Source organism: Lactuca virosa, chromosome 7 (assembly GCF_052849685.1).
Source record: "Lactuca virosa cultivar CGN04683 chromosome 7, Lactuca_virosa_CGN04683_v6, whole genome shotgun sequence".
Classification (NCBI taxonomy): domain Eukaryota; kingdom Viridiplantae; phylum Streptophyta; class Magnoliopsida; order Asterales; family Asteraceae; genus Lactuca; species Lactuca virosa.
The window spans coordinates 156,088,337-156,160,425 of NC_136432.1; the positions used below are offsets into that span (position 1 = coordinate 156,088,337).

At 36.8% G+C, this 72,089-nt stretch overlaps 3 protein-coding genes and 1 long non-coding RNA gene across 5 annotated transcripts; 3 read left to right on the plus strand and 1 right to left on the minus strand.

Moving 5' to 3' along the window:
* Nucleotides 1–29,827: 29,827 nt before the first annotated feature.
* Nucleotides 29,828–30,986, plus strand: LOC145123474 (uncharacterized). Of its 2 annotated transcripts, none has more exons than XR_013715157.1 (3): nt 29,828–30,137; nt 30,257–30,321; nt 30,741–30,986. It is a non-coding gene; the product is annotated as an uncharacterized LOC145123474 (long non-coding RNA). The 2 variants fall into 2 exon arrangements; XR_013715156.1 differs by having other exon boundaries at nt 29,828–30,128.
* Nucleotides 30,987–49,705: 18,719 nt separating this feature from the next.
* LOC145127258 (uncharacterized) lies at nt 49,706–50,395 on the plus strand. The gene has a single exon (XM_079062481.1). It carries the CDS (start codon nt 49,706–49,708, stop codon nt 50,393–50,395), a length of 690 nt encoding a protein of 229 aa, XP_078918607.1.
* Nucleotides 50,396–50,474: 79 nt separating this feature from the next.
* Nucleotides 50,475–51,013, plus strand: LOC145127260 (uncharacterized). The gene is made up of 2 exons (XM_079062482.1): nt 50,475–50,503; nt 50,605–51,013. The coding sequence occupies exons 1-2, from the start codon at nt 50,475–50,477 to the stop codon at nt 51,011–51,013; spliced, it is 438 nt and encodes a 145-aa protein (XP_078918608.1).
* A 1,456-nt stretch (nt 51,014–52,469) lies between these two features.
* On the minus strand, nt 52,470–54,721 carry LOC145124410 (indole-3-acetic acid-amido synthetase GH3.5-like). Its single transcript, XM_079059733.1, has 3 exons — nt 54,288–54,721; nt 53,270–54,198; nt 52,470–53,189 (listed from the first exon to the last, which is right to left on the minus strand). The coding sequence occupies exons 1-3, from the start codon at nt 54,614–54,616 to the stop codon at nt 52,600–52,602; spliced, it is 1,848 nt and encodes a 615-aa protein (XP_078915859.1). The 5' UTR covers nt 54,617–54,721; the 3' UTR covers nt 52,470–52,599.
* Between the last annotated feature and the right edge of the window lie 17,368 nt (nt 54,722–72,089).

Consider the following 72,089-nt stretch of genomic DNA (forward strand, 5'->3'; position numbering starts at 1 on the left):
TAGTGTACATGAAACTTCACATGATTGAGAACATGAAACTTCATTGACCGGAAGGTTTGCGGAACTCATTGTTTTTCCACACTTCAAAGCGTCAAGTTCTTCAATTATATCAGCAAGACTAAGACGATTGAGATCTTTTGTCTTCTTGATGACAGCCACGTTCATATCCCACGATTTCGGAAGTGTATTCAGCAGCTTTTTATTTATCTCAGATTTAGTCAAGAAAATCCCATCTATACTCATCTCAGTAGTAAGTGTAGTAAATCGCTGCAACTGAGCTTCCAGGGTTTCTCCACGGATATAGTTGAACATGTTGAATTTTTGTCTTAACATATCCTGACTCTCTTTCATGTCTTCGTAGACCTCAAAAGCCATTAAAAGCACAACTAGAAGCCAAAATCAAACTCAAAAGTCAAACTTGAAAAGTCAAACCGAAAAGCTAAATTTGAAAATTTAAAAGTTAAATGAGAAAGTCAAAGTTTAAAGTCAAAGGTCAAATTTTAAAAGTCAAAGTCAAAATTATAAGTAAAAAGTCAAAGTAAAAGTCAAAAATTAAAAAGTAATTTTTTTTTATTTTTATTATTATTATTTTATTTTTTTTATTTTTGGTTGAAAATGGAATTTAAAAATAAAAGTCAAACTTGAAAAGTCAAACCGATTGCCTGTTATCACATGACTATATCACTTCCCATCACATCACCGGCAAGCACATTCCATAACCAACATATTTTTGGATTTTCTGATTTTCTAATGTTTTTTGGATTTTTTTTTAAATTTTCTAATTTTTGTTTTGTTTTTATTTCTCCCCCTAAATTTGTGCATAGGAGAGAAACGAAAGTAAATGCGCAAATTTAAACTATCCTAAAACAAAAATTAGTCTTTAAAGCGAATCAGCATAAGAAAAACTCAGGAGTATAGAGAAGAAAACTCAAACCGTAAGTCACCGATTGAATTTGCATCCATAAGGTCTGAGAACAGCACGTGTAATCTCAGAACAGATCCGAAAATTCTTCATGTCATTAAGCACTAACCCCATGTGTGATCCCTTCCTTTCTTCCCTTCCCGCAAAGGACACATACTCTCAAATAATGTTCTGAGTGTTGTACAGTTGAGAGATGTCCCCTATCATGTGCCTAGAAGAACCACTACCAACAAACCGAAGTCTGATGATATGCCTCCATAGTTGCTCCGACACAGAGCGGGATTAGTTGGTCTTTGGAACCCAGTCCATTTTGAAACTGGGTTGAACTTTTTCATCCTTGCACGGTACTCTCTCCCATGACATATCCTGTTTATCACAAACAGAAGATGAGGAAATATTAGAATCGTTATAAGATTTGGGAGAGTGAGCCTTTGGAACCCATTTGTAGTTGAGTTTAACCCATTTCTTTTTCGATCTGATGGGTGGCTCAGTACTTGCTTTTGATCTTGATGTCGGCCGTTGAGATGACTTTGACCTAACCGGTCTTTGTTTCACTGGAGCATCTCTCAGATTGGGCTTCTTGGCCGACATTCCCTTCTTGCCATTGGGATTTGGATTCTTGGCCTTGTGGGTTTGATTCTTGGCCTTCTGCGCGTTCCAGTCACCATTGTCTGAACGTGACCTTGAGGGATTTCTTTTGGAGTATCTCCCTCTTGACGAGTTCTGCCACCCTTGTGTATAGTATGGAACGTGTGCGCGATTAGGACAATTTCTGGCAATGTGTCCAGGTGTTCCACAGTGAAAACATGTCTTTTTCTTCACTGTGAAGTTGTTTCTTCCTGCCCCTGGGTGCGTATCCTTGCCTTGTCTCTTATTGTTCCCACAAGCACACTTGCAACAGGCACTCTGATTTTCTTGTTTTGGTGGCCTGTGTTTTTCAACAGCAGGTTGATCATAAGCAATTGAGTTCGAAGCAACAGATTCAGAGCTCAAGGAGATGTTGGTTTGTTTAATGGTTTTCTCCTTGTTCTCATCTTCTGCTACTTTACTATCAGACACACTCTCTTCAGCTGCTTGCTTGGATTGATTTAAGGATTGATCTGCAGGGGAAGTAGAAACGTTAGTATTTTCAACATTAATAAATCCTCCTGAAACAAAACCAGATGGCTTGCCATAAACCATGAATGGTTCGTTGGCAATCTCCTCTTTAGACAAAGGTTGATATTGATATGTATGATTAAAAGGAGGAGGTACATTATCGTATCCTAAACCCTTTGACTGATTATGTTTAAATTGCATGCAATGGTCGATCATGTTGGCAACTACTTCGCTTGATACATCAAACTTTTTAAAATTAAAATTTACAGTTTCAAATTGCCCTTTTAATGTATCAAGCTCAGTAATTAACTCAGCATTCTGTCTCTTGACATAATCATAATGTTCACATTTTTCACTGTAGTCTTGCTGACTTCTCTTAAAGTCCTTTATTTTTGTTTCTAATTCAGCCTTCAGGGGTTTCTGTCCTTTCCTGAGTTGATATCCTTCATATCTCAGGTCCTCAACTTCTCTTTTTAATAAATCAATTTGTTCCCGAAGAAATTTAACTGTATCTTCACTAGATAGTGTACATGAAACTTCACATGATTGAGAACATGAAACTTCATTGACCGGAAGGTTTGCGGAACTCATTGTTTTTCCACACTTCAAAGCGTCAAGTTCTTCAATTATATCAGCAAGACTAAGACGATTGAGATCTTTTGTCTTCTTGATGACAACCACGTTCATATCCCACGATTTCGGAAGTGCATTCAACAGCTTTTTATTTATCTCAGATTTAGTCAAGAAAATCCCAGCTATACTCATCTCAGTAGTAAGTGCAGTAAATTGCTACAACTGAGCTTCCAGGGTTTCTTCAGGGATATAGTTGAACATGTTGAATTTTTGTCTTAACATATCCTGACTCTCTTTCATGTCTTCGTAGACCTCAAAAGCCATTAAAAGCACAACTAGAAGCCAAAATCAAACTCAAAAGTCAAACTTGAAAAGTCAAACCGAAAAGCTAAATTTGAAAATTTAAAAGTTAAATGAGAAACTCAAAGTTTAAAGTCAAAGGTCAAATTTTAAAAGTCAAAGTCAAAATTTTACGTAAAAAGTCAAAAATTAAAAACTAAATTTTTTTTTATTTTTTTATTATTTTTTTATTTTTATTTTTATTTTTTTTTTGGGTGAAAATGGAATTTAAAAATAAAAGAAATTTGAATTTTGGGCTAAAAGTGACAAAGTTGCGAAACTAGAATCGACAGGGAGTGGTTTTGAATTAATTTTCGTAGGAATGTTCCATCTAGGAAAGTAGATCAGCTGGTAAGGCGCGTCGTTGATGAATCAGAGGTCGCAGGTTCGATCCCCGGCACCCCCAAATCCGTTTCCCCTTTTTTTTAGTGTATGCGAGGCGAAGATGCTGTTGCCAGGACGAGGCCGATGACGTGATGTGAGGACGTGCGAGGATCAACTCCGAAGCGAAGACAGAGGCTGCTGGACCGCAAACTCCGAGGACCGCAAACCGCCGGCCGTAAACTCCGGGCCGTATACTCCGACCGTAAACCGCCGGGCCACAAACTCCGTACCGTAAACTCCGGACCGTAAACCTCGGAAACCCTAGCTGCTGACCGTAAACGCCGCCACCCCCTCGCTGGTTACGACCAAAAACAACGATTTTTGCCCCTTTTTGCTCCAAAACTCGATCAAAAACCCGTTTTTATGAAAAAACACGAAGAACAAACTCCCCCTAATTTTCAGAGATCTATCCAAAAACGCAGGAATTTTTCAAAAATAAGATCAAATATTCTGTGGATCTGACAAAAATGACTGATACAATCCAAGCTCTGATACCAATTGTAAGTCCCTAATCTGCTTGTGTATCAATCAGATCCAATTGATGGTGCGGAATCCCAATCAATTGGATGATTTCAGATCAAATAGAAGAGAAGGAGAAGAAGAATATGATGAATCTTGAATGTATTGATTAGAATGAAGTTCCCTTACACAAGATTCACACACTTACACACACTAAAACTCCTCTCTCTCTCTCTATTTCGTACACTCTCTTATGTTCATCAATCTATTCCTCACACCCCTCACCCCTATATATATACATGAGAAACATGGGCCGTAAATGGGTTTACGGCCGTAAATGGGTTTACGGCCGTAAACCTGTTTACGGCCGTAAACACCTCCCTGGCTGTAAACTCATAAAATATTACATAAAAATACATTTTCCTAGAAAAGCAAAGTATAAACCATATTTTTGACCCAACATATATATATATATATATATATATCTTGCAACATAAACCAATTTTGTTCATACTATACTCCATTTTCCAACCATGCCAGCCACATCATTATCTTACATCTTTTCCATCCAAGTTCTTCATAATGTTTTTGAAATGTTTTCATCATAAAAAAATGTAAAACATCAAAACAAATTCAAAAACCACTAATGAAATTGAACTAAAATGAAAATCAAAATTGAAATTCCTAAAACATGGAAAAGTTGCAACTATAGATAAATAGGCTATGCAAACAATTAGACTTACAAAAAATCAATCCAAAATTCTTGAAAACCAGACCTTCAAAATAGAAAGAATCAATCAAGAAATCTTCAAAACCATAAGTTTCAAAATCATAGGAAAATGAGCTACTTTGAATCAAAATGAAACACATACAACCTATAATATAATAGATAACATAAAGGTCAAAGGGATAAAATAAATATAAAAAAGATCGTAGGAAATGATGACATATATATTTAATCAAACTAGAATAAAACAATTTTTTTGATTAGTTTAGTACATTAACTAAATAGTTAGTTTTATGGTATGTTATTCGTTTGTTAGTAACATTCGAAATAGTTCCTTGTACGTATTTGAAACCTGCCAACAAATGAGGAAGATCATGTAACATTGATAAGAAGTTATTCTGCTAATAACCACCTATTTCGATTATCTCCTCATGGTGTTAGAAGACTACTGTATAAGGAGTAACTTGCTTTTAGATGTAGGTGTAACGTCCCAAAATACAGAGTAAATTTTTCATTTTTAAATAAGATAAAAACCATTCATTCCATTCCATGAAACGATAATCAGAGTTTAAAATGTAATCTCATTAAAAATCATAGTAAAATATAGAATAGATAGTGCAGAACCTCCAATAGATGCAGTGCAATCAGGCCAGGCTCTTCCCTTTGCTACCATAAGTACTTGAAATATTTAAACTTAAACCGTAAGCATAAAACTTAGTGATTTTCCCAAGATACCACATACAACACATAAAAAACAGAGATATCAGTAACAACCTATTTCATCTAACGGGTTTGTTTCAACCTATGTGAATGTTATGGCCCCTCATAGTCTTACAATCACTTTTGTTGCTAAAGTCCCCCTGTAGTCTTTCCTGTTATGGTCCCCTATAGTCTTTCATAAAAGTGTCATGGGTCAAATCATGTTCTTTCATGCAAGTCACAAAGACAAACAACATATACTGACACTTAATGTCCTACAGTATAGTGAGAAGACTCGCCTCACAGCCGGTCATACAATCACTATAAGTAGCAGAAAATAAGGTTGGCTCAACAACCGCCTAAACAAGTGATAAAAGGTAAAAGTACACAAGATGAAAGAAAGTGCGTCATGCCCACATAAAAGTGCACCACGCTATGCTAGAAGACAAAATATTCATGATCTAGAATTAAAACAGGTGAGCTGAGAAAACCCTAAAAAGCGCGTTGTGACCAAGAAGATTGCGCTGCACTCAGGTTAAAATCACAAGGGTTTTTCACTTAATCCATTAAGTCACAACCCCATCTTCCAGATCTAAACTCTAACAAGGTCTAAATGGATAAAGTTTCCAACTTTATCCATTAAGACATACCACATCAACCAAGATCTAGACTTTTGTACTCTAAATGACCTAAAATACCTCCAATGTTGGCATGGCTTGAAAGAAGGGCTAAACGTCCAAACTTTATGAGTCTAAATGGCTCAAGCAACAACCCTAAGTGACCAAAAGGAGTTGGAGTCATGAAAAATCCAAACCTACCTCAAACATGGGACCAAAAGTGCATAAAATGGATATTAAGCAAGATCTAATAAGCGATAAGGAAAGCTTGAAGCTTTATAGTCTAGGAGATGCACACACTATCTGGATCTACGCTTGCTCTTCTCATATAAGACACCAAAAGAAACCTTGATCTTCAAGCTTTAAGCATAAAACATGGAAAAATAAGCTCCAAAGGTGAAGGAAGGCTCAAATAAAGTTAGATGAGACTAAGGTTTCATGGGATCTCTTTAAAGAGTGATGGAGGCTGAGAATGAGCTAACCCCAGGGGTTAATGGTGCTTAAATAGCCTCCAAAACCCTAAAAATCCTTTCAACCAATGGGTCGGGTACGTCACGCTTTTAGTAGGCGCCCCACGCTCCTCGTGAATAATTCCAGCTTTCAATTTTTCAGATTTCATCTAAATGATCAAATTCAAAACCAATTTAAGTTACATACCGGGAAATGGATGTTATAGTAGGTATGCGCGTGTTATATTTTATATGTTTGTTGTAAAACTTAGTTTGGTCATATTTTGGTGATTTATCTTCCATGAAATGTAATGAAAATGAAAAAAATTATGAGGTGTATAACAATTGATTATATGGGAAATATAGTTGGATTTGCTTTACAACTTCACCTTCTAGCCCGATGGTATGATGTGTTGCCCTCCCTACTTGAGGTCGAGGGTTTAAGTCCCGTCTAAGAAATAAGGTGAAATCATGAGTAGTTTTAGGAGTAGATTAGATTTTTCGTTTCAAAAAACTGAGTGTATTACAAATTTTGTAAAATGGCATATATTTAAAATTACCACAAATAGTAACTTTCCTATAGAGAGGTATGAAACATGAACTGAAATGTGGCGATAAAGACATTTATTTTTTTAAAAAATCTTTTAGGAACTAAACTCAACAAAAGTGACATAAGAACATACTACATTCATGATTCTTGAAGTTTTTTCTAACATCGATGGACGTTAATATTTTGATTAAAAATCAAACTCTTCATATGTAAAATGTAACCCTTCAACATTTTGACTAGAAATCAAACTCTTCAAATGAAAAATGTAACCCTTCAACAGAAACAAATGATATGAAATAGAAATCTATTAGTTTATACGACGTGTGTAGTGGGTGTGGGCATGGTTGTGTGTCAGGGTGGATTGGGGTGATAGTGGGCATATGCAGGGGTATGGGGGTAGGGTGGTAGTGGGCGTGTATATGAGTGTGGGGTATGATGAATATGGTGATGGGTGTGTAGGTATGCGTGTATGGGTGTGGTGGGTGGGTTGATATTGGGTTTAGGAGTGGGTGTGGCGGTGATCATGTACAGGGGCGGATGTAGCACATTGGAAGGGTATGCAAATGCATACCCTTGATTAATTACTAGGATTACTCTTTTTTCATTAAAAAAAATTTATATATATACATATATATATATATATATATATATATACACACACACACACACACACACACACACACATATATATATATATATATATATATATATATATATATATATATATATATATATATATATATATATATATATATATTACAAATGCATACCCTTGTCAAATTATTATGTCATTAGTTGGTTATGTTTATGCACATATAATTTTATGCATGTTTGTGTTGTTTATTTTATGCAATTATTATGTGTGGGTGATAAATTAGTTTTTCATATGCTAAAATAATTTTAGAAAAAATAAACATCATATAGAGTTTGGTTTTCAAAATTTATAATGTCGACATAAGATGTAACAAGTTATTGGTTTAAAATAAAATCTGGTTTTATAAAACATTAATAACGTCAAATTTTGAAATACTCAAATATAAGTTTTAAAATGGTGGTTTTTATAACTTATACAAACTCCAAATATATAAGTAATAAAAGGAAGTTTTATTAAAGATATAAAATGTTCAAATGCACTCAAACTTAATACCGCTTTTTAAATTGAATCACGTTAAATTACAAAAAAACTAGCTTTTTTATAGAACCTTTAAAATTGATTTTTTTAAAAAAAATTGGTACCATGGTTTATTATATGCATGTAATAACCATGATATAATATGTTTTTAAAACTATAATTATAAAACATATAAAAGCCCCTTTTACAAACCTTAAATACATGCAATCCTTTTGAAGAGCACTCACACATCTCTTGTATGCACTAGTGGGATAAAGGATACCTAACCGCTTAGTGTTATCTTTTGATGGCCGGGGTGTCTTCGCGATTTCTATAACTAAGTTATTGGCCGATTACGCATGTTTTTCAAATTGGATGATTTAATCAGAAATCTTTTGTGATAAAGGATACCTACGCAAGAGAGTTCCGAGGCATAGATGAGATCAAACATGTCTAATTAAATTTATTATTAGCGATCTCTTAAATCTAGGAATTATATAGTAAGATATAATTAATAATCGATATCTACCGGGTTGAATTCAAGTGGATGGGATAAACGATACCTAACTATTTATTTGTTTTGCAACTTGGATCCTAGACTTTGATAATTAATGTTTTTGGAAACTAAAAGGGTATTAATTATTAAAGAGTTTAAATATTGAAAATACTAAATGAATTTTGTTAAAATTTTGTAGTTAAATAATCCATTCTTATTACCATGAAATTGTGATTTTCTTTAATGACCTAATGAAACAATAACATTCACTAGATTCAACTTCAATGAATGGGTTCATGTCTTAAGAGATAATCTCGTGAGAGATATGAAATTGTATACACTTAAAGGTCTTAGTCCTAAACTATTTGCTTTGAGCAATAAGCATAAACATTATAACTAGTAAAGGCATCACTGTGATGCTAAAGATGTTTCTAACATCAAACTAGTAATAGTAAACGGCCTAAAAAAGGCACCTTGTGTGATCTAGGAGGCCCATGTTTTATGGACTGAACACCTTTAAGCCCAAGAAATCCAGTAAGGTCCATATAGATGGATGTTGTTTCTTTTGTGGAGAAACTGGATGCTAGAAGAGGATCTGCTCCTCTTATCTAGAAAGAAAGTCTGGAGGAGACTAGTACTTCAGGTATCTACTAGATAGAACTCATACTTTTCATATAACACTTAGGTACTTGGTACTTAAATGTTAATCTAATATTTGTAAATGGCTTGCAGAAATTTACAGAATAGTAACCAGCTGAGCACAATAAAGTTGGAACTACACTCTCATAATATAGTTTATTAATTATGCTAGGACATTAAATCACTTATATTATGAAACAATGTTTGTTTTGGAACAATGTATGTTTTAATTTAGCTTACCTAAATATATTTATCAGTTTAATTTATGAATGATTGATTATTTACTTAAATCGTTTTTCATAACGATCACCTTCATATTCGGAAATGATTAATTTTTTTTATGAGACTAGATCTCTTAATAAGAATTATAAAGTAATTATCAATGTTTTATAAATAACAAGTTCTTTATGCAAAATACTTTTGACGTAAACTTGTTTTAAATCAAACTCATCTTTGACATTGTTATCTTTATTATATAAATGACATTCGCATATTCCAACTTCAAGAAAGGGATCCTTGAAGGAAAATAATGTAGTTTATTTGACATATGTAAATCTTATTTATATATAAACGATTCTGTGACAACCCGAAATTCCTATTTGCTCAAACCCTTCAGTCAAGCAATACAAATAATAGTCAAATTCGTCTCTATTAATTTTAGCCGGTTTAAAGTCCGTTTGGGTGTTTTTATTATAATTTCGTCAAACTAACAAATAAAAGGAAGTATCTTCTAGGAGTGATGTGCAACAAATAAACATTTCACACCATAACAAGGTGTTTACGGCCAAACTTTGGGAGTTTGGGCCGTAAACTCCTCTTGGCCGTGAACTCATGCTTAAGGCATGAGTTTGCTCCTCATTTCCTCACTTCTCACTTCCAAGCTCAAGAACACCCACATTTCTCTCTAAAGTATCATAACATATTTCTTCTAATCTTCCAAAAATGTAAGTGTTTATTCTCTTGATTTGTTGTTATAACACTTCATCTAGTAGTTATACATGATTTCATCCATGAAATCTTCTTTTTTTCATAGATCTTCAAGTGTTCTTCAAAACACCAAGTACACCAAGAACACACACTAGTGTTCTTGGACCTTAAACACTCTTGCAAGCTTCCTATAAGTAAGTACACCCTTCTTAACTAGTTATGTGCTTAGATTACTTGCTAAACCATTGAAAAACACCAAGAATCCCCAAGAACACATGGGTTTACGGCCAAGGCAATCTCCTTGGGCCGTAAACACCATTAGGTGGTGCATATGTGCCACCATTATCTTCTAGGGCTTGGATATTGGACTAGAACCTTACATGCAAGTGCTAAAGACCTTAAACCACGAAATGATAGGAGTTACCATGGGTTTACGGCCGTAAACCCACTAGGACCGTAAACCCTAGGTCGTAAACTCCATGTGAGTTGGTCCTTAGGCCGTAAACTCTAATAAGGGGCCATTATGAGCCCTAGTCCCTTCTATAGCCTTTGAACCAAGTCTAGATCACTTCTTTGAGGAGTATAGCACCTTAAACAAGCAAAAGAAGCAAGCACACATGAGTTTACGGCCGTAAACTCATGGGGTTATGACCATGGGCCGTAAACTCATGTGGTGTTACCATATGGGCAGTAAACTCCAATGTGAGGCCATACTCTCTTTAGATGCAACCCCTTAATACTACTAACACTTGAATCAAAGTGTTATCCATGTTTTAGGGTGTCCTTAATTGATTAATTAGTTGTTAAATGACTAATTAGATGCATATATGTGTCATTACATGTTAAATAGGATCCGTGTGTGTGTTCAAGTCTTCACTTGACACTTAGCACCCTGTCCGGCACTTCCATCCAAACCACTCACTACAGGTGAGTTCATACCCCTTAATCAATCTTTGAAATGGTTTTACATGCTTTTATGGGGGGGAATACAAGTTGGAACATTCTAGTTATTGCTTTAATCACATGTGATTAATAACTAGAACAAACAGTAAGATTTACTATTACTTTCAAATTGCTATCAAATTATGGGTTTCAAGCGTTTCAAAACTTTTATTAAACTCTTTTAAATGCTAAAATTGTTTTCAAAACTCTTTTAAACTTACATTGTTTTCAAACTCATATCTACACTAATATATTTATATAAGTAAGACTTGAAGGACTTAGGACTGATAGCTCATCTTATTTCCTGTTCCTTGTTTGGTTGTGGACTTAGGGTATCCTGTTATTTGTCCGAATGTCGTTGAACTCTTAGTTATATATATATATATATATATATATATATATATATATATATATATATATATATATATATATATATATATATATATGTGTTGGATGTAAAAGCTTTCACTTCACTTCAGTACCTTTGTGTAACGAAGACATACAAACAACATTATTATTTAACTATAATAGGTATAGTTAAGGGATTACTACTCACTATTACTACTACAATGATACGTACTAGAGCCAGTACAGTTATGAGTCAATACATGCTATACACTATACAAGAGAACATACTATACACTAGTACAGAGAAAACAATACTACAATAAGAACTACTACATAAACATTTGAATACTATAAACCGAATGTGACATACTACTTCTCGATACGACGCTTCATCGTGGTATCACTTTGTAACCAGAGTCTCCTGGAGGGAGAGCGGGCATTGTGTGTATAGATCTATACGGGACAGACACTCCCACATCCCGACTGCTAGCTACAGTCCCAACCGAAAGGTCAAGGGGTGACAAAATGTCACTTCACTACATATGACCTGGAGGGTCATCCGTTATTCAGCTGTCGATCAGCATGCTTACATACGAGTTCACATTCAAACCTTTAATTAACCAATTAAGAATTAAAGGAAAAACAGACTCTCCGAGGCGTATTGTTCATTTAATACCACCTGGAGTCTGCATTTCACTTCCTTAGACTCCCCGAGGTGTACTGTACATTTAGTACTACCTGGAGTATGTATTTCATTACTTTGTGATCCTGTCACATACACATTTAAGTAAACTATATTTTCATAATGATAGTTTCACTGGAGAAAACTCTTACATTTACAAAAGATCAAACATACAAACAGTCGGGTCTTGGTAGAAGACTACATTTCAATAGAAAATATAGGATTTTCTAGAGAGTTCTACTATTTTCAAACATTTACGAACAGCTATGAACATTTACGCGACGTTAATTACAAACATTTTTATACAGGCAATGACACTAAATATTTATGAGCTCACCAGCTTTATGCTGATAAACTTTTTCAAAATAACTTGTATTCTCAGGTCATCAGTAGACAGGTACCGATGAAGCTTTAGAGAAGATGGAGCACATACAAGACTCATCTTTATTTTGATTTTACTTTTGGTGCCTTCCAAACTGTACAGAACACGCTTGTATCTAAATTATTATATTAATGCAATGGATGTTGTTGCTTGTCTTTACTATTATGCATTGTTATGATACTGTACATGACGTCCTCCACCCCAGAACGTTTCCGTCGTTCCGGTTTTGGGGTGTGACAGATTGGTATCAGAGCACTGTTTATAGTGAATCAAGTATATCAACCCATAAAAGATATACGAACTATAAACGCAACGGGATTAAAACACTCTGACCATGAAGTTATACTTTTAAATAATAAAATATTTAACTAAGTATATATACATCTATTCATACCAGTGTCAGTATCATACTAGAACACAACAAAAGTATTACGATTGTTGAACAGCACAATTAGGCTTAGAGACATATGGTCAAAACTAGGGGGATATAGCCTGGTCAACTATATTTTCCGAGGAGTGACTAGCATGTGCCTAAGAATGATTTTGGTGTTGCAACAAGTTTAAAAACTTACCAACACTACTACAACGAGAACATTAGAACAAAACATAAACCTAAAATACTATAGGAGTATTTTGTGTTACTATAGTTACTTATTTGAAAACTAAAAAGGGTCCTTACTAGTAGGTCACTAGTTGCTAAGTGGATACGCTAAAGTGATATGTGACTAAGGTGTTATAGACTTAGAATCTGCGACCTTTGCTTTACTCCTTGTTCCTTGTTTGGTTGTGGATTTAGAGTTAGGGTCACTTATTCGAAGGTTTATCCTGTCTTGGTTGCATATGACTGGTATGCACTACGCAAATGTTGGAGTAACTAGTAAGGGTCATCTTATTATTGTCTTAATTAGTACGTCTATTAACTATTCTTTTCCCGTATTCTCGCGTAGATATCATGGCTGGCTTCCATCTCCCCGGCGATCCTTATTATCCCAACCAAGGCATTGGTGGGCGGCTCGATGATGAGCCAGAAGATGATCACCCAATCCCTTTGGATGATCACCTCGCAGAAGGCTTTTCGGATGGCTCCGACTCCGAACCAGAGGTCAACAACCTTCCCCAAGGAGTTCCAATTCCAAACCCCAACCCCCGTTCGGCGTTTCAAGGTCCCACTCCCTTGTGGGCACCAACCTTGAATCGATGGAGTGATGAGCAGGGTCAGCCTTTACCTTTCAACGGAGACCGAAGCTTTTACAACATAAGCGAGGGAGGCTCAGCCGATCGAGTCCTGCCCATCATGGTCCGCAGGATTGCTCGGAACGTCGAGCAAGGTCATGCAGCCATCGACCGAGTAGTGGAAATTGACGCCAACTCTGGCCTTAACACAGTCCGCATTCGCCAACTCGAAGAAGCTATGGATAGGACTAGGAGGACCAATGAGGCTCTGCAGCAACAGCTAGCTGCATCCCGAGCTGAAGTCATGGAACTCCGAGTGCGTCAGAGAGCGTATGAGCGACATCTTCAGGAAGTTGTACGTCAACTAGCAGACCTGAGGGTTAGCCCAAGGGATACCCGTCGCCGGTAGAAAATGTCGACTCATCTTTACTTTTGAATTAAGGAATAGCCTTTCTTTTCTGTACTCTATGGAGCACTCGTCTGAAAAATATTCCTAACTTTTAAAAGAACTTTAACTAGACTTCTAAGCTGCCAACATTTTCCCTTATGGTTTGATGTAAGACCTACTATTAGGTCAATTTTCCCGAACTCATTTTACATCATTTAAAAACCAGTAATATTGGCAGTTATCTACTCTATTGGGAAGTCTTTACCTTTGTGTTTCCCTACTCTATGGTTATGTCTCTATCTGATGGTTGGACTATGGTGATTTAGTCCATGAAACACTCTCATCATACTTACAATTGATTCTTACTATTATCGTTCATCTCTATCAACTTTCAGTAAAAGATGTCGCCTCGAAAGCGTCCGACCAGAAACTTGCCTGTAAATCAAACTCCACCACCACCACCCCCTCCGCAGTTCGATGCGGTGATGTTTCAGGCAGTTGTAACCGCAGCTGTGACCGCAACCATGGCTCAGATAAACTCTGGTGGTGCAAGTGGAGTGGGAACTGGCACAAACTCTAGCCATGGTGAAATTCAACCGCGTATACGGGAGTGTACCTATAAAGATTTCAGCAGCTGCAAACCAACGTACTTCAAAGGGACCGGAGGGATCATTGCACTATCCCAATGGATCGAGAGAACAGAAGCAATCTTTGAGATGTGCTCATGCCCTGAAGGAAGCAAGATAAAGTTCGCTGCTTGCACCTTCACTGAAAGGGCCCTGACATGGTGGAATGGCCATGTCAAATCACTCTCATTGGTAGCAGCTAATACCATGGGCTGGGATACACTAAAGGACCTTATGACAAGGGAGTACTGCCCGAGGGGCGAAATTCAGAAACTCGAGGAGGAACTGTGGAACCTCAAGATGAAGGGTTCCGACATAGTGGCTTACACAGCCAGGTTCTGCGACCTGGTGACTCTATGTCCCAACATGGTCCCCACCGAAAGCAAGAAAATTGAAAGATACATCTGGGGTCTGGTACCCCCATATCGAGGGAACGTTCTAGCATCACACCCTACGACCTTTGAAAGTGCCAAGGAATTGGCCCAAAGGCTTATCGATCATGAGTTTCCTTCTACTCCAACAACAACTACGATGACTGCCCCCGCACCAACCAAAACAGCTGACAACAAGAGGAAGCGTTGGGGCCGAAAGAAGGGCAAATCAACTCAACCCTCTTCCAAGAACCAACAGACTGTGGCTGTCCATGCTGCCACTACTCCTGCTGCCCCTATACCAGCCAAACCATATGCAGGGAGCCTACCCAAGTGCACCAAGTGCTCCTTCCATCATAACGGCCCCTGCCGGGAAATACATTGCGCTAATTGCGACCGGAAGGGCCATACCGCCCGGTTTTGCAGAACACCTCCCAAACCCATCACCCAGGTCCCCGGTGCAGGAGTGAGCCAGGCCTGCTACGGGTGCGGCGAGACAGGGCACTTCAAAAGAAACTGCCCTGAAACTGGGAATACGGGAGGAGCAAGAAGACTACTTGCTATTGGCCACAATGAAGTTGTGGCAGACCCCACAGTAGTCATGGGTACGTTCCTTCTCGATAACTCTTACGCTTGTATCCTATTTGATAGTGGGGCGGAGAGGAGTTTCATAAACCAAAAATTTAAACACTTACTTAATCAAGCACCGTAAGCACTAAAAGAACCCTTCGTCGTAGAAATGGCCAACGGAAAGACAGAAAGCTCTAACGAGATTTACATAGGTTGTACCCTCACGCTAGATAACTATTCATTCCCAATCGACCTCATACCAGTATCGATCAAGAGTTTCGATGTCATTGTGGGTATGGACTGGTTGAGTCTCCATCGTACCGATATTCTGTGCTTCGAAAAGGCAGTCCGCCTGAACCTACCGAATAACGAAACCTTGTTGATCTACGGAGACAAACCCAGTACGAGCCTTCGTATCATCTCAAGTATTCAAGCCCAAAAGTACTTGCGTAAGGAATATCGTGCATTCCTGGCGCACGTTGTCGATACGAACCGGAAAACAAAAGACCTAAAAGACCTCCCCGTAGTACGCGATTTTCCCGACGTCTTTCCGGAAGAACTCCCAGGATTACCCCCGCAACGTTAAGTCGAGTTTCGAATCGACTTAATCCCAGGAGCGACCCCCGTAGCCAAATCGCCCTATCGTCTAGCACCTGCTGAGATGCAAGAACTGTCCGGTCAACTTAACGAACTGCTCAGCAAGGGCTTTATAAGACCAAGCTTCTCACCCTGGGGAGCACCAGTCTTCTCGTGAAGAAGAAAGATGGATCATTCCGTATGTGCATCGACTATAGGGAACTCAACAAGCTTACAGTCAAAAATCGTTACCCTCTTCCTCGCATAGACGATTTGTTCGACCAGCTGCAAGGGGCGAGTTACTTTTCCAAGATTGATCTGAGATCCGGGTATCACCAGTTACGAGTGCTGGAGGAGGATGTTCCGAAGACAGCCTTCCGAACTCGTTACGGACACTACAAGTTCGTAGTGATGCCATTCGGATTGACCAATGCGCCCGCAGTATTCATGGACTTAATGAATAGGGTATGTCGTCCTTACTTGGATCAGTTCGTTATCGTTTTCATCGATGACATACTTATCTACTCTCGAAGTAAGGAGGAACATAGCAATCATTTAGGACAAGTCCTAGGAACCTTACGATCGGAGAAGCTCTATGCGAAGTTCTCTAAATGCGAATTTTGGATCCGAAGAGTCGAATTCTTAGGACACGTGGTTAGCGAAGAAGGAATCCACGTGGATCCATAAAATATTAAAGCTATTGATAACTGGTCAGCACCGAAGACGCCTACAAAAATTCGTCAATTTCTAGGCCTCGCTAGCTACTACCGCAGGTTCATACAGAACTTCTCTCGAATTGCGAAACCCCTCACTACATTGACCCAGAAAGGCGTGGCCTTCGACTGGGAAGAGAAACAAGAGAAGGCGTTCCAAACATTGAAGCGAGCCTTATGCACCGCACCAGTACTATCCCTCCCCGAAGGGATAGACGACTTCGTGGTATACTGCGATGCATCCAACCAGGGGCTCGGTTGTGTTCTGATGTAACGAGGTAAGGTCATCGCCTACGCCTCAAGACAGCTGAAAGACACACGAGGTTAACTACACCACACACGACCTCGAATTAGGAGCAGTTGTATTTGCTCTGAAGATCTGGAGGCACTACCTGTATGGTACAAAGAGCACTATCTTCACAGACCACAAAAGCCTACAACACATATTCAACCAGAAGGAGCTCAATATGAGACAACGACGGTGGGTAGAGCTACTCAATGACTACGAATGCGAAATTCGTTATCACCCGGGTAAAGCCAACGTGGTAGTAGACGCCCTAATTCGGAAAGAATATTCTGGTCGAAGAGTCAAGTCATTAACCATGACTATCCATTCGCATCTATCCGCACAGATTAAGGAGGCTCAGTTCGAAGCCTTAAAACCTGAAAACGTAGCGGGAGAATCCCTGCATGGAATGGATAAGAACTTGGAAGTCAAGGGTGACAGAGCCTTATGTCTCATGGACCAGATCTGGACACCGAGACACGGTGGCTTCAGAGACTTGGTCATGAAAGAAGCACACAACACTCGATATTCCGTCCACCCAGGTTCAGATAAGATGTATCTGGATCTTAAAAAGTTATACTGGTGGCCTAACATGAAAGCGGAGATCGCTACCTTCTTAAGTAAATGCCTTACTTGCGCCAAGGTCAAGGTCGAATACCAGAAACCATCAGGTCTACTCCAGCAACCGGAGATACCTGAATGGAAGTGGGAGCGGATCACTATGGACTTCATAACCAAGTTGCCCAAGACAACGGGTGGACTTGATACCATTTGGGTCATCGTCGACAGATAGACCAAGTCCGCACACTTCCTGCCCATCAAAGAAACCAACAAGATGGAGAATCTCACAAGAACATACATTCGGGAGATAGTACGACTGCATGGTGTCCCTATATCCATTATCTCCGATAGGGATAGTAGATTCACTTCGAGGTTCTGGCAATCATTACAAAGCTCCCTAGGAACGAGGCTGGACATGAGTACGGCCTACCATCCACAAACCGACGGACAAAGTGAGAGAACTATTCAAACATTAGAAGAAATGTTGCGAGCCTGTGTGATCGACTTTGGGAAGGCATGGGATACCCACTTACCCCTCGTCGAATTCTCTTACAACAACAGTTATCACACGAGCATAAAGGCTGCTCCATTTGAAGCCCTCTATGGCCGGAAGTGCAGGTCCCCTATGTGTTGGGCCGAGGTGGGTGTCACCCAGTTAGCTAAAGGCCGAGTTCCTGACAGCACTCTCACGGGTCCGGAGATCATTCAGGAAACGACAGAGAAAATCGTTCAGATTCGTGAACGATTGAAAGCCTCTAGAGATCGACAGAAAAGCTACGCAGACAAACGGAGGAAACCTTTGGAATTCCAGGTGGGAGACCAAGTCCTTTTGAAAGTCTCACCCTGGAAGGGCTTGATACGATTCGGAAAGCTTGGAAAGCTAAATCCAAGATACATAGGTCCTTTCGAGATTCTCGCTAGAATCGGCCCCGTAGCTTACAAACTCAACTTACCCCGCAAGCTTAGTAACGTACATCCTACCTTCCACGTATCGAACTTGAAAAAGTGTCTATCCGACGAGACTCTTATAATCCCACTCGACGAGATCGAGATCAACGAGAGCCTCAACTTCATGGAAGAACCTATCGAGATCATGGACCGTGAGGTCAAGCGAACGAAGCAAAGCCGCATCCAGATAGTGAAGGTTCGCTGGAACGCCAAGCGAGGACCGGAATTCACTTGGGAGCGCGAGGATCAAATGAAATTGAAATATCCTCATCTTTTCGCCTAGTTATTTGTAATAACTTAGTTGCTTGGACTCTAATTTCGGGACGAAATTCCCTCTAACGGGGGGATGATGTGACAACCCGAAATTCCTATTTGCTCAAACCCTTCAGTCAAGCAATACAAATAATAGTCAAATTCATCTCTATTAATTTTAGCCGGTTTAAAGTCCGTTTGGGTGTTTTTATTATAATTTCGTCAAACTAACAAATAAAAGGAAGTATCTTCTAGGAGTGATGTGTAACAAATAAACATTTCACACTATAACAAGGTGTTTACGGCCACACTTTGGGAGTTTGGGCCGTAAACTCCTCTTGGTCGTGAACTCATGCTTAAGGCATGAGTTTGCTCCTCATTTCCTCACTTCTCACTTCCAAGCTCAAGAACACCCACATTTCTCTCTCAAGTATCATAACAGATTTCTTCCAATCTTCCAAAAATGTAAGTGTTTCTTCTCTTGATTTGTTGTTATAACACTTCATCTAGTACTTATAGATGATTTCATCTATGAAATCTTCTCTTTTTCATAGATCTTCAAGTGTTCTTCAAAACACCAAGAACACACACTAGTGTTCTTGGACCTTAAACACTCTTGCAAGCTTCCTATAAGTAAGTACATCCTTCTTAACTATTTATGTGCTTAGATTACTTGCTAAACCATTGAAAAACACCAAGAATCCCCAAGAACACATGGGTTTACGGCCAAGGCAATCTCCTTGGGCCGTAAACACCATTAGGTGGTGCATATGTGCCACCATTACCTTCTAGGGCTTGGATATTGGACTAGAACCTTACATGCAAGTGCTAAAGACCTTAAACCACGAAATGATAGGAGTTACCATGGGTTTACGGCCGTAAACCCACTAGGACCGTAAACCCTAGGCCGTAAACTCCATGCGAGTTGGTCCTTAGGCCGTAAACTCTAATAAGGGGCCATTATGAGCCCTAGTCCCTTCTATAGCCTTTGAACCAAGTCTAGATCACTTCTTTGAGGAGTATAGCACCTTAAACAAGCAAAAGAAGCAAGCACACATGAGTTTACGGCCGTAAACTCATGGGGTTATGACCATGGGCCGTAAACTCATGTGGTGTTACCATATGGGCAGTAAACTCCAATGTGAGGCCATACTCTCTTTAGATGCAACCCCTTAATACTACTAACACTTGAATCAAAGTGTTATCCATGTTTTAGGGTGTCCTTAATTGATTAATTAGTTCTTAAATGACTAATTAGATGCATATATGTGTCATTACATGTTAAATAGGATCCGTGTGTGTGTTCAAGTCTTCACTTGACACTTAGCACCCTGTCCGGCACTTCCATCCAAACCACTCACTACAGGTGAGTTCATACCCCTTAATCAACCTTTGAAATGATTTTACATGCTTTTATGGGGGGGATCACAAGTTGAAACATTCTAGTTATTGCTTTAATCACATGTGATTAATAACTAGAACAAACAGTAAGATTTACTATTACTTTTAAATTGCTATCAAATTATGGGTTTCAAGCGTTTCAAAACTTTTATTAAACTCTTTTAAATGCTAAAATTGTTTTCAAAACTCTTTTAAACTTACATTGTTTTCAAACTCATATCTACACTAATATATTTATATAAGTAAGACTTGAAGGACTTAAGACTGATAGCTCACCTTATTTCCTGTTCCTTGTTTGGTTGTGGACTTAGGGTATCCTGTTATTTGTCCGAATGTCGTTGAACTCTTAGTTATATATCATATATATATATATATATATATATATATATATATATGTATATATATATATATATATATATATGTGTGTGTGTGTGTGTGTGTGTGTTGGATATAAAAGCTTTCACTTCAGTTCAGTACCTTTGTGTAACGAAGACATACAAACAACATTATCATTTAACTATAATAGGTATAGTTAAGGGATTACTACTCACTATTACTACTACAATGATACGTACTAGAGCCAGTACAGTTATGAGTCAATACACGCTATACACTATACAAGAGAACATACTATACACTAGTACATAGAAAACAATACTACACTAAGAACTACTACATAAACATTTGAATACTATAAACCGAATGTGACATACTACTTCTCGATACGACGCTTCATCGTGGTATCACTTTGTAACCAGAGTCTCCTGGAGGGAGAGCGGGCATTGTGTGTATAGATCTATACGGGACAGACACTCCCACATCCCGACTGCTAGCTACAGTCCCAGCCGAAAGGCCAAGGGGTGACAGAATGTCACTTCACTACATATGACCTGTACGGTCATCCGTTACTCAGCCGTCGATCAACATGGTTACATACGAGTTCACATTCAAACCTTTAATTAACCAATTAAGAATTAAAGGTAAAACAGACTCTCCGAGGCGTCTTGTTCATTTAATACCACCTGGAGTCTGCATTTCACTTCCTTAGACTCCCCGAGGTGTACTATACATTTAGTACTACCTGGACTCTGTATTTCATTACTTTGTGATCCTGTAACATACACATTTAAGTAAACTATATTTTCATAATGATAGTTTCACTGGAGAAAACTCTTACATTTACAAAAGATCAAACATACAAACAGTCGGGTCTTGGTAGAAGACTACATTTCAATAGAAAATATAGGATTTTCTAGAGAGTTCTACTATTTTTAAAAATTTACGAACAGCTATGAACATTTACGCTACGTTAATTACAAACATTTTTATACAGGCAATGACACTAAATACTTATGAACTCACCAGCTTTATGCTGATAAACTCTTTCAAAATAACTTGTATTCTCAGGTCATCAGAAGACAGGTACCGATGAAGCTTTAGAGAAGATGGAGCACATACAAGACTCATCTTTATTTTGATTTTACTTTTGGTGTCTTACAAACTGTACAGAACACGCTTATATCTAAATTATTATATTAATGCAATGGATGTTGTTGCTTGTCTTTACTATTATGCATTGTTATGATACTGTACATGACGTCCTCCACCCCAGAACGTTTCCGCCGTTCCGGTTTTGGGGTGTGACAGATTCTTAATGTTATTTTCACTAGGAAGTAGAGAAAATAATTATTAAGGAACTATACACTATGGTGTATAACTTCCTTTATAAAGAATGTCTAAGATTTATCATAAGATACCAAATAAACTTTATTAACAACTATAGTAGTTATATATTATATTTTACATGTGAAAACATAATTGTGAAATCTTTGTTGAAGGTTTCAAATATAAAGTTGAAGCACAAACCGGTAAGAACTATTTATGGTCTTAATGATAATAAAGGATGATTTAAATCTTACTTGGTATGGTTTTTTTCTAATCTGTAGAAATGTCCTCCTTTTATTTCCTTGGGATAACACCTAGAACACTATCAATTATACCTTGAGTACAAACACTAACTAACTAGTAGATATAACATTTTGTTCATAATATTTTGAATGGAAAGGCTCCATCCCTATCTTATTAAATGTTTTATTGATTTGAAGCCTATGTTGAACTAAAGCTTCTGAATCCAGAATCTACTAAATACATATTTATACAATACTCTAAATTTGCATTAGATTATTATATACAAACCCACCAAGAATAAGTTATCTGATTCCCTTGATAGCCGAGTTAGTAGAAAGCATGCTTCTAATGACAAAGCAAGTGGGTGGTACATGGAACATGAAGCAGCTCAAGAACCATTACCTGATGTAGTTACAGTTGGCACTAGTTTTAATATGGATTTTTAAACTTAAATAATAGCTATTCACAAACACAAATTGTTCGCATTAGTGGTAGAAATCATCTATGACTTGAAAAGTGTGGAATCTCTCATTAATGAGCTTTTATTGATGGCTTCTAGTAAATCCATAAAATAGCAAGATGTTATGTCAGATCTTGAATCTGATTAATGAATTAGACTCATGAACATGAGATGTAATCCATGTATGATAATCAAGTATGGTCTTGATTGAACTTTCTCTCTATAGCAAGGCTAGAAGGAGTAAGTGATTCTTCTAGAAAAAATACATCACATGGATAAACATACACATTTAAAGAAAGACTTGTTATAAAAGGATTTTCTCATACTCATGTCATTAACTGTGGTTCTTATCATACTCATGACATTGACTTCGATCAAACCTTTTTCACAAGTAGCTATGATTAGATCAACAAGGATATTGTTTACTATAAACTCATATTCTTAATATGAGATATAGCAAATAAATTTCAAGAAAGACCTCTCTTCTGAATATACATCTACTAGAAGATATCTATATAGATTAGCCTGGAGGTTTTCTTAATCCATGTTATCCTAACAAAATGTGTAGAGCTTGAGAACCACTTGTAGATATAAAGAAAACATCTCAATGTTACAATCATCATTTTAATGTAAAACCACAAGGTATGCATTTATATCAAAATGAATAGAACATGTGTGTTTACTAAGAACTAGTGGGAGCATAGTGACATTCCTAATCGTGTATGAATAAGACATATTGAATCATGAGAAATTACATTCTGACCATGCCAAGCATTTTCACCTTGACTCAGAATTTGTTTCTAAAATGAAAGACTTAGGAAGAACAAGATGCATTCTTGGAATGTAAAATCTATAGGGATAGATAAAATGAATGTTAAAAGATTTATATCTTTATGCATATATGGACAATATATTGAATGGGATCAGGATACAAAAATCATTTGGAGGAATCATGGTATTGTCACAGGGCACAAAGTTTTGAGCCAGCCTCAAAAGCACCTAGCTCATATGTTTGAACTAGCTGAAATTATTTATATTCGATTTGCTTGGCAATTAAATCCATCATTTATGCCATATTATGCACAAGCCTTGATATATGATCATGTTATGAGCATATCATAATATACCAATTAAATACATGTTTAAGTCATCAGATGACTATAAGAACATTCTAAGAGTACTTTAGAGAACAAAGGGAATGTATATGAGACAATTAGTTTATAATAAAATCTTCATGTAAAAAGCTACATAAGATTCTGATTTCTAAACAAACATATATAAGATTATGAATTATAATTGGATTATGACTTCATTGTGAGATGAAGAGTAAGTTTTGTTTGAATGAGTTCCAACCAAAACAAAATGACACAATATACTACAAAATAAGAGTACGCTACTTTGGAAGTTTAAATCTAATATGATTTGATGAATGAGTTCATTGAAAAGCTATGTTGATCTATACCATTCAAGGATCACCTAGAAATCTTTGTGACTTCAAGAGTATAATTAATCGAGCTAAGAGACATTATGTCAAGAAAGAACACCAATCATATAGTCCAAGATATTTAACTATACCTAGAGTAAAGTCAAATATGGAGATGATTGTATTCACAGAATTCACACAAATTAAGTTTAGTCGAACCCATTAATAAAGTCCTTCTTTTAAGCTAAGTATGAATGGTGACACTTCAGCTATAAGACTTTATTGTTCTAGAAATGAGATTTTGATTTGGATTTAGTATTTGGATATTAGAACATTGTAACAACAACTATTATATAATGTTTTGAAATGTTGGGATATGATCATAACATCAATACTTGTTGTGTTCTATATTAACATGTTTAATCCATGAATAATACTATTATTCTAAAGGTTCATAGTCGGTTATAATTGTGGAAACAATTATGAAGTAAGACTAATATGAATTGGACTGGTTGACTTTCACCGGATGAAGGTAGCCAATAGGTTGTAACCAAATTTCATAGGTACTTGTCAGAGAACTGGTATTGAACTGACCCGCATCAAGATCATCTCATGGATCGCTATCGTGAATGATACTTGATTAAAAGGTACTATCTTTGTATCCTTAACACCTGAGATACATAGTGGGACTTAAGTGTAGGGAGTATTGTGCTTAGATATGGTCAAACACTGGTCCTTAACCGGGCAGATATAAAAACCATTTTCAGGTATGGTATAAACTATACAAGAGGCTTATGTAGTCAATATGAGATTTGTTCATATTATGTGTTGAGAGTTAGACATCTAAGGCGCCTTACCAAAAGTTGAACACCTAAGGAGATTGATCGTTATCCATGTCTCATGTTTAACATAATGTATGCGACAAAGGGATAACTGATAAACTTACCTTATACACAAATTATAGCTTGGAGCTTTTTGGGAATTGGGCGTTGATAGAATGGCACAAAGTCGTATGTTAATGGGGGCAGTGAAATGTTGCTAGACGTTCACCACTGTCTATATCAATCTAATATGAATCTTGCGTAAGTGGGAGATTGAAAGATATAGTATGCTCAAGAATCATATTAAAGTGATATTGCTAATTAACATATGATACTAATGGGTCACACTAACAACAACTTGATACAATTGACTATTTATTAGAAATTGGTTTTAATAAATATTCAATAAACTCTTATAATTAAATTGGAAATTATTTATATCTAGGAAATAATAACTTTCATTAGCAAGTAACATTACATAATTCATATGGTATGAATTAATAAGTCATGCACAACATTTTGGACGAGATAAATCCTTTTGTCTTTTACCAAAATGTTAAAGTTTATATTTTATAAACTAGTTTATAAATTTAAAAAACTTGTCTTCCTTTTTGTTATTAATTTCCAAATGTAAAGAAGACAAAAGAGAGGATGGGATTTTGATTATTTTAGTTAAAAGTAAAGCCTAGCTTGCATGTATGGACATAATAATGAGTTAGAGACATGGTTGCTTAAAAGTGCTAAGACCTTTTGGTTAAAGACTTCACTTTATGAATTAAGAGACATGAGACTTTCATTTTTGAGTCTTGGACTTGTGATGGCCGAAATCTAGATGCTCTCTCTCATTCTTTCTCATTTTGTTAACAAAACATGAAGATTACTTGTTTTTATAACTCTCTTGAAGTTCATATTGGTTATGAACATCAAGCTTAAGAGATTAAGAGTTTTAGACTAGCATCTACATCAATTGAGTCATTGTTGGTGTCTCTAAAGTTCATCATTCTTTATCAACTTCCAAGCCTCCCAAGAGGATCCAAAGAACTACAAAGGTTGTGATTTCTTCATTTTCTTCTTTGGTGCTTGTTTTCTTTCCAAACTTTAGAAGAATATCATTGGTGGGTTATAAACTTGTTTTATGTTATTCAAAATCATCAAGTCTTCCGCTGCTAAATCTTATGTTTTTGAAAGTAATTTTGAATAAAAAACCCAACGGTGTTTTCAAAAGTTAGTCATGAATTTATTGTTACTCACTACCAAAATATAAGCAATCGACGACAACATTTGTAATTTTTTGTTTCGATATCAAATGTTTTTTAGGAATTCTTTTAAAATTATTAATGAAAGTTTATTATGTGCATACCCTATTTTTTTCTAGATCCGCCACTGATCATGTGGATGGCTGGGTTGATAGGTGTGGGGGTGGGTTGGTGAGTGGGTGGATACAAGGTGAGTGTAAGGGTGTAGAGGAGTGGGCGTCGACGCTGGCATTGGTTTATTGGCATTGACGTGGGATGTACACAATGGGTGTTTGTCAATGGCGAAGCTAGATGGGGCGTTGGAGGTACTACAACATCCCCAAAAAATTGTTTTATGTATATAAAACAATTTATTTGTTAACGTGTTCTATGTTATTGTACCCCCAACTTAAGATATTGTACCATGTTTTTTAATGTCCGGGATATGATAACTACATAGAATATATATTGATAAGGTTTGTACCCCCATATCAAAATTAATGGCTCCGCCACTGGTGTTTGTGTTTGTAGGGTGTGAAGGTAGGGTAGGGTGGGGGTGGACGTGGTCTTGTGGGTGGATGGATGGTGCGATGATGGGGTGTGGGAGAGATGATGATAATATATTTTTATTTGATAAATCATGACTAAAATAAAGAGGATGTGCGATCACATTTTTTTCTTTATAATAAACATAAGGATGCGTGATCACATTTTTTTTCTTTCATACACAAAATTTAATGTAATTTAAAGAAGTACAATTTCTTTCATTTTGTCAACAAAAACACAAAACACAATTTTTAGTTGAATTTTCGTTCCAATTCCTTCGAATTCGTTCAAAATCTGTGAAACAAACACATCCTTAATGGAAAAACTCAAGAATAAAAGAAATTAGTTGATCATGTTCCAACTTTTTCCTATTTTAATTAATTGTTTGATTTGTGTATGCTATCAGGCCACCAGTTTTAGTTAATTGTTGAACTTTTAAATCATTACGTTCATAAATTTGTGATTTTTTTGATCTTCTCGTTAATTAATTTTTTTTGTTGTTTGTTGACTACTTTTGGATTTTGAACCACTTTAACCTAATTCGACCTGCAAGTATATGTTTATGTGTGTGTGTATTGTATGCATGCATATGTTTGTTTATTTGTATATATGTATCTTTGTATGTATATGTTTTCTTATACATGTAGTATGTGTATGTATTCGTGTATTTGCATAACTATGTATAGTAAACAATTGATGATACATTTTACCAGAAACTTCTACATTAGGGACAAACTGTGTTTAAGTATGGGGAATATTATATTTTAACTTTTAATTGACGAATATATTCCATTGTCAATATGTCGTTAGAGTTTTCTAAATCTTTATGTTGCTAAAGTGTTAACCTGATTTGTCACCAATCCATTCGTGGATGCTTCTTTTATTGCGATGCGCTGCTAAATTCCTCTCACAGACTTATTTTTCTAGTATTGACTAAGGGATAATGACTTAAAAAGGTAATGTATTTTTTGATTTGTACACATTTAGTCACTGACTTTTTTTTCATTCACATTTACCCCATCAACTTGTTAAACTGTACACATTTAGTCCTTATGACCGGCTACTCCAGGTTAGCCGGTAAAAATGACTTAATAGGGTAATATATTTCTCACTTTGTACACATTTAGTCCTTAATGTTTTTGTACACATTTAGTCCTTAATATTTTTCTTGTTGCAAAATAAGTCATTTTTGTTTTAGTACTCATTCAGTACTTATGAATGATTTCTTTAGGTTTTTTCTCACGACATCTTACGTGGGATAACCATATCGTGGTGGGATAGGTTGAGGTGGTCCTGCTATATGATGTAGGCCAAGATACCTTGTGTGGGCCGGTTGTAAGCCGTAAGCACGGAGGCTCGAGAAGAGCGGTTGGGTTAAGGCGGCATGCCAACAAACCCTGGGTATTCTAGTCCGATGACTACTTGGACCTGTTGCATGTTGTCATTTCAGTCCGATGACTGATTGAGCCAAGGTATTCCAATCTGATGAGTGTGGGCTCGTTATGCATGATAATACATTTGTTGTATCGAGTATTTTGGAGGAAACTCACTAAACTTTGTGCTTACCCAGTTGTTTATGTTTTCAAGTTATATCGTTGATCGTGAGAAGGCGAAGGCATGATTGTACACACTCATCAACAATATTGAGGATTCCGCGTTTCTTATATTACTCTGGTTTTCGATAAATGTATTTTGGAATAAACGTTTTTTTTCTTAATAATGGATTTATAATTAAGGACTTTTGTCTTATTTAAAAATGAAAATTTTTAGTTGTGAAAATGAGACGTTACACATAAAAATCAACAGCTCCACACACTTCATCAATGATTGTCCCTCGTAAGATGTCGTGAGAAAAACCTAAAGAAATCAGTACAAAAACAAAAATGACTTATTTTGAAACAAAAAAGTATTAAGGACTAAATGTGTACAAAAATATTAAGGACTAAATGTGTACAAAATAAGAAATATATTACCTTATTAAGTCATTTTTCCCGGCTAACCTGGAGTAACCGGTCATAAGGACTGAATGTGTACTGTTTAACAAGTTGAAGGGTAATGTGGACGAAAAAAAAAACTCAGTGATCAAATATATACAAATAGAAAAATATATTACCCTTTTAAGTCATTATCCCATTGACTAACGGGTAAAGTATGATTAAATTTATTGTTAAATGATGAACATTTGTTTATTTTCTGTATTATACATATTTTTAACAATTGTCATTCTGACAATATATTATGCACTACAACCATATTTACAAATTTAGCTTTATAGAGCCTTTCTATACCAACTAGATTACATTCTTGTTATTTTACTGTTTTCTTGGATAACATGATTCAGTCTTCAAAAGCTTCATGACTTTACATACAATTTCTTTTTCAAAGTTAAAGTTTCTTTAAATATCCTAATATGCTTTGAATTACTTTGACGGTGAATAATGCTTACAATTGATTCTTTCTTTCACAAGTGTCATCTCAATTTCTTTTACTCTAACAAAATAATATAAATAATAACCTCCACTCGGGTTGAATGCTATATATCCGTATAGAAGATTATGTTCGTTCTTGAAAGAGAAGATTCTTGGGTTCAAATTTGTAAAAAAGCATACTCGAACTCATGAATTTAGTCGATCACTTATGAATATAATGGTTACAAAGATTGTATATGAACATATATTTTTGGCAAAATGCATTTATAAAAAGATACTTCACATCTGTTTTTATTTTAAAAAATAGATTTTTAAGATAAACTTTTTAGAGCTAAATAAGAAAAAGTCAATGTAGATTTTAGGTAGCCAAATCTCTTTTGAGAAAATGACCTTTATAGCAAAAAATTCAAAGATATCTCCATAAAAAAGACAAAAATCAAAAAATTGATCATAATCGACCATAAAAGGTCCCTATAGTTTCATAAAATTTGAAGTTTCGTCCCTAATTTTAAAAAACCCTCACGGATGGTCCCTGTGGTTTCAAAACTTTTAACAAAATGTCCTTATTGCTAACTCCGTCAAGTTTAGTCCGTTAAGTGAAGGGCATTTCCGTCATTTCACTATTACAATGACCATTTATGAGTTTTTTGTTATTTAAAAAAAATAAAAAAGAAAAGTAATTATTTTAATATACAATGGGTCCCACCTCTCTCTCTCTCTCTCTCTCTCTCTCTCTCCATAAAACACCACCATTTCCACGGTCTCCCACCTCCTATATCTCCTCCCCTTCCTCACATACTCACCTCTACCACCTCCCAAACCTTCGATATCCTCTACTTCCTTTCACATACTCAGCCAAGGGGAAACCCCCTTCATATATCCACTGCATCGATTTGCTCCATCGTGGGTAGGTATGGCTGGAGATAATGATCACTCCCACTGGTTTAAGATTACCAACCATCGCCATTTCCGTTCTGATCTTTCACCATTCTACTTGGTATCATCCTCAATGTTACCATCGCCACTAAAAGAAGTCGTTCCCTTGCAAGGTTTGCAACACCAACACCAAGAAGGTCGACATCTCTATAAGGTGAATGGTATGGATGGTACGAAAATCGCATGTATTGTTGTTTGGAATAAGTATTCTGAATGATTTATCTGGTCTTTGTTTATGTTGATTTCAATGTGGTGAAGTGGGTTAAATTGACTTTGAAAATTTATATAGGATGCACACTGACTTCGAATCTGGATGGAATAAAAAACAAGTGCTTAATTTCAATTGGGTATCAGGTAAAAAACATAATCTGGTCATCATTCCGTCAAAACCTTCTTCAATTTGTTTCATATTTCATCATCTTCATTAAAAACTTTGATGTTTGATGGGTTTACAAGGATTTATTAGGGGAAGACTATCTTCCTTCTTTAACACCACAATAGTATTAATCGTTCTAGGGGATTCCTTGCAGCTGACCTAATATTGAACGCATAAGCTGTATAATCAAGTTTTTTGTGCTAATTTAGAAACGTGCGAGTGAGTAGGTGTTTCAAGGTCTCTAGGTGATTGAATCCCTCTTATAATTTGGACTGAAAAATCCCATGACACCATAATCGACCATTCCCTTTTCTATTCATATGTGCAAATCGATTCTTACACAAATCTTTTGATTCCATCCATATTCGATTCCAATTTCATTCAACAACCATTTCAGAGAAAACAAAGGAGGAAGAGGTGGAATAGAGAAGTTTTTGGGGAAGATGAAGCCTAGGCGACCGTCTGGCATGATTTTAATTCTAATCGTGGTGTTGGTGGCTGATTTGTGGTGGCTGAAAGGAGGGACGATGGTGAGGATCGTTGTGTGTGAGAGAGAGAGAGAGAGAGAGAGAGTGTGTGTGTGTGTGTGTGCGTGTGTATGTGTGTGTGTGTGTGCGTGAGAGCGAGAGAGAGGTGGGACCCATTGTATATTAAAATAATTATTTTTCTTTTTCTTTTTCTTTTTCAAATAACAAAAAACTCATAAATGGTCTCTGTAATAATGAAATGACGGAAATGTCCTTCACTTAACGAACAAAACTTGACGGAGTTAACATAAGGACCTTTTGTTAAAAGTTTTGAAACCATAGGAACTATCCGTGAGGTTTTTTAAAATTAGGGACGAAACTTCAGATTTTGTGAAACCACATGGATCATTTATGAAGTTTTGTCTAACCTTATTTTTTGAAGGTTACACCTGTGAATATCTTGGTGGTGTGCACATTTTTTTTTCTTTTTTGAGATTTTCACAAGTCTACCTGCGAAAATCTAGGTGGCTAGTGATTTTTTTGAATTTATTTTTAATTTTGCAAGTCAAAACTTAAGAAAATCTAGGTAGGCTGCGATTTATTTATTTATTCATTTTTAGATTTTTGCAGTTCACTATCGTGATTGAAAGAACCCGATATTTTGATAATCGCTATTAAGTTCGTATGTAAAAGTTATGATTGTTTTTTTTAGAATTTTCATAAAATATCCTATTTTGAAGCTAAAAAGTATGACTTCCCAAAAATCTAAATTGGAAGTGTAATATGTCTATGGATAACTCTTATTGTAAAAAACACAATTAATTTTTTTTTGCTCAAATGGAATTTGTATACGGAATTTTTGAATGATTAAAATTGAGTGTTTTTTTTTTATCAAGTAGTCTACTTTGAAGATAAAACAATATGACTTCTCGACATCTAACTTTGGAGTATAATATGTCGATGGAAAGTCTTTTTTACAAATAACACAATAGAAAAAAAAAATCCACCTCATACATCTGCAAAAAAATCTACATTTTTGTAGGTGGTCTGGTGATCCACCTGCAAAAATCATGGCTATTTTAACCTATTTGAAAATTTTGGCCATTTTATGGAAAAACCTTTGGAAATATGACTATTATCGTCATTTTCTCAGCTTTTATTCGATATAAACATATAATATAGTAATTTTAATATAGATTTTGAAAATAAAATATATGTTTTTGTATGATTTATTGTTCTTTTTTCTTGTATAAACTTTGGGATTGAGATTGGATTGATGCATTTGAATGAAAAGGAAACGAAGTGTAAGCTTAGGTCATATAATGGTGACAGAGAATGAGATGTCCTACATTTATACCATCACTATCATGCAACTTTTATTGAAAAGAGAGGGGGGTCTTAGGCGTTAGTGCCTTTTATCTTTCTCCTATTTCACCTTTTACTCAAATCAAATCAAATCATATCATATCCATTATCAACATTAAACTTCTTTTTTCTTCACATTTTTTTGTCGTAATAATAAGTATATAAAAAATCGTAGATATGGTAATCCATTTCAAATCTTGGCATCGTTTTCTTTGTTATAAAACCATTATAGTTTAATTACCTCTCCAATATCGATCAATTGTGGATCAGCTCGTGAGGACAATGGGGGTGTCATTTACTTCCCTCGTAGGCTCATATATTGAGTAATTTCTTGTGTTACTATTTACCCTTAGCTTTATTTATTTTATTAAGATATTGTGATGGCTCTTACTAGTGTAAATGTTTAAGATGTAACATATTGATGTTGGTGTATTGGATGTGCGACCGTACATGACATGTGCTTTTTAGGAGGTCTAATTTTTTTTTACGTACATTAGTGTTAGCAAAATATTAATCTCACATCAATGACAATTTTTGGTTTGGTTAATTTTTAACAATTATCGACTTATCAATTATTTTTGTTTAAATAAAAATAAAGTATATTTAAGAGTTTATTTTTATTTTTTGCATAAAACCTTCAAAATTAACGGACTGGCCTTGAAGGAGGTCTATCTCTCCTATCCTTCCAACCCACTTGTCACATCAACATGTTTTTCTTTTATTTTCATCCCTCTTAACCTACACCGCATGTAAATTGATCAATCCCAAACCATTTATTTATTTTTTAAAAAATTTAAAATTACTAATTTAAATTAAAAAAATAAAATAAAATTAAAACTAAGCATAACATTTAACTAAAAAACATGCTACCAAAAAAGGTAACTTAAATCCTAAATCGACAATGAAAATGCTATAAAGACAATTAAAATTTTAAAACAAGAATTTAGAAGGTAATACGACAATTAAAACAAATAAGTTATCTAAAGATGGTATGTAGGCATGCTCAATGTAATTATAAATAGCTGAATGAAGTTGGTGGTGGATCTCGACGTTACATAACTCATCTAATGCGTCTGACGTGTTATCTTACATTAATTGACATATTGTTGATGTGCATTTCGATAACGCACCAAAACTTCTCTGAAACATTGCATCACATGTTGCTTGAAAATAGAGATAATTCATCTCCAGATCACCAACAATACACATAAATAAATGTTTTCTCATCTTGGACCTTCTTTGGAATTACTCGTCACCAAAGGTTGCTTTATTTGCAAACTAATGTCGGATCAACAATTCTTCTGTCTCTTGATGATCTTTGTGGACCATAATTCTTGAACATATGAGTGTGGTGAAATTTGCATTATTCCGCAAAAGTGCTTGTGCAGTTAGAGATAATATAGAGACAAGATGAAGATTGATCGGTTCATCGTCAAGTGAAGATGAATACAAAGGACTTTTTTGCATTACATATTTCCTGACGGTTGCATTCATTTTTTTGAAAGAGAGTGAAATTGGGAAATGTTGGAATTAATGTCTCACGTCGTGAGATTGGTAGAAATTTGTATCTCGCAAGGATTCGGGCTTCCGTGTGCCTGTCTTGTAGAATCTTTCTCCTCGCGTCGTGAAAATGGCTTCCTCACGTCGTGAGTTTGGTTTTTGCTAAAATCTTCTTCTTTTAAGCTCCAATCCTCCAAAATACCAATGTTTATCACTTCTGGTCCTTATTCGTCAAGAGTGTCCTATTTGACTGCAAAATGTAAATTAATTCAATAAATATCACATATCTTTGCAATTAACTAAAATATTACGTAAAATGTATTTAAATATTGTCTAAATATATGTATAAATATGACAATATCACCACCTAACATATTTGCCGAATAACTAATTAATATTGATATAGGTTCTACGCATCTAACAACAAGTAAATCCCTAGGCTATAAGGCATCTTCAGTATCATGCAATTCTAACCGACTATTCCTGAAAGATCCCTAGCCTACATACTAGCATGCATTTCTAACATTTCATATATCAGTAAACATAACAAATATGTATATTTTGGGAATCACTTTCCTTTTTTGAGCTTTGGCTGACTGTATGCATCGTATTCTTTCCGTTTTGTATTATTATTTTGATGAAAATATTTATTAGTTACTTAGATCCTTAGTTTGAGTCTGGAATCACACGATTGTTCATCTTGTTCGCTCAAACCAGAGCTCTGATACCAACTTGTAACGTACCGATTTTCAACCCAAAATTTTTATTTTTATTTATTAAAATATATCAGAGTATAATTATATTATGCAGAAACATGTTGTGGATGCACGTGTGGACAATCGAACCTTGCCCTTCTCATGAAGTACCTGAAAAACATTTACAACAACTGGGTAAGAGCTACACTTACTGAGTTCCCCAAGATACCATATACCACAATATATATACATGCATACATATAATGGCTCACGATCTGCCAATAATACGTGTACTTACGGCCTACGCGCCATTTCATTAGCTCGGGTCTATGTGTACTTACGTCCTTCATGTCATTTCGTTAACACACGTCTATGTGTACTTACGTCCTTCACGCCATTTCGTTAACACGCGAGCCTATAAGCTCCCGACCTCTTTAACCGTTCCACCATCATCCCCTAACTACGTCTTTTAATTACAACAATTACGCACATAGAGATTGTACTTCATATTCTACTAGTACAAGCACAATTATACTTTCTACTCTACCAATTTACACTTAAGCACATAAAGACTATTCTATCAGCTTCACTCTATTAGTTCTCTATCCTAACATACATGGACATGTATTTTAATACATAGTTCAGTGAGATAACTCATTTGGATAATTACTTCGATGATTGACAGCTATATGGGTGATCCTACTGGTGATCCAACTATCGGTTAATGCACCGAACAAGTATTAATCTATAATACTTTAACCTATTAATCTCTATGACAATCTGGTAACGAAAACAAGTATTAACCTATAATACTTTAACCTATTAATCTCTATGACGAACTGGTAATGAAAACTAGATCCTTCACTAATCCCAATGAATACTGAGAGTTCTATTAAATAAGGATCAACCAGGCCGGATAATTGGGAGGCAAAACCATTTTGGCATATAGCCTTTCTGAAATCTAACAACCAAGCCAACGTGACCATTCTAGGTACCTCTCCTGGAAGTAGATCAATCAGTATTATGACTTGAAATTACTGATAAATATTATTTATAGGTTCATAATAACGACTTATGACTATAAATATAAGTTACACTGAAATCAAAGGAGTGTAGCTTAACTTACATAGGTTTTTGCGAAAACCAGGAAATTATGCGAACAAAATCCCGCTACCGAAAGCTTCTTTTTGTTGGCCTTTTAGATATTCCAGAGCCCTGCTAAACTATTCCAAAACTAAGGGAAAGTCGGACCTCAAAGGATCATAGAGATTGTAGAGAGAGATATGGGATTTGGGGCAAGAATGAAGGATTTTCATAGGGGGTACTTACAGATGGAAGGAGGCGCGCCACGCAAGGCCAAGAGGCACGCCGCGCCCTCGATCCTTGCTTGCACCTCTCTCCTTTTGCCACGTATCGCGATCAGATTAGCCCACATCTTATTCTTCTAGAAGGTGTCACGTGTCACAAATTCGTGGTACCATGTGTGCGAATTTTGTGATGCTATGTCACCTTGCCTCTTGGAGGAGCGGCCGGCCGACAATGCCATGTGGCACCACCTGGTGGTGCCACGTCATCAGCCTAGGCAGTTTCTCGCAGATCTTCGGACGACCATAACTTTCGCATACGAGCTCCGTTTTCGACGTTCTTTATATCCCCGTAATCCTATTGTCGAGCTTTACGATTTTCATTAAGGTTGCAACATCTAATTCTTTCCCCTAACAAAATTTCATATTTAGACCGATTTAGACTGTTAAAGTACGTGCAAAATTCATAACTCCTTCATACGAACTCCACTCTCGACTGTCTTTATATCGACGAGTTTATATTTATGAGATCTTCAATTCTCGTTTAGATTTTTTCGGCTAACAATCAACCGATTTGAATTTCGGTTTCTGGGCCCGCACTACTACACTGAAACTTCGAAATATCATAACTTTCTCTCACGAAGTCAGATTTGGACGTTCTCTATATACACGGCCACAGTTTTATGAATACTACGAATTTCATTTAGATTGCTTAGGATAATAAGCGACCTATCAAAAATTCACTTTTCACGATATGCTGAGCCTTGTCGGTTTAATCGCGAAACTTCAAAGAAGCATAAATTCTACATGCGAAATTGGATTAAAGCGTTCTATATGTCTACGGAAATCATATCAACATTTCCTACATGCTTATAATGATTACTTGGGCTAAAGAGTGTTATATATCTACTTTAAATTTTATAAACGACGGTTTATATTAAATCCTACTGAAAGGTGAAAAAATGGGGTGTTATAAAGTGAAGGCAGAATGAAGATCAAAGGCGAATTGAAGTTTCAGCAAAAAGCGCGTTCAGGAAAAAAAAGTGCGGTTTGGCAAAAAAGTGCAGTCTGAAAAAAAAGCGTGTTAAAAAATCACAGTTTGCCACATAACTCACGGCTTTGGGCATGACCGTGCATTTTTGCGATGGGCGGTTAAGACTTGTGCTAAAATGTAGGTTTTTGGCTCATTATACAAACAAACGGATTCTAGAGTTTTGGTGGGCATTTTGGGTGATTTTTGGAGGATTTTGAAGGATTCTAATCATTGCAATCATTAGTAATTTCAATTTGTAAGCATTAAACATTTCTAGTTTCATCTCTTTGTTTGATTTTTTCTTAGCCATATATGGATAAGAAACCCTAATTTCTAGTTCTTGTTCAAAACATGTTGATTGCTTGAGTTGAAGCATATGAACATAATATCGAATTTATGATTCTATTCTAGTGATTATGTTCTTGTTTGAACTAGAATACTTGAATTTGATTTATGTTTGATTGGCCACTTATATGAATTGAATTCTTATGTAGTTAATTAACTTTTAGGGCCCCTAATCGTTCTATAAGGTTAATGATTGGTAACAAACAATATGTTTTCTTATTGTAGAATAGATATCACATGTTTTTAAACTTCTGAGCGGATGAGAAAAAATGAACATTGTTGGGAAGCTTGTACAAAACTTAATGAAGATTTTCAATACAATCTAAGAGCATGTTTAGGTTGAATTAGTAAAGCGAGTTCTAGTCAAAGAACGTGTTTTGGTTAGATAATTTGGCAAACGAGAGGTATTAGAGCGTATTAATATCTTTCAGGTTCAACTTAGAATAGCAATAATGAATTACATCAAGTCATAATCAAGTTAAATGACAACATTGAGAACTAGAACTAGAACCATTCCAACATATTGTTGACAAATCTGTTTAGTTTTCTGCATGTTTTCAAAGTAGATTGTTATTTACATTATTTCAGTTTTTCATACAAATCCCTTTTTTGTGACTAAAGTGCCTTGTGCAAAGAGGTATAGATTTTGTCCCGTGTCTCTGAGGATCAAACCTGCTTGCCTTGTACTACATTTTTTATTGCGTTGAAACAGTGTATTTGGACTCTATTGTACCCCTATTATTTATTGGGTTTAACATATGTAACAAATTGGCGCCGTTTCTTGGGAAAAAGATTTTAACTTTCTTATTTTCATTTTTCTTGCATTCTACATTTGAAAATTTACAAAAAACAAAAAAATATTTCAATTCTAATTTTAAAGTTTTTGCATCTCATTTTCGGCATGGCATCCAAAAACTTTCAAAACAAAAACAACAAAAACTTTTATTTTTATTTATGAAGCTTTGTTAATCTTATTTTTCCTAGTTTTGTTTCCTTTTTGTACATATGTTATTTATGTTGTTTTTCTTTGCATGCATTCGGTCTTAGTGCCTTCTAGGTTTTTTCCACTTTTTTCGTATTAGTTTCATTTTATTCACCTATCATCTTCTCTAGGGTTATTCTTCATTTTGTTATTTCTTGAGGACAAAAAAGGTCTAAGCTTAGGGAGGTTTTATAGGTGCATTTTGTGCACCTATTTTGCACTTCTATTCCTGTCTTTCCATTGCATTTTACTTCCTAATTCTAGCATTTAGTTAATGTTGGGTTCTAATAACAAAATTAATTTCAAAAACATGATTTTAGCAACGGAAGACTTATAATATTTTTTAATAGTATAAACAAGTTAAACGCGCCAAGGATCATCTTGCAAAGTTTGGAAAGAAAAACAACACCAACCAAAGAAGAAGATGAAGAAATAACAACCCTTGTAGTACTTTGGATCCTCTTGGGAGGTTTGGAAGTTGATGAAGAATGATGAACTTTAGAGACACCAACAAGAACCCAACTTGATGTAGATGCTAGTCTTCAACTCTTAACTCTTAAGATTGAAGTTCATAACCAATATGAACTTCAAGAGATAATAAGCAAGAGAGTAAATCTTCAAAAGATGAACCAAAAGTGAGAGAATGGGAGAGAGCATGCAAATTTTTGCCATTCAAGATCTAAGACCAAAAAATGAAAGCTTCATCTCTCTTAATGCATAAAGTGAAGTCTTTAACCAAAAGGTGTTAACACTTTTTAAGCAACCATGTCCCTAGCTCATTATTATGTCCATGCATGAAAGATAGCCTTGGATCCTTTTTACTAAACAAATGAAAAACCCATGCCTTAGAGAGGTCATGGTTTTCATTAAAAAAGAATGCAAGTAGTTTATAAATTTATACACTTTCTTTATAAAATATAAACCTTTACTTTTTGGTAAAAGACAAAAGGAATTCATCTAGTCCAGAAAGTTGTACATGACATGTTAATTCATACCATATGAAATAAGTAATGTTACTTGCTAATGAAAATTAAGTATTTCCTAGAAATAAATAATTTCCAATTTAAGTATAAGAGTTTATTGAATAACTATTAAAATCAATTTCTAATAAATAATCAATTATATCAAGTTGTTGTTAGTGTAACCCATTAGTATCATATGTTAATTAGCAATATCACTTTAATATGATTCTTGAGCATACAAGATCCTTCAATATCCCACTTGCGCAAGACTCATATTAGACTGATATAGACAGTGGTGAACATATAGCAACATTTCACTGCCCCCATCAACATAGGACTTTGTGTCATTCTATCAACGCCCAATTCCCAAAAAGCTCCAAGTTACAATTGGTGTATAAGGTAAGTTTATCATTTATCCCGTTGTCACATACATCATGTTGAACATGAGATACAGATCGGAATCAATCTCATTAGATGTTCAACTTTTGGGAAGGCTCCTTAGATGTCTAATTCTCAACACATAAGAGGAACAAATCCCATCTTGACTATATAAGCCTCTTGCATAGTTCATACCATACCTGAAAATGGTTTTTATATCTGCTCGGTTAAGGACCAGTGTGTGACCATATCTAAGCGCAATACTCCCTACACTTAAGTCCCACTATGTATCTCAGGTGTTAAGGATACAAAGATAGTACCTTTTAATCAAGTATCATTCACGATAGCAATCCATGAGATGATCTTGATGCAGGTCAGTTCAATATCAGTTCTCTGACAAGTACCTATGAAACTTGGTTACAACCCATTTCCTACCTTCATCTGGTGAACGTCAACCACTCCAATTCATATTAGTCTTACTTCATAATTGTTCCCTCAATTATAACCGATTATGAACCTTTAGAATAATAAGATTATTAATGGATTACACATGTTAATATAGAACACAACAAGTATTGTTGTTATGATCATATCCCAGTATATATCAAAACATTATATAATAGTTGTTGTTACAATGTTCTAATATCCAAATACTAAATCCAAATCAAAATCCCATTTCTAGAACAATAAAGTCTTATAGATGAAGTGTGACCATTCATCCATAGCTTAAAAGAAGGAATTTATTAATGGGTTCGACTAAAATTAATTTGTGTGAATTTTGAGAATACTATCATCTCCATATTTGACTTTACTCTAGGTATAGCCAAATATCTTGGAATATATGATTGGCGTTCTTTCGTGACATAAACTCTCTTAGCTCGATTAAGTACACTCTCGAAGTCACAAAGATTTCTATGTGATCCTTAAATGGCGGAGATCAACATAGTTTTTCAATGAACTCATTCATCCAATCATATTAGATTTTAACTTCTAAAGTAGTGTATTCTTATTTTGTAGTATATTGTGTCATTTTGTTTTGCTTGGACCTCATTCCAACTAAACTTACTCTTCATCCCACAATGAAGTCATAATCCAATTATAATTCATAATTATCTATATTTTCTTAGAAATCAGAATCTTATGTAGCTCTTTACGTAAATATTTTATTTTAAACTAATCGTCTTATATACATTCTCTTAGTTCTTCTAAAGTATTCTTAGAATGTTCCTTTAGTCATCTGGTGACTTAACCATGTATTCAATTGGTATATTATGATATGCTCATATCATGATCATATACCAGGTCTTATGCATAATACGACATAAATGATGGATTCATTTTCCAAGAAAATTGAACATAAATCATTTTAGCTAGTTCAAGCCTATGCGATAGGTTCTTTTGAGGCTTTCTCAAAATCAGTGCCATGTAACAATGTAATGGTTCCTCCAAAGGAATCTTCTATCTTGATCTCTTTTAAGATATTATCAATATATGCATAAAGATATAATTAACATTCATTTTATCTATCCCTATAGATTTTACATTCCATCAATGTATCTTGTTATTCCTAAGTCTTTCATTTTAGAAACACATTCTGGATCAAGGTGAAAAGGTCTGGCATGGTCAGAATGTAATTTATGATTAAGTATGTCTCATTCATACAAGATTAGGAATATCACTATGCTCCCACTAGTCTTAGTAAATACACATGTTCTATTCAGTTTGATATAAAAGCATACCTTGTGGTTTCATATTGAAATGATGATTTCAAAATTGAGATGTTTGCTTTATATCCACTAGTGGATCTCAAGCTCTACACATTTTGTTAGGATAACATGGATTAAGAAAACCTACAGGCTAATCTATATACATATCTTCTAGTAGATGTCTATTAAGAAAAGTGGTCTTTCTTGGAACCTATTTGCTATATCTCATATCTAGAATATGAGTTTATAGTAAACAATATGCTTGTTGATCTAATCATAGCTACTTGTGAAAAAGATTTGATCATAGTCAATGTCATGAGTATGATAAAGACCATGGTCAATGACATGAGTATGAAAAAAAATCCTTTTAAAATAAGTCTTGCTTTAAATATGTATAGTTATACATGTAATGTTTTCTTTCTAGAAGAATCACTTACTCCTTCTAGCATTGCTATAGAGAGAAAGTTCAATCACGACCATACTTGATTATCATACATGGATTACATCTCATGTTCATGACTCCAAGTCATTTATCAGATTCGAGATCTGACATAACATTTTGGTATTTGATGGATTTGCTAGAAATCCTCAATAAAAGCTCATCAATGAGAGATTCCACATTTATCAAGTCATAGATGATTTCCACCACTAACGCGAACGATTTGTGTTCATGAATATCTATTATTCAAGTTTAACAATCCCTTGTTAAAACTAGTGCCAACTATTACTACATCAAGTTTTGGTTCTTGAGCTGTTTCAAGTTCTATGTACCTCCTACTTGCTTTGTCATTAGAAGATTGCTTTCTACTAACTCAGCTATCAGAGGAATAAGAGAACTTATTTTTGGTGGGTTTGCATATAATAATATACGACACATTTAGAGTATTATGTAATATTTATTTAGTATATTTTGGGTTTAAAAGCTTTAGTCCAACATAGACATTAAATCCATAAAACATTTAATTAAGATAGGGATGGAGCCTTTTCATACAAAATCTTATAAAGAAAATATTATATCTACTTATTAGTTGGTATTTGTACTCAATGTACAATAAATAGTGTCATATGTGTTATCCCAAGGAAATAAAAGGAGGACATTTCTACAAATTAGAAAGCAAATCATATCAAGTAAGATTTAATTCATCCTTTATTATCATTAAGGCCTTAGATAGTTCTTACCGATTTGTATCTCAAATTTATATTTCAAAACTTAAACAAATATTCCACAATTATGTTTTAACATGTAAAATATAATTTATAACTATTATAGTTGTTAATAAAGTTGATTTTGGTGTCTTATGCTTAATCTTAGACATTCATTAGAAAGGAAGTCATACACCATTGTGTATAGTTCCTTAGTAATTATTTTCTCTACTACTTAGTGAAAATATCATTAGGAATCTTTTATATATATATATAAGATTTACATATGTCAAATAAACTACATTATTTTCCTTCAAGGATCCCTTTCTGGAAGTTGGAATATGTGAATGCCATTTATATAAAAAAATAACAATGTCAAAGATGAGTTTGATTTAAAACAAGTTTAAGTCAAAAGTATTTTGCATATAGAAATTGTTATTTATAAATCATTGATATTTACTTTATAATTCTTATTAGAAGATCTAGTCTCATAAAAAGAATTTTAATCATTTCTGAATATAAAGGTGATCGTTATGAAAAAACGATTTAAGCAAATAGGCAAGCATTCATAATTAAACTAAGACATATATTTAGACAAGCTAAATTAAAAACTTAAATTGTTCCCAAAAAAACATGTTTTAAATTACAACTATATTATGTTCCTAGCATAATTAATAAACTAAATTCCGAGAGTGTAGTTCCAACTTGATTGTGTGCTCAGCTGGTTACTCTTCTGTAAATATCTGCAAGCCAATTACAAATATTAGATTAACATTTAAGTACCAAGTACCTAAGTGTTATATGAAAAGTATGAGTTCTATCTAGTAGATACCTGAAGTACTAGTCTCTTCCAGACTTTCTTTCCAGATAAGAGGAGCATATCCTCTTCCATTGTTCAGTTTCTCCATAAAAGAAACAAGATCCATCTATGTGGGCCTTATTGGATTTATTGGGCTTAAAAGTATCCAGTCCATAAAACATGGTCCTCCTAGATCACACAAGGTGACTCTTTTGGGCCTTGTACTATTCCTAGTTTGATGTTAGAAACATCTATAACATCATAGTGATACCTTTACTAGGTATCATGTTCAGGCTTATTGCTCAAAGCAAATAGTTTAGGACTAGAACCTTTAAGAGTATACAATTTCATATCTCTCACGAGATTGTCTCATAAGACATGAACCCATTCATTGAAGTTGTATCTAGCGAATTTTATTGTTTCATTAAGTCATTAAAGAAAAATGACAATTCATGGTAACGAGAGTGGATTATTTAACTACAAAATTTTAACAAAATTCATTTAGTATTTTCAATATTTAAACTTTTTAATAGTTAATACCCTTTTAATTTCCATAAACATTAGTTATCAAAGTCTAGGATCCAAGTTGCAGAACAAATAAATGGTTAGGTATCTTTTATCCCATCAATTTGAATTCAAACTGGTAGGTATCGATTATCATATATATCTTACTATAAAAATCCTAGATTTGTGGGATCACTAATAATAAATTTAATTAGACATGTTTGATCTCATCTATGCCTCAAAACTCTTTTGCTTAGGTATCCTTTATCACAAAATATTTCCGATCAAATCATCCAATTTGAAAAACTTGTTTAATTGGCCTATAACTTGGTTATAGAAATCGCGAAGACACCCCGACCATAAAAAGATAACACTAAGCGGTTAGGTATAATTTATCCTACTAGTGCATACAAGAGATGTGCGAGTGGTCTTCAAAAGAGATTGCATAGATTTGAGATTTGTAAAAGGGTCTTTTATATGTTTTATAATTGTAGTTTTTAAAAACATATGCTATCATGGTTATTACATGCATATAATAAACCATGATATCAATTTTCAAAAGAAAATCACTCTTAAAGGTTCTATATAAAAAGCTAGTTTTTATATAATTTGACGCGATTCAATTTTAATAACCGGTATTAAGTTGAGTGTATTTGAACCTTTTATATCTTTGATAAAACTTCATTTTACTGTTTATATATTTGGAGTTTGTATAAGTTACAAAAATCACCATTTTAAAACTTATATTCGAGTATTTCAAAATTTGATGTTATTAATATTTTTATAAAACCGGATTTTATTTTAAAACAATAACTTGTTACATCTTATGTCCACATTATAAATTTTGAAACCAAACTCCATGTGATGTTTACTTTTTCCAAAAATTATTTTAACATGTGAAAAACTAATTTATCAACCATACATAATAATTTCATAAAATAAACAGCACAAACATGCATAAAAATAAATGTGCATAAACATAACCAACTAATGACATGTTTTGTGAGCCAACAAAAAAATGCCAAGTCCATTCCGAAATGGACATTTTAAGGGACCAAAAATCTTCTTGTAATATTGTTGTAGAAGCTCCCACTTGAGAAAACACCATTTGCTTGCAAAAGATTTGAAAAGCTTCTTGAAAGCAATATTTCAGCAGTTGTCGCTAAAAGTCCAACAACCCTTTAAAAACAGCATTAGTGACACTTTTCAGAAACTGTCACTAACTTTCAGCATGATCATAAACTCGAAAATTGCTCTTTGGTCTGCAAAAAATGGTTTCAACTTCATTTCTTGTTACATTTTTGTACAAATAAATTATTTGTAACAACTAATCTATTATTTACAAAAATAAACCAAGAAAACTAACCTATTTAATTTATTACATACTATAGGAATAAATAAATTATTACAACCGTTTTTATAATAAAAATAACAAACACAACAACACAACAAACATAACGGTCTTTGGCTAGGTGATGCACAACATACATATCAACATACACATTAAACAACCTTTTTTTTTTTCTAAGACAACTTTAAATGACAAAAGATGCATGCAAATTTTGTCACAAAAAAATAACAATTATAAAGTTGTCTAGAAAATATGTATGAACTTGTTTTTATACAAAACCAAGTTATCCATATTCTCTAAAAACTAAGATTTTAAAAAATCAGAACATCTAACCAAACTTGCAAGGTGGCTTTTGATACCAATTGTTGGGTTTTAATTCAAAAATATGATTTTAGCAACAGAAGACTTATAATATTTTTTGATCAACATAAACAAGTTACACCCATCAAGGATCATCTTTCAAAGTTTGGAAAGAAAAACAACACCAACCAAAGAAGAAGATGAAGAAATAACAACCTTTGTAGTTCTTTAGATCCTCTTGGGAGGCTTGGAAGTTGATGAAGACTGATGAACTTTAGAGACGCCACCGAGAACCCAATTTGATGTAGATGCTAGTCTTAAACTCTTAACTCTTAAGCTTCAACTTCATAACCAATATGAACTTCAAGAGATAATGGGCAGAGAGTAAATCTTCAAAATATGAACCAAAAGTGAGAGAACGGGAGAGAGCATGAAAATTTCGGCCATTCCAAGTCTAAGACCAAAAAATGAAAGCTTCATCTCTCTTAATGCATAAAGTGAAGTCCTTAACCAAAAAGTATTAACACTTTTTAAGCAACCATGTCCCTAGCTCATTATTATGTCCATGCATGCAAGATAGCCTTGGATCCTTTTTACTAAACAAATGAAAAACCCATGCCTTAGAGAGGTCATGGTTTTCATTAAAAAAGAATGCAAGTAGTTTATAAAGTTATACACTTCCTTTATAAAATATAAACCTTGACTTTTTGGTAAAACACAAAAGTAATTCATCTAGTCGAAAAAGTTGTGCATGACATGTTAATTCATACCATATGAAATAAGTAATGTTACTTGCTAATGAAAATTAATTATTTCCTAGAAATAAATAATTCCAATTTAATTATAAGAGTTTATTGAATATATATTAAAATCAATTTCAAATAAATAATCAATTATATCAAGTTGTTGTTAGTGTGACCCATTAGTATCATATGTTAATTAGCAATATCACTTTAATATGATTTTTGAGCATACAAGATCCTTCAGTTAACTATTTGGGCACTTACATTTTTTTTGTTCAGAATACCTAGTACTTCACTATCGTTTGATTTATTTTGTAAGCTATGGAGCACAGAGCATTGGAGCTATGCATGCAAGCATGGGGCTTGGATGATGGAGCTTGGATCCTGGAGCATGGAGCATTGGAGCATAAAAATAAGATGGGTTGGTTATTTCATAGAAGAAAACATGAAGAAATAACCTGAGTCGTTGCACATCATCATAGCAAACGACTACGTTTGAAAGACGGTCCCTTTCATACCAACATGGGTCGTGTTTGTCCTTTTCATCACATATTTGAGCAACATGACTTGGGTTAAAGTTAAAGTGAAGGTGGAATGAAGATTAAATGCCATTTGAAGTTTCAACAAAAAGCATGGTCAAAAAGCGCGTTTAGGCAAAAAATGTGCGATCTGGCAAAAAATGCGTTCAAAACTCACGGTCTGCCATAAAACTCACGGTCTCGGGCATGACCGTGCCCTAGATCTTCGTGTTTGTGTCGAAGTTAAAGCTACTAACTCCTAAGGTTACCTCATTTTGGCAATCTCCACCCCCTGAGATCTCATCCGATCCAAACCCTAGCCTCCATATGTGTGTTTTGAGTGTAGGAAGCCACTTTTGTGAAGGTTGAATGAAGGAGTACATTTTGGTGCTTGCGTGCTTGGTTCCATCTTAGATCTTACATCTCCATCACATTTATGGTCTTTTGGAGGTATAAAGTCTTCACCTTGCTCATTATATCTCTAGATCTTGTTCGATGTCATTTTATGAGCTTTTTGGGCAAAATCTTCTTGTTCTTGTAGTTTGAGTGAACTATGGAACAGTGGAGTATCCTATTTGGTTTTTGGACCATGGTGGTGGTCAGAAAAGGGACTCTTATGACTTACTTGGGTGTCCATACATTTGTTAAAAATGTTAAGAGCTTAGAATTAGAGATCTTGGCTTATTTGGATGTCTTAATGGACAATGTTGGAAACTTTGTCCATCAAGACCTTGAGAGAGTTCAGATATGAGATTTGGGGCTCTAGTGATTAAGGGTTAAGAGCTTAATACATTGAGATATAAAATCCAGTGTCCACGACGTGGCGATTTGCTTGCCACGACGTGGTGGATGGTGTCACTGCGAATGTTTTGTCGTGAAGATGCCACCATGTGCCTTATGGGTGGCCACAACGTGGAGGTCAGCTGGGGTTGACTTTGGCCGATGAATTTAACTGTTAACTTTTTGACTAAGTTGACTTTTCGTCAATTTGAGGGTATTAGGGTGTATACTGAGAGGGTACTTTTGTTGGGTTTTCTACGCATCAAATACACTCTAAACTAGGTAGCAGAAAAAACGAAACTATGATATACCTAAGTGTACATGCAACCTATGGATCTATGGTTTCATGCTAATTACATCTACCTTAGAAAACAAAATACAAAGAAGAAAAACATACCTTTTTCGTAGCCCTTAATCTCCATGCTTGAGATTTCGTCCTCCATGAAGTTGCTTGGATGAGAGGACCCAAACCAAAATCCCTCTAATGGTATCACACCCAATGACACCAAAGAGTGGAATAAAATAACTAGGAGAATGGTCAATTTAACAAACCCAAAGAGGGTTAGAAATCGTCCCTAAGAGGGGGAGGAAGAAGGGTTGGCGAAATTTCAAGCCAAGGTGCAAGGAAGAATGAAATACCTACGACCCTATTTATATCCTTGGATGCCTTCTTAGGTTTTGTACTCCTTCCCATGTGGGATGGGAGCCTAACCACAAAATTCACTCCCTTTCCCATGTGGGATGGAGTGATTTTCATCCAACCTTAATTCCATAAGGGTTTTGGAACATTCCTGATTAACCAACTATCGATTAATGAATATTCAACCCTTTAATTAATTAAACTGTTAATTAATTCCCAAAATATATTTCCAATTAGTTTCTAATTAATTATTAACCATAATAATTAATAAACCAATTTCTCATTTTATTTATTCTACATAGTTTGGGTCTTGAGGGCAACCCAAAAGGACCCTGTTATTATTAGAAATATTACCAATAGTTAATGACCTTAGACACTATTTCCAACAACTTCTATATTGACGATTAAGTGATTCATAGTATCAGTTTTCACTGTCAGAGAGTTGTTGTGTGTGTTTTCTATTTGCGAGGTGAGTTTTCTAACTTTATTACCTATGTTATAGTGGTGCACATGTTAGACTAGTTGAGTCTTATTTGCTGATTGTTGTTATGTGTATTATCGAGTTGCTGATAACTCTAGGACTTCTGATAGTCCGCAGGGTTGCTGATAACCTATGGGGCTGCTGTGAGCCCATATGACTCCTGATAGTCCTTAGGACTGTTGATAGTCCCAGGGTTGCTGATAACCTATAGATGTTTATTATGTTGTGTTGTATGTGATATTTTGGGGAACTCATTAAGCTTCGTGCGGATAATTCTGGATTTAAATGTGTTTCAGGTACTTCAGATGATCGTAGAAAGGCGAAGGCTTAACTGTACACAGTTATCGACAACTTTTGTGATTTCACATTATTATAATACCCCTGATTTTTGGGATGATTGTATTTGATACTTATGGTTTTCTTGACTTGGTTTTATGGAAATGATGTTTTACCTAAATTAAAAATGAAAATTTTGGTTGTGAAGAATGAGACTTCACATTTTAGCAAATGTACGAGGGACGAATGGTATAATTTACCCATTTTTTTCGATAGAAGATAAGCTCTAAAACAATGATAGAAAATATGATCCTAATGATCCTAAAATACTTGTCGATCCTATTTGAACTTTAATATATATATATATATATATATATATATATATATATATATATATATATATATATATATATATATATATATATATATATATATATAGGGAGAGAGAAAGAGAGAAAGTTCAATACAGAACCATTATTAATGTTTCTCCAAGGAACCAAATATTATTTGAAGTTTTAAAGCTTATTCTTTATCGAAAAAAATTAAAAATATCTAAATTCAGAAATTCACATTGTGAATGCTAAAAATTAAATTATATGTTTTTCGAATTCACCGTGTGAATTCATATTCACATTGTGAATATACACAAATTCACACTGTGAATTTGACGAAAAAAAAAGGTAAATTTTTTTATCGAATTTGATACTATTAGAAAAATGATAAAAAGTTATGATTTTTTTTAAACTAAGTTCTAAAAGTGAAAAAAGAAATGGGTTCCTAGATTCCATTACTAATAAGGCTGGAGGGTGTGGCCGCGGTCTGGGACCGTGGTTTGTGCCAGCTGGACCGTGCACACCGCCCCCAGACTGCGGTCTGGTGCGGTTTTGGCCGCACTGCGGCTGGGGAGTACCGCGTCACGTGATTGGCTGGTGGAATAATTGACCGTTGAATGCTTTTGGGCGTTGCTTTTTTTTTTTTTTTTGCCTTTCTTTCCTATATATACATATTCAATTCATTTGTTTTTAACCACAATATAACCTCTTCTCTCTCTCTCAAAACTTTTTTAAAAAAATACCACTCTCTCTAAAAAATGTCATCTTCTGAAGAATTTCAGACTATTTTTGATGCCGATGTTGCGTGTGTTCAAATGGCGGAACAAACATACGATGTTTTATGCAATAACGCAGCTGCTAGTTCTCAACGGAGAACACGAAGATATATTTCCAGAAATCGTGAAGAAGCCAGCCAACGTTTGGAGCAAGACTATTTTGAAGAGAATGCCACTTATCAAGGGTATTATTTTCGTAGGCGCTTCAGAATGTTCAAAGGTTTATACGAACGTATAGTTGAAGATGTAACGAGAGAGTACAGTTTTTTTCAACAACGCTACGATGCTAGAGGTACACCCGGTTTCACTCCCTTACAAAAATGCACGGCCGCATTTCGTCAGTTAGCATATGACATTCCGCCTGATGCATTAGACGAAAGTTTTAGGATGTCTGCTAGGATCGCACGAGACAGTCTCCACTTTTTCTACAAAACTGTGATTCAGTTTTATGGTCCAAAATATTTATGTAAGCCTACACGTAATGACATCCTGCAATTGCAAGCTCATCATGCTAGTGCGCATGGGTTTCCTGGAATGCTAGGAAGCTTAGATTGTCTCCATTGGACATGGGAAAATTGTCCCACGTCATATCATGGGCAATTTACCCGAGGTGATCATGGTCACCCAACAGTCATACTTGAAGCAGTTGCATCACAAGATATGTGGATTTGACATGCTTTTTTTGGTTCTCCTGGTTCGATTAACGACATCAACGTTCTTAATCGTTCACCTATATTTAACAACATATACGATGGATCCGCACCAGATTCTTCTTTTGAAGTGCGTGTAACGCCATATTAGTATGGTTATTATCTGGTCGATGGAATCTATCCTGAGTATGCTGTGTTTGTTAAATCGTTTACGTGTCCACATCGTTCTAGACGAAAGAAATTCAAGATAGCTCAAGAAAGAGCTAGGAAGGATGTTGAGCGTGCTTTTGGAGCTCTGAAGAAAAGATGGTTCATATTGAAAAAACCAGCAAGTTATTTAGGCGAGGAAAAACTTCAAGAAATCATGTATACATGTCTCATATTGCATAACATGATTATTGAAGAAGAAGGAAGAGCGATATGTGCGTTTGACGAGGAAGAAACCATACCAGAGACACAACCAATAGAAATTGGTGGCGAAGAGTATATGAATAGGAGAGCAGAGATACGTTGCACTGAAACATTTCACAATCTTCGCAATGACTTGGTGGAACACATTTACGGGGTTCAAAAGATTAACTTTAATTTGGATCCACCGGATAACTCCGAAGACGAGTTCTCGGATAACGACTTTATGTAGTTTGCTTTAGTTATTTTATTTGTGTTTTTAAAATCTTTAGGATTATTTTAATGTCATGTTTTTTTTGTGTGTAATGCGATGTAATGCTTTTTGAATTTTTAATGTACTGTTCTTTTTTAATTTTCAAGTAATGAAAATATATGTTTTTTTTATTAAAAAAAAAGTTTTAATTAAAATAGCTAAAAAAACAAAAAAAAATAAAAATAAAATAAAAGTGTGGCGCCACTCCCTTGGTGTGACAAGAAACCACACTTATGTGGTAAAAAATGACGTGACACTTATGTGGCGGGGGAGGGAGTACGGTTTCGGTGACACCACTCCCTCCAGCCTAATGGTTCTGTATTGAATATATATATATATATATATATATATATATATATATATATATATATATATATATATATATATGTTCAAATGTTTCTCACATCTATTGTGTGTTAGAATGCACCAATAGGAATTTAGTATTAATTATATGTATATTAAATGTTATCCATACTTATAACTCATTTTTATGGAAACTAATTAAATTCGTGATTAATGTCAACAATAATATTCTTTGAGAATGAATTCAAATCTAGAAAAATGAGAGTGTATTCCAGCAAAATGAGAGTGTATTATAGTAGAATACACTCTCGTTCTTCATATTCCATGCAACTTTATTGTATTTTAAGTGAGTGAGTCCTGAAACAAAATACGAACTTATATATAAAACCTAGATGCGAATTCTTTCTGAAAGAATGTTATTGCTGACATTAATGACGGCTTTAATTAGTTTCCATAAAAAGAGAACTATAATTATGGATATCATTTAATATACATATAATTATGGAAATCTTTTAATATCTATATTTATTTAATTAAATAATTATTTAATTTACTAAATAATTACTAAATTTGTATTGGTGCATTGTAGCACACAATAAATATGATAAACAAAATAACCTATATATATATATATATATATATATATATATATATATATATATATATATATATATATATATATATATATATGGTGAGGTTCAATAGAAAACAATAATTAACCAGGAACCAATGAACCAATCTTTTTTTCAACTTTTAGAACTTATTTTTTATCAAAAAAAAAAAACTAAAAATACAGAAATTCATAACTTTTTATCCTTTTCCAATGATATCAAATTCGATTTTTTTTACGTCAAATTCACAATGTGAATATTTGAAAATTCACAATGTGAAACCGGATTCACACGGTGAATCCGAAATATATTTTTCACATTCACAATGTTAATATATGAATTTAGATTTTTTTAGATTTTTTTTCGATAAAGTATAAACTCTAGAAATTGAAAAAAAGATTTGGTTCTTTGAAAAACTAATAATTATGGTTTTCACTTGAACTTTTATATATATATATATATATATATATATATATATATATATATATATATATATATATGCGCAGGTTTCCTGGCTGGAATTGAGATGAAAAGTCAATGGAGTTTATGAAGTTTCCATGAAGCTTCAAACTGTTTTCTAATGTACATTGCCTAATGCAACAACAAACGACCAAAGTAACATGACTCATGGCTAACATTCATTTCTCTACACTAACTCACGTTCCCCCACTGCTTGTGTCCCGGAACCCACTTCGGGCACTTGGGGCTAAAGTAACTGGACGCCACCCTCGAGCTCAACAGCTCAATGATTGGTGCAAACTTGACACACCGTGGGGTCTTGTACTGGTTGATCGAAGCACCTAAACTGATTGCGTAGTCCATCAGCTTATCAAACGTCCCATTTTCCACGATCTTGATCTCCAGTGGTCCGATGGATTTATCCGAAGCCCTCCCCTGTCTGTACACACTGTTGAGCGACTCTTCAATGGCGAGACAGCAGTCTTCAAAGACGGATGGTGGAACTGGAGTCGCCTCGTTGTTCACGCTCAGTTCCCAGAAGATGACGTAATGGCCTGGGATGGTGGTTGTGTCTGCGAAGCTTGTGTACTCAGTCAAGGTCACGTCAAACGGCATCAAATGGGTCACTGCGTTTTCAACTGCTTTGTGTAGTTCGACTTCATCGGTTTTGTCGGAGTCAATGCTCAACGCCACGTTCTTCCGGCATATAAAGTTAAACTGAGGGGATTTGTTCTTGAATCCTGCAACTCTCAACACATCACCAACTCTATACCTATAAAGACCTGAAAATTTCAAACAATCATTACATCAAAATCATGGTGAGTAATTAAACCATCAACCAGATTAAATCTCGAATACTAACCAGCGTAAGTGGTAACCACAAGCTCGTATTCTTGACCGAGCTTCACGTCCGAAAGATCGACCAATTCTTGTTGTTCTTTCTCGTTGAGTGATTTTGGCATCGAGATTGAACTTGTGACTCCATTGTTACGATGAACAGGAAGGAACTCGAAATAAGCCATGGTCGGAATAAGGGTGTAGGACACTTCACTAGGTTTACAAAGAGGGTTGAGGTTGACACCGAAATAACATTCCGATGAAGCATACATTGTGCAAACAAGAGGGAGACCATTGCCATAGTAATCAAGAGTGGGTATGTATTGTGACATAGTTCCTGTAACTATAACATCAATATACTTGGTGTTTGGCCATAGCCTCGTTATGATCCCCTGCCATGATTTCTTGGAGCATTCAAACTCGATAAAGTCTGATAATTTGGGGTCGGGTTTCAAGACCCTCATCACAGCTTCACGAACGGAAGGGTCAGTAATGGTGGGGTTCAAGGTTCCAGTTTTGATATCATGACACAAAAAGGTCCAATTTTTTTCCAAGAATCTTATTGCCCGGATGAACCCGGAAGCAAAAACTGCCCCGACCCGAAGAACTTCGTTGTGAAGACAAAGTCCACAAAGCATCTGGGAATACATGCTTTGGTAGGAATCAGAGCAAAGAATGGTTTCATTAGGGCTGGTGTAGTTTGTGTAAGGGTCGTAAGGTCTTTGTTTGAAATGGGAACTTTTGTAGTAACTAGTTAAAACGGGTCGGGCTACAAGCCCACCTGGAGTCTTGGCTTCTGATTTGATAAACAAGAAATACATCCCTTTGCCTTTATCTAAACCGGGGACAAACTGGTTCATCACAGGCATCAAAAGGCTGTAGAGTAATGACCTTCTATCAAGCTCATCTTCAATGGTGGGCATCAATTTTCTCTCTCCTCCAGATGTTCCAGAGCTGTATCAATCATATATAAAAGTCAAAATCAACATCAACATCATAATCCAAAAACCCATTAATTCATTGTATGATTAAAAATGGTGTACCTTGTTAAGAATTCAGAAATGGGGTGAGAGGAGAGAATTGGGGTCTTGTCGCCATTGGCGATACGGGTGATATCAGGCTGGAGGTCTTCGTAGGTGATGACGGGTATAAGTTTCTTGAAGGTATCACGGTCAGTCTGACCGGAAAAACCATGGCGGTTGAGGTATTCAACGTTGGCATTTTGTGTGAGGATTTCAGAGAGGACTCGTTGTTGGACTTGGTCGGGGTTTGAGGTGACATCTTCGATGAACTCAAGAGTTTTTTTGTTCTTTTCTGTAAGAGTGTAATCGTCTATGGAGTTTCCATGTGGGGTTTTTGGAGCTTCAGGCATGTTGGTAGACGGTGGTGATTGTTGTGGCGGAAGGTAGAGGTGTTACAGGGAGGAGAGGGTAGGGGAAGGGGAGTTATATAGAAGAAGGAAATGAAGGTAGGAAGTGGTCCATGTTGTATCAAAGCCTTTTAAAGTGCAAAAAGAACAGTATACCGCATGTCGATTGGCCAGTGGCTTGATTGTAAATGCATCCACGTTTTGGTCGATTTTATAAAATTAAAATAAAACCGAAGGGATGGATTATTGTTTTATTTTTTATATCATTTTGAATAAATATATTTTTTTTACAAAGTTTATATTTTTAAATTTAAGAGATAATAACTTAAAAGAATAATATATTTTTCGATTTCTATATATTTGAGACAAAATTGCAAAAATGGTCTCTGTGCTATGTATTTTTTTGGGGTTTTAGTCCAAACCCCGACTTTTTTGGATTAGTGGTCCTTTTGAGCTAGTTTCGTTGCAGATTTGGTCCCTCTCCAAATTGAAAAGACTAAAATACCCTTAACATATTTATTTTTCATTTTTCTTTCTTTTTTAACCATTTTATAATTAATAAATAAATACAAAATCTCTCTCTCTCTCTCTCTCTCTCTCTCTCTCTCTCTCCTCCGTCGTCTTCTTCCCCACCCACCCCTTTTTCTCTATTTTTCTTTTTTCCAGTAGATCACCTGCAACCCAAAATCAAAAAGGAAAATCCATTCACTATTTTGTGTATAATCGCTACCAGCAAACGAATCCAGTTAATAACTTACCACCACTACACTTCTCTTTCTCGTCTGACGATTGTAGACCCATCGCACCCGAGTGGCGTGCTCCGGTGGTCAACTACCGAAGAAAAGGAAGGGTCCAATGGGTGTCGCAAGTAGCAATAGCGACGAAGTGAGACCTTCGGAGGTCTGGGGTTGATGGGATCAGAAGTGGAGTGATGGGATCAGAAGAGGAAGAAGGCGAAGGGAGGAGTGATTCGGTGGAAGCGATTGAACAGAATCAGGGGAAACAGAGGCAGCATCCGACGACTGTCGTCATCGTCTCTTCCTTTCTGACACGACAGCACACACGAAGGGAGCAGTCGAGGCAGATTGGCGATCTTCTTGGTGTATTTGGGTTGGGTTTTTCAGTCGACGGAACGGTGGATGGGACAATAGATTTCCGGCAAGTTCCTTTTGGGTCTACTCCTCGTCCCCGGTAGCAGCGAATCCGGGGGAAATCAAGCAACAACAGATGAAGCGAATACGGGTGTTTGGTTGGATTGTTTGATAGGAAAGGGATCACGAAAAATGTGGCTGTGATCGTGGCTAACAGATCCGGCGAAGGAAGAAAAAAAAATGGGAAGATTTGTCTAGCAGGGAAGGTATGAAACAAAGGCATCGGTTGTTGATTTCTACTGTGGTGGTATCGTTGGAGGCAGCAGCAACTCCGGTTGCTGTGTTGTTTTTCTCTTTTTTTTGTTATCAGGAGAGAGAGAGAGAGAGAGAGAGAGAGAGAGAGAGAGAGAGAGAGAGAGAGAGAGAGGCCCAAATTAATTATTTATTTTCTTTTTCATTTAAATTAAATAGAAAAAAATAAAAAATTATAACAGAAGGGCATTATAGTCATTTCAATTTTACGAGGGACCAAATATACGTACAAACATGGCCAAAAGGACCACCAATCCAAAAAAGTCGTGGTTTGGACTAAAACCCCAAAAAAATGCATACCACATGGACCATTTTTGCAGTTTTGTCTATATTTGATGATTGAGTTTTTTTTTTCGTCTATTTAACCTTTCAACTATTCAGTTTTTATTATTTATGACTGACTAATCCAGGTAAACCGATAAAAATAACTTAATAGAGTAATTTATTTCTTACTTTGTGTACATTTAGTTGCAACGTCCCAAAATATACAAATAAAATTTTGCTTTTAAATTCATTCAATTCATAAGAAACTGATATCAAAATACTCGAAAGAGTCATATTGTAACATGTTATCTGAGTACAAATCCCAAAATCATTAAGTGCAGAAAAACATAGTGTGATGCGGTACGATCAGGTCGGACCCTTCCCCTTCGAACTGGAAGTAGGTGAAACGGAAATTGAAAACTGTAAGCACAAAGTTTAGTGAGTTCCCCCAAAAATACAACATACTAAACAAACATACTGCCAAGCATATCTGGGTGTCGACCTACCTATTCGGTCTATTTCAACTGGATACTAACAAGCATATTTGGGTGTTTTCCTACCCCTTCGGTCTATCTCAACCGAATACTATCAAACATATTTGGGTGCTTGCAATCCCCTTCGGTTTATTTCAACCGGATACCGAGTCTATTTCACCCTACTACTACCACATAATATCATAACAGAAATCACAAAGTCATCAAGCAAATACAGGCATAACTGACAATTATCACAAAGACAATCATCACACTATAACATAAACTAATGGGTCGGCCTTGGTGCCTTCGACCCACGGCTACTGCGAAGGAAGACTCGCCTCAGACTGTAGGTATCAAATCACACTCAGCAGATGTCCCGCGAACTCCTCTCCCTATCGTACAAGCATAAAACACTAATTAGAAATTAGGTCACATTCTAACCCGAAGGTCCAAAACCCCAATTCTTAACTTAATACAGAAGGGCTCCTTTACCTTTGCCTTATTGGGCCTCCTTTCCTCCAAGGCCCAAATCCACAAAATAAGGCATCCAAGCCCACTATAGGGCCTCTAAGGCCCAATATGGCCCAAGAATCCCAAACATGGCCTAAGGCCCAAAAAATGACTTGCTACAATCAGGTGGGCCCGAGGCCCAACTAACTCAACTCCAAAGCCCAACACCAAATGAGCCCAAGAACCTTCTACGACCACTGACTGTGTATGTGCGACGTACTTGGCTTGTACGCCCAGCGTACGCTGGTGTTGACCAGGGGTCGAGGCGCTGACCCAGTACGTGCAGCTTACATTGGAGTACGTATGGCGTACTGGTCTGCCAACCCATTCTCACTTCCATGACTTAATACATTAAGACCCAACATCCAAAACTTAGATCCAAGCCCCTAAAAACGTCCTAAGCCAGAAAGTTGCAAACTTTATGCTTTTGCATGCAAGGATGGGGCTCAAAACATGAATCAAGTCCATAAGCACACATGGATGGTTCCTAACACTTGCATGGTTGTGGCTTAACCATCTAGATCCGATTTTTATAACTCAAAACACCTCCAAGAGCTCAAAAGGGCAGCTCATATGGTATGAAGTTGCTCAACTGCAAGAATCCAAACTACGGGACCAAAAGATACCATTTCTACCCTAAACCTAGATCTAAGCATGCAATGATCAAGGTTTAAACTTTATACCCTCAAAGGGTCAGAAATGGTGCCAAACTTCTGGATCTACAAGCTCTTCTCACGTCCTTGCTTCTTCCCAAGCTTCCTTCTTCTTCAAAGACTCTAAAGAACACCAAAAATTCTCAAGTATGCTCACAAATGCACTCAAGGTGGCTTAGGGTTCGAGATTATCACAACAAGGGAAATGGAGGTTGAAAAGGTAAAGGGATTGGGGGACTTAAGGTCCCAAAATAGGGTGCAAACCCTAAAAACTAGACTCACGTACGCCTAGCGTACGTGGTTAAGTCTCGCGAACAGATTATGGCTATGTCACATCCCGAGTCCCATGTATATTATTTAATTAAATCCATTCAATTTAGCAGAGCAACTCGACGAGTTGGATGCCCCAACTCGCCGAGTAGAGGAGTTAATTGGCCCCGTGACTTTAAAGTCTACTCGACGAGTAGGAGCTGTGTGACGAAACCCTAATTTTCCGGGTTTGTGTCCTATTTAAAGGACCTTAAGCCCTCATTTCCGCCATCGTTGTCACCCTACTACACTATGAGAAACCCTAATCGATCCGTGACCTTGTGTGAGGGACAGAGAGGCTAATTTTGTGGGTTTTAGTGCATTCTTGGAGGAGAGTTGAAGAACAGGAGATCTTGGACGAGAAGGAGCTTTTGGATCTGGTGTTCACTCATTCTTAGCTACTGTTTGAAGGTAAAAAGTCACTATATTGCTCATTGATTAGTTAGATCTCGTTTTAGGGAGTTTAGGGCCTTTTCCCCCATCCTTCTTTGAGATCTAGAGTGTTATGAGCTTGTCATGGAGTTGAGAATCCAGATCCGGACATATTGAGGTCCCATGAGCCCAAAGATCCAAGCTTTATCAAGCTTTGGACAAGTTTCCATGCATGAGACCTCTTATGGAGCTTGTTTTGGTATTTTGAGCCATAAATGCCATGCATAAACGTAAAGCTTGCAGCTTTACATGATAAGTGAGCCTTGGAAGGCTAGATCCAGAGTATGAGACACAATTTCTGTTGGATAAGGTGTCTAAGTCCATAACTATTTCTGGTATGTACTTGACCCGACCCAGCATGGTCCATTTGGGTTGCATGGCACCATGCAATTGGATAAACTAAAATGAGAGAAATAACACTTATGGTTTATTAATATATTATAAGTTCTAATATATTAATAATATTATTTAATTAGTTTGATCAAGAATTAATTTAGAATTAATTAAGTGATCAAAAGATAACTAATTAAATATATGGGTAGATTATGTAAATCTTCCATATCTTATATAGTGGGCTAAGAGGCTCCATGGATTATCAAGTTGGGTTCCACCCATAGGATGCTCCATGGATGCTCCATGGGAGTTACAAACCCATGGGTCATGGAAATGAAGAGTCATGACACATTAGGGTTTACATGGTGTAACCCTAGATGTGTCAACACTATATAAGAAACCCATTCTCCACCAAAATAGGCTACACATAAGAAACAAGAGGGCTAGACCCGATTTTGCAAGTGTAAGATTCTCTCAAAGTTTACTCCTTTGCATTTGGTGTTGTGTGAAGCATTTGAGGCATCACACTTGGGGTGCTAGGCTCACAAGGTTTCAAGGATCATAATCAACAACAAGGTAAGTTATTCTATCTTTCATTCAAGTTAAAAATGTTCCCCATGTATGCTAGATAGGAATATAACCTTGGAATTCAACTTTGCATGATTATTAGAAAACATAGATCCAAGGTTATTAGGGTTGCATGTACACTTAGGAAGTGTTAGAATGCTCAAAACCCATCAGTGGTATCAGAGACTAGGTTTGTTTGTTGTTTTTTTTTTTGTGTGCAAACAGCTTGAAAAAAAAATCGTTTTTCTGTTTTCTGCTCGTATGAAATTTTGCACATTTGTTGCTGGAAATGGACTAGAAACATTACCCTAAACTGTTTTGATGTTTTAAAGCTTGTTTTAGATGGTGTAATGTTTATGCTAATCCATTTACAATTGCAATTATTAAAATTACAAGTTTTTTTAAGTGTAATTTTTTGATTCTTGAAAGTGTTCATATTCATGTTCTTGAACTTATGAAGATTAGATGATCATAGGAATTGTTTGTAACCTTCATGGTAGTTTAATTCATGATCATAATGTGTTTTAATGGAGTCCATAACTTGTCCTCAAGTTATGGAAAACCAAAAGTCTCACTTTTATTAAAGCCATTAAAAGAACACAAGAGTTATAAAAATGAAGAGTCTTCATTTTTATTACTCAATTAATTCATAAGTTATAAGAAATGAAAAGTTTTGGAAGTTTACAAAACTTGCCCTCAAGTTTTGGAACATGTAAAGTCTTGATTAAAACTTTAGTTCCAACCCTTAGAATTTTAAAAGTTAAAATTCAACCCTTATACTTTATAATATTATAAGTTACTAATATATATATGTATAACGTCAAGTCGTCTTACCGCTAGTACGCCTCATTCACGAAGCCGGTCTATAAGGGGGGTATAAGGTTGTTGCCTATAAAATGGCAACTTAATGGGTGTCCACTCTCACCCACCGCTTCCTTGATCGGTGGAGGGTCGTTAGCCGAACGGGTAGGACAAGGACTTATAAATTCTCATTAAAAGTATGATGAATATTATAAAGTAACTAAATGCTTTTATTAAATTCCCAATCTTAGTTACTTTAGTAAAACGTGAATAAGGTGCTAATCCATGAAATTACACTTTACACTTTGTTTAAGTCGTTAGTGGAGCTCGTGTGGTTAACCGGCACACTAACTTGGACTTAACAAGGTAGGTAAAGGGTGACTTAAAGTTTATTATAGGTCGGTGGAGCTCGTGTGGTTAATCGACACATCGATTGAGTAATAAACATTGAGTGTACCAAGTGATTTGCATGGTTACTTCACACCTCGTTTTGTGATCCTCGGTATCCCAGTCACAAAACTTGGAGGGCACACTCGAGATTGAAACATGCCTTTGAAAAAAATTCATTGAATCTCAAAAGAATCTAGGAATTTCTAAGAACCAATTAAAAACCTAATATCTATATTTCGTTTTTCATGGTGGAAATTGGTGAATCGTCATTCACCTACCTTTCAAATATGTTATAGCTTGGATTACGACATACCTCTTCTAAGTTATAATATATTGTGATTGGATCCTAGCCTTAATATTACATTTGGGTGTTTTATTAAGGACTCTCTTAATATCTAAACTAATCTTGTTCTCTTCTTTCAGATGTCTTCAAACAATGCTGCTTATGGCTCTAATCCTAATGGCTCCTTTACCCTTATGAACTTGTGTGGGAAAGTCATTTTTGATGGATCCAACTTCAATGAATGGATCAGAAACATCAGGATGATTACCCGCTACGAGGACAAAGAATATGTCCTTGACAAGGAGCGTAAGGAGATTGATGAGACCACTGCAACTCCCCAGGAGATCGCTGACTTCCGGACACATGAAAGGGATGCTACAAAAATGGCATGCATCATGTTGGCCACCATGACAGCGGAACTCCAAAAGTCCTATGAGGACTTCTACCCTTTTGAAATGCACCAAGATCTGATGGAAAGATACCATCAAAGTGCACGACAAGAGAGGTATGAAATCATATGCTCTATCATAACAACCATGATGAAGGACGGGGAATCCGTCACGAGCCACATGCAGAAAATGCAAAGGTATGTGGATCGGTTGCTGAAGCTTAATGTGAACTTCCCTGAGGAGCTTGCAATAGATATCATTTTGCACTCCTTACCATCGTGCTATGATCAATTCCGCATGACATATCACATGAATAAGGAAGAGGTCACACTCAGCAAACTTCAGGGACTCCTCAAGACCGCATAAATAGGTCTTAAGGGTAAGTCGGTTGTTAACACTCTTACTCCAAACTCCGCCCCGGTTTTGGCAATCGGGAAAGGTCGAGGGAAGAAGAGGAAGAGCTCTTCGAAGGGTACCAAGGCTAGGACCCTTGATGGCTCTTCTTCAAGTGGAACCAAGAAAGGTTTCGTCACTCCTTCTTCTGACCCTAAAGAGGCTGAATGCTTCTATTGCCATGAAAAGTCACATTGGAAGCGGAACTGCCCAAAGTACCAGCAAGATGTGAAGGATGGGAAAGTTAAACCCAACCATGCAGGTATTTACACTATCTTATCTAATAACTCACCCCATTCTAACTCTTGGGTCCTTGATACCAGTTGTGGTATTCATATCTGTTCTGATTTGCAGGGACTAAGAAGAAGTGAGAATGTGGAGCATGGAAGAATAAACTTAATCATGGGGAATAGGAAAGCTTTACCTGTCACCAATATTGGAGTTTATACTTTATCGCTAAGTAGTGGGTTTAGTTTAGATTTGAATAAATGTTGTTATTCGCCAGAAATGGCAAGAAATATTATTTCCTTTCATGCATTGTATAAACAAGGTTTCACCTTTTCATTTGATAATGAAGTTGGTTCGATTAATGCTTTCTTTAATAATGTTCTTTATTTTAAAGCATTACCTTGTGATGGTGTGTATGAAACTGTATCTGTGGTTGATAACTTAGGAAATAATGTATTGTGTATTGATTATGTTAATGATAATAACTTGGATAAAGCATCATTATGACATTGTCGTCTTGGACATATAAGCAAGAAACGCATAGGCCAACTCCAAAAGGATGGAGTATTGGAGTCATTTGACCTAAAGTCAGATGATAGTTGCGAGACATGCTTACTTGGAAAAATGACAAAGTCACCCTTCACAGGTTCTTGTGAGAGGGGTGAAGGTTTGTTGGATCTTATACACATGGATGTGTGTGGGCCCTTCAAACATGCCACAAGGGATGCTAATCGTTATTATTTGACTTTTAGTGATGATTACAGTAGATATGGATATGTCTACTTAATCAAGCATAAGTCAGAAACCTTTGAGAAATTCAAAGAGTTTAAGCAAGAAGTGGAGAATCAGTTGGGCAGGAACATTAAGATGCTTCGATCCGATCGAGGTGGTGAGTATCTTAGTTCAGAGTTCCTCGACTATCTTAGGGAATGTGGGATTGTCTCAAAATTGACACCTCCCAGGACACCGCAGTTGAATGGTGTAGCTGAGAGGCGTAATCGAACCTTGTTGGATATGGTTCGTTCCATGATGAGTCGAGCTTCGCTACCAATCTCATTTTGGGGGTATGCCTTAGAGACTGCCGCCCATATCCTTAATCTGGTTCCCACAAAGAAAGTTGCCAAAACTCCTCATGAGATGTGGACTGGTAAAGTACCCAAACTAGACCACAATAAGATTTGGGGTTGCGAGGCTTTCGTGAGACGCGAGACTCATGATAAGATCGAACCTCGAAGTGAGAGGTGTATTTTCATCGGCTACCCACAGAAATCCTTTGGTTACCTCTTCTACAGACCTAGTGAGAATGTGGTCTTTGTAGCTAGGAGGGCTTTCTTTCGAGAGAGAGAGAGTTCATAAGCCAAGGAGACAGTGGGAGGCAAGTTGACCTTGAAGAAATTCAAGAGTCAAGTGGTGAAGGAACTTCAAACCCTAGCACTCAACTTGAGGAGGAAACTTCTGTTGAGCCAATTGACAAGTTTGTACCTCTGAGGCGTTCCACAAGGGTTAGGAATGCACCTGAGCATTACTATGGATTCCATATTACTGCGGAAGGTGATACACTTATCAGTGATGAGACACTGATAGGTCTGGATGAACCTAACAGTTACGCGGAAGCCATAGCAGGCCCTGAGTCAGCCAAGAGGAAAGAGGCAATGGACAGCGAGATACAGTCCATGTATGACAATCAAGTTTGGAACTTGGTTGAGAATGTACCAGGTCGTAAGACTATAGGGTGCAAATGGATCTTCAAGAAGAAGAACGACATGGATGGTAATGTACACACTTATAAGGCACGACTGGTTGCAAAGGGTTTCTCACAAACTCCGGGAGTTGATTATGATGAGACCTTTTCTCCAGTGGCCAAGATTAAGTCTATTAGGGTTCTGTTAGCCATAGCTGCATTTCATGACTATAAAATATGGCAAATAGATGTCAAAACCGCTTTCCTTAATGGAAAGTTGGCTGAGGATGTTTACATGAGTCAGCCAGAGGGTTTTGTCAATACAGAGTACCCTAATAAAGTGTGTAAGCTTGGGAAATCCATTTATGGGTTAAAGCAAGCACCTCGTAGATGGAATCTTTGCTTTGATGAGAAAGTCAAAGAATTTGGCTTTTCTAGGAGTGAAGATGAATCTTGTGTATATGTCAAGGCTAGTGGGAGTATAGTTAGCTTTTTGGTATTGTATGTGGATGACATACTACTCATAGGAAATGACATCCCAACTCTGCAGGAAGTTAAGTCCTGGCTTGGGAAGTGTTTCTCTATGAAGGACCTAGGAGAAGCTGCCTATATTCTAGGGATAAGGATCTTGAGAGATCGGAGTAAAAGACTAATTGGACTTAGTCAGAGTACTTACTTGGATAAGGTGTTGAAGAGATTCGGCATGCAGGACTCCAAGAAAGGAGAGTTACCCATCCAGAGTAATGCCAGATTGAGTAAGACACAAAGCCCTAGTACTGAGGCTGAGATAGCAGAAATAAGTCGAATACCTTATGCTTCGGCTGTAGGATCGATCATGTATGCTATGACGTGTACTCGACCTGATGTAGCCTTTGCTTTGAGCATGGTTAGCAGGTATCAGGGGAACCCTGGCAAGGCACACTGGACTGCGGTAAAGAATATCCTCAAGTACCTACGGAGGACTAAGGACTGGGTCCTTACCCTCGGTGGGAGTGAAGACTTGAGAGTTGTAGGGTATAGTGATGCTAGCTTTCAGACTGATAGGGATAATTTCCGCTCTCAGTCAGGCTGGGTCTTTACCTTAAATGGAGGAGCAATTTCTTGGAAGAGTTCCAAGCAAGAGACCGTGGCTGATTCAACTTGCGAATCAGAGTATATAGCAGCTAGCGAGGCAGCAAAGGAGGCGATATGGCTGAAGAACTTCATTGGAGACCTTGGAGTTGTACCAGCTATTAAAGAGCCAATGGAAATTTTCTGTGATAGTGAAAGTGCAGTTGCCTTAGCCAAGGAACCAAGGGATCACGGGAGATCCAGACACATCGACAAAAAATACCATTTCATCAGACATCGAATAGTAGAAGGACTCCTCGTGGCAAAAAGGGTATCATCGGATGAGAATCCAGCAGATCCCCTCACGAAGGGACTGACTCGGGTTAAGCATCTCCAGCATGCTCGGAGCATAGGGCTGAAGGATGATATTAGATTTAGTAGTTAGATAACCTTGAAATTTGTAAAGTGTAATTGACATTAGATGATGAATAAAAGGTGTTTTATTTATGAGTAAAGTGTTGCTATCTCTTGTCGATCGTTTACTATATTTCTTTTGCATGTTTTGACTTCCAGAATAATTATGTTTGGTATATCATATTATTCGAACCTCCACAGTCGGTCATATGTCGGAAGTAGGTATGAATCAAGACTGTCATGATTGGTTGCAGAGATCTAAGTTGTTGGACATGGCTATAACACTCATGAGTGCTCATAAGTTCTGAGCATTGGACTCAACCCACGCTCACTGGAATCACTTCATGGAATTTATCTCGAGTGATCGTGAGACGGTAATATCATATAAGTCTTCAAACCTAGATATATGATTTGTTACTTATGAGTTGGTTATGCATTGATTGTACGTTAACGCATTGGTAACTCGATGTTATAAAACGTGCTTTTATGTATAATTCAATGAGTGGTAGAACAAACATATGAGTCGAAGTTTATCTGTTCCTTCTTGGATTAGAAGCTGATATCTGGGCCCCTCGATGATTTTGTTTTGACCTATGTACCGGGCCCGGTCAGAACTAAGTTGATGTGTTCAATTAAGTTCTTTGTCAAACAAATCGGAAATCGGGAAACAAACTGCTGGACAATAAGTAAGACATTGTTCCATGTATTTGTCCGGCTGATATCTAGAACAGAGGATTATATGATCACTTATCTTAAATGGCGTATCATCATCTTCTCAGTTCCGAGAGACCTTGAAAGAGCTACGATTGCCGATCGGTTCCTGAAGTATTGCAGTTATAGTTATTAGACTTATCCAAGTGGGAGACTGTTGGATAAGGTGTCTAAGTCCATAACTATTTCTGGTATGTACTTGACCCGACCCGGCATGGTCCATTTGGGTTTCATGGCACCATGCAATTGGATAAACTAAAATGAGAGAAATAACACTTATGGTTTATTAATATATTATAAGTTCTAATATATTAATAATATTATTTAATTAGTTTGATCAAGAATTAATTTAGAATTAATTAAGTGATCAAAAGATAACTAATTAAATATATGGGTAGATTATGTAAATCTTCCATATCTTATATAGTGGGCTAAGAGGCTCCATGGATTATCAAGTTGGGTTCCACCCATAGGATGCTCCATGGATGCTCCATGGGAGTTACAAACCCATGGGTCATGGAAATGAAGAGTCATGACACATTAGGGTTTACATGGTGTAACCCTAGATGTGTCAACACTATATAAGAAACCCATTCTCCACCAAAATAGGCTACACATAAGAAACAAGAGGGCTAGACCCGATTTTGCAAGTGTAAGATTCTCTCAAAGTTTACTCCTTTGCATTAGGTGTTGTGTGAAGCATTTGAGGCATCACACTTGGGGTGCTAGGCTCACAAGGTTTCAAGGATCATAATCAACAACAAGGTAAGTTATTCTATCTTTCATTCAAGTTAAAAATGTTCCCCATGTATGCTAGATAGGAATATAACCTTGGAATTCAACTTTGCATGATTATTAGACAAACATAGATCCAAGGTTATTAGGGTTGCATGTACACTTAGGAAGTGTTAGAATGCTCAAAACCCATCAATTTCTGCCCAAAATCCTCTGAATGAGAAAAGGGGCTGAAGGGACTCAACGTGTCGGTAAGAGGGCTCGGCGAGTCGGCTATGGTTTTCCCCGAAAAGTTTGGACACGTGTGACTCATCGAGTTGATGAGACAACTCGATGAGTGAAGATGAACATTCACGACACTTCTGAGGAACAAGGGGACTCGACGAGTCACATAGATGCACTCGACGAGTTGGGTCAACAGGGACTGTTGATTTGAGTGTTGACTTCTGTTGACTTTTAGGGTTGGTCAAGGATTGTATTATGGAAACCATGGAGGGGTAAAATGGTCTTTTACCCATTCCGGGAGTTAGAGAGAGATATTAGCTCAATGTAATTAGAGTTGTGGTTATAAGTGTTAATTAGAGATGATTATGACATGTAGGCGGGGATTAGACCGTTCGAGGGGTACGAGGTTTACTTGCTTACTTACTAGGTGAGTCTTCTCACTATACTTTCCTTGAGTGGTAATTTGTGTGACCGGAGGGTCTTGTATGCTATTATTGAGTATTGTGATATCCTGCATTATGTCTTTGTGATTTATGCTGTGTATTATTCTGAGCTTTACTGAGTTAGGACTGGAGGGTCCACCCGAGTTGTGGGACCAGAGGGTTCCATTGAGACACGTGTGACGGGAGGGTCTTATTCGAGTTATAGCCATGAGAGGCTAATGAGATGTGTTTGATATTTTGGGGAACTCACTAAGTTTTATACTTACCGTGTTATGTGATATGTGTTTCAGGTACTTCTCAGGATCGCGGAAAGGCTCCGACTTGATTGTACACACAAGATGGAGTTATGTTTTGAGGATCCTGGATTTTTATTAAACAATTATGGATATGTGTTTTGATGATTTGACACTTTGGGGTTTTGTGAAATGTGTTCATGAGAATTAAGTGATTTTAAAATAAAAATTTTGTTTGAAAATTTACGGGTGTTACAAGTTGGTATCAGAGCCTTGGTTGGAGGGATTCAGATGTACCTTCAGGTATGTCTGAACTCAAACTGAGGATTTGAGGAAAAATTTCAAGGAAAAATGATTTTTCTAAAACGAGTAAACAGTTTTAAGAGAAAAAGGAGATGGAGTAGTGTGTACAATCAGCCAGAGTTCGAACGGTGATTTCCCAAAATACCCTTATTTGTTTACATTATGAGATATTTGTGAGATGTTAGGGATGCATGCTAGAGAATTGGCTAGGTATTTCAAAAAATAGGGCTAGAGTTTCCTGATTCATGATGCCTTAGCCTAGGGTATGCAAATGATTGATCTTATCTATTATTTGCTATGTGTGTACTGAGTAGGAGAAACATAGCATGAATCTTTTAGAGAGAGTTTGAGTGATCTAGTAGAGATACCTAGATGAGTACAGAGGAATCTACCGAGAGAGTAGTTTGATATCTGTGAGGGATAGAGTACTGTGAATTAGGATCCTAGGAGGAGGACTTGGGATGACTACAAGTTGGTGTGAAAGGTAGTATTGGGCCCATACTACTGAAAGCACCGGATCTGTATGCAACCCAAGTAAGAATCCTTGGGAGACTAAGGAGCATGTAGGGGCGGGAAAATCGAGTGTAAGTATGCTCGAACGAGTCTCTGATGATTTTTTTCGTGTTGTGTTTCAAAGACATTATGGTGGGTACACGCCATAACCCCGAGGGCACCAGTGGTACCAGTGACAAGGAGATCCGCAGTATCATCCATGTTGAGGTGGGCGCAGCTATCCGAGAGGCCATACCAGAGATGTTCAGGTCTATTAAGACCACGTTGATTGAGACCTTCGATGAGCGCTATGCTGTTGTTATTGAGGCTGCTGCTGCCGCAGCCACCGCAGTCCTAACTGCTTCGAGGCCACAATGGGGTGACTTGTTGTTGTTTCGGGAGTTCAGCAACACGAAGCCACCAGAGTTTGATGGGACACAAGATCCGATTGCTGCTATGAGATGGATCTCCGACATTGAGGGGTGTTTTTACACATGTTCATGCCAGAGCACCTGAGGGTTCGGTTCGCGCTGAACCAGCTTCACTTGGGAGCGAAGGACTGGTGGAAGTTCGTGACTGCCAGCTTTACTCCTACAGATCATGCTGTAGTGACATGGGAGAGATTTACACAGTTGTTCCGAGACGAGTATGTTCCCCCGGTGGAGAGGGAACGGTTAGCCCAGGAGTTTCTATCTCTCAAGCAGAAGACAAAAGCTGTGAATGAGATCACGAGGATGTTTCATGAGAGGGTGCTGTTTTGCCCTGAGCACGTGTCTACTGAGCAGGCACGTGTGAACCGATATTTGAGCATACTGATGAGGGATATACGGGAGTTCATGGCGAACTCGTCATACTGGACATTGGTTGAGCTTCAGACCAATGCTAGGAGGAGGGAGATTGAGCTTGAGTTGCAGACGAGAGAGGAGGAGGAGTCCCGGGGTAGAGACAGGAGACCGATACAGTCGCAGCCGAGGACGAAGCGGGCAAAGCCCGCTGATACAAGAGCCGGGGGCCAGAAGGGCCGCACTTGTGGCAAGTGCGGCAAGAGTGACAAGGGATCATGTCGGGCAGGTATTTGCTACAAATGTGGCAAAGAGGGGAACCTGGCGAAGGATTGCCCCAAGGGGTTTGCAGTTTGCTTTCACTGCAACCAGACCGACCATCGGAAGGTCGAGTGCCCTCAGCTCATTCATGGATCAGCCCAGGGTTCCTCTCCTGCTGCTTTACGAGCTACTGATAGTTAACCAGCAAAGGTCGAGACACCGAAAGCTCGTGGGAGAGCTTTTTAGCTGACAGCGGAGGAGGTCCGCACAACACCTGATGTCGTGGCTGGTACGTATTTTCTTATTCCTATTATTTTGAGATTTATCTATGCTTATACAGTGTTGCATATAGGTACTTTTATTGTGAGTTTTGTACTTGCTTTGGTGTTATTTGACTCGGGTGCGAGTCGTTCCTTCGTGTCTTTAGCTTTTAGTCATCACATCAGTATCAGGCAAGAGGTGTTGAGTCGACCTCTGAGGGTTTCTATAGCCAACGAGCATGCGGTTTTTGCCACTGATGTATTCCGAGGATGTGTACTAGAGATTTTTGGTGTTGAGTTCCCGATAGATCTGGAGCCGATAACGATGGGTGATGTCTGTGTCATAGTGGGCATGGGTTGGTTAAGTCGGTTTGGAGCTGTGATCGACTGTGAGCATCAGATGGTGACCATACGAGACCCTAGTGGGGGAGTGATTACGGTGTATGGCGAGGGTACCAGATCTGGATCAGCTTTCTGCTCTGCTGCCAGGGCGAGACAGAGTCTACAACAGGGTTGTATGGGCTTTTTGGCGTACATGATGGATACGTGGGTTGCTACAGAGAGGCCGAGTTCTATCTCCGAGGTCCCGATAGTGTGCGAGTTTCTGGACATTTTCCCTGAGGAATTGTCAGGTGTGCCTCCCGAGAGGCAAGTGGAGTTCCGGATTGAGTTGGTTCCAGGTGCGGCACCTATTGCCAAGGCACCTTATCGCCTTACGCCGCCTGAGATGCAGGAGTTATCCTCACAGCTCCAGGAGCTGCTGGGGAAGGGTTTTATCAGACCGAGTAGCTCACCGTGGGGAGCGCCGATCCTTTTTCTCAAGAAAAAGGATGGTTCACACCGGATGTGCATCGATTACCGGGAGTTGAACAAGCTGACGGTCAAGAACCGTTATCCACTACCGAGGATCAACGATTTATTCGATCAGTTGCAGGGGGCATCTTGGTTTTCCAAGATTGATTTGAGATCTGGATATCATCAGATGAGAGTTTGCGATGAGGATATCCAGAAGACGGCCTTTAGAACTCGTTATGGGCACTACGAGTTTGTTGTGATGCCCTTCGGACTCACCAACGCACCGGCAGCGTTCATGGATCTCATGAACCGGGTGTGGAGGCCCATGTTGGATCGGTCGGTGATCGTGTTCATCGACGATATTCTGGTATACTCGAGGTCTAAGGAGCAGCACGGGGAGCATCTTCGGGAGATTATTAGAGTATTGAGGACGGAGAGGCTTTACGCCAAATTCTCCAAGTGTGATTTCTGGTTACGAGAGGTCCAGTTCCTGGGGCACCTCGTTAATTAGAATGGGATTTTGGTCGACCCGGCCAAGATTGAGGCAGTTATACAATGGTTGGTGTCGAGATCCCCGTCCGAGATCATGAGTTTCCTGGGTTTGGTAGGCTACTACCGGAGATTTATCAGAGATTTCTCCAAGATTGCGGTTCCTCTTACTAGATTGACCAGGAAGGGTGTTACTTTCGCCTGGGGGCCCGAGCAGCAGGCCTCATTTGAGACTCTTCGCCAGAGATTGTGTTCGGTTTACTATGATGCATCTATATCAGGGATAGAAGCCGTGTTGATGCAGATGGGGCATGTGATATCATATGCATCGAGGCACTTAAAGCCTTATGAGACGAGGTATCCCACCCACGATTTGGAGTTGGGGGCGGTAGTGTTCGCCCTCAAGATTTGGCGCTACTATCTGTACGGTGTTCGGTGTACCATATACACGGACCATAAGAGCCTGAAGTACATTATAGATCAGCCCAACCTGAATATGAGACAGAGGAGATGGATGGATGTAGTGAAAGATTACGACTGTGAGATTTTGTATCACCCTGGCAAGGCTAATGTGGTAGCCGACGCCCTGAGTCCTCGAGCAGTGAGTGCTCCGGTCTGAGATGTGTGCATGAGGATGAGGGTAATGACTCCAATCTTAGATACCATCCGAGAGGCCCAGGTGGAGACCGTGAGACCAGAAAACCGTAAGAGAGAGCGAGTGATTGGGTAGATTTCCGAGTTTGAGACCGATAGTCGTGGGCTTATGACCTATCATGGGCGGATATGGGTTCCGTATACGGGTGGAGCTTGGCGTATTTTGATGGAGGAGGCCTATCGATCGAGATTCTCGATCCATCTGGGAGTGACTAAGATGTATTTGGACTTAAAAAGGGATTATTGGTGGCCCTGTATGAAGATAGATGTGGATTGGGTAGTGTGACATCCCCATTTTCACGGCCAAAAAAGACCAATGTTTATGCTTTATAAAAATCAGAGTACCCTTTTAATAAAAATGTTGCGGAATTTGTTCCCAGAAAACATGATAAATGTGTTATCAAAGCATTTCCGAAGAAATGTATTTTTATTCCTTTTAAAACCTTGGGATGTCATCGTCAATACAGAAACATAAGCATAAACAGAACTTACATTCATTTACACTAGTGATCTACAT

What these genes read in the sequence shown, in the direction of transcription:
- LOC145124410 (XM_079059733.1), bottom strand. Translation starts at nt 54,616, where the DNA reads ATGCCTGAAGCTCCAAAAACCCCACATGGAAACTCCATAGACGATTAC. An exon ending in ATTTCTGAATTCTTAACAAG is followed by an intron (nt 54,199 to 54,287) that starts GTACACCATTTT and finishes TGATTGATACAG; the next exon opens with CTCTGGAACATCTGGAGGAG. An exon ending in TGTGGTTACCACTTACGCTG is followed by an intron (nt 53,190 to 53,269) that starts GTTAGTATTCGA and finishes TGAAATTTTCAG; the next exon opens with GTCTTTATAGGTATAGAGTT.
- LOC145127258 (XM_079062481.1), top strand. Translation starts at nt 49,706, where the DNA reads ATGTCATCTTCTGAAGAATTTCAGACTATTTTTGATGCCGATGTTGCG.
- LOC145127260 (XM_079062482.1), top strand. Translation starts at nt 50,475, where the DNA reads ATGGATCCGCACCAGATTCTTCTTTTGAA. An exon ending in CACCAGATTCTTCTTTTGAA is followed by an intron (nt 50,504 to 50,604) that starts GTGCGTGTAACG and finishes ACATCGTTCTAG; the next exon opens with ACGAAAGAAATTCAAGATAG.